General features: G+C 39.9%; 2 protein-coding genes and 1 long non-coding RNA gene across 3 annotated transcripts; 1 reads left to right on the plus strand and 2 right to left on the minus strand.

Moving 5' to 3' along the window:
* The first annotated feature begins 15,436 nt into the window (after positions 1-15,436).
* Positions 15,437-16,517, plus strand: LOC126426641 (uncharacterized). The gene is made up of 4 exons (XM_050088528.1): positions 15,437-15,569; positions 15,678-15,812; positions 15,914-16,061; positions 16,146-16,517. The coding sequence occupies exons 1-4, from the start codon at positions 15,550-15,552 to the stop codon at positions 16,515-16,517; spliced, it is 675 nt and encodes a 224-aa protein (XP_049944485.1). The 5' UTR covers positions 15,437-15,549.
* Positions 16,518-21,446: 4,929 nt separating this feature from the next.
* Positions 21,447-23,917, minus strand: LOC126426642 (uncharacterized). The gene is made up of 4 exons (XM_050088529.1): positions 23,687-23,917; positions 23,385-23,601; positions 23,056-23,181; positions 21,447-21,911 (listed from the first exon to the last, which is right to left on the minus strand). The coding sequence occupies exons 1-4, from the start codon at positions 23,767-23,769 to the stop codon at positions 21,447-21,449; spliced, it is 891 nt and encodes a 296-aa protein (XP_049944486.1). The 5' UTR covers positions 23,770-23,917.
* A 9,778-nt stretch (positions 23,918-33,695) lies between these two features.
* Positions 33,696-53,182, minus strand: LOC126427396 (uncharacterized). Its single transcript, XR_007576665.1, has 3 exons — positions 52,957-53,182; positions 37,008-37,157; positions 33,696-35,712 (listed from the first exon to the last, which is right to left on the minus strand). It is a non-coding gene; the product is annotated as an uncharacterized LOC126427396 (long non-coding RNA).
* Positions 53,183-72,089: the final 18,907 nt, after the last annotated feature.

Here is a 72,089-nt window from a genome sequence, read left to right on the forward strand (position 1 = left end):
CCAGTTACCTGTATCAACACTTCGTTTCTCTAGTAGGCCAACAGGTTTCCTCTCGGCAGGAGCTTTAGAATCACCAAAAATGGTTGGCACAGCATTTGGTTTACGTTTTACCACTCCACCAAGTCTGTCGGTTCAGACTGGTCTGGAGTAAAGTGATTCTGGTAAACACAAACAGTACTATCAGTCAGTTTGGTTACCAACTTCGTTATTTAAGCGATATAAAAATTTCAAGACTATACGTTATAACTATATTTTGTAACATAAAATATATGAATCTGTAATATCAATAGAACTCAGTACATGCTACTCCTAACTACATACAGTGCAAGAAGTCAGAGACCTATGAGTTAGGTACTATAGCTATACACAAACATTGTAACACTCAGATTCTATCTACAAACTAACTGAAAAAATTTCATTTTACACGATACGACTAACATCTTTTAGGGAAAGTATCTTCATTCAAGTTTAATTTTCATTAGGTTTAGGTTTCCTGTGTAACAACAAATATTGTACGATGCACGTTGTCTACGCCTGCCTACACTGTGTGATCAAAAGTATCCGGACACCACCAAAAATATCAGTTTTTCATATTAGGTGCATAGTCCTGCCACATACTGCCACTGTTTCCGATGTGATAGTGAAGTGGAAACGTGAAGGGACACGTACAGCAGAAAAGCATACAGGCCGACCTCTTATGTTGACTGGCAGAGACCGCCGACAGTTGAAGAGGGTCGTAATGTCTAATAGGCAGACATCTATCCAGACCGTCACACAGGAATTCCAAACTGCATCGGGATCCAATGCAAGTACCATGACACTTGGGAAACTTTGATTTCAAGTTACTTTTGAGTACATTATGGGAGTGAACAGTGGTCAATGTGTTACAAATATTTACTATCAAAACCAGTCTCGATCAAGATTTATTTATTACGGTGACCGGTTTCGACCACTACTGTGGTCATCTTAAAAGCATTGAGTAAGAACCTCCTTCTGGTGGTAAATCACTACCACCAATCGGTACTCACCGTAATAAACAAATTGTGATCAAGACTGTTTTTGACAGTAAATACTGGATTTCAAGGTTGAGCGCACGGTGCAACGAGTGTAAACATTGGACGATTGAACAGCGGAGAAACGTTGCGTGGACAGACAAATCACGGTACACAATGTGGCGATCCGAAGGCAGGGTGTGGGTATTCCGAATGCCCGGTGCACGTCATCTGCCAGCATATGTAGTGTCAACAGCAAAATTCTGAGGCAGCGGTGTTATATTGTGTGGTCGTGTTTTCCATGGAGTGGGCTTCCACCCCTTGTTGTTTTGCGTGGCAGTATCACACGTCTACATTGATGTTTTAAGCACCTTCTTGCTTTCCACTGTTGAAGAGCAATTCGGGGATGGTGATTGCATCTTTCAACACGATCGAGCACCTGTTTGTACTGCACGACCTGTGACGGAGTGGTTACACGACAATAACATCCCTGTAATGAACTGGCCTGCACAGAGTCCTGACCTGAATCGTAGGGAACATCTTTGGCACGTTTCGGAATGCGGACTTCGTGCTAGGCGTCACCGACCGACATCGATACCCCTCCTCCGTGAAGAATGGGCTGCCATTCCCCGAGAAAACTTCCAGCACCTCATTGAACGTATGCAAGCGAGAGTGGAAGCTGTCATCGAGGCTAAGAGTGGGCCAACACCACACTGAATTCCAGCATTACTGACGGAGGGCGCCACGAACTTTTAAGTCATTTTCAAGCATGTGTCCGGATACTTTTGATAACATAGTGTAGTATTTGTATCTGAGACTGTTGAATATACAAGATGCCGTATTAAAAGAGTTAATTATAAATATACTGTACTGTTACGACTGACGATACAATTCAACTATGCTATTCTTTTTATTTATTTCAATGTTTGTCGAAACGGTAGGCCTACACTATTAAATGCAAGTAACAGGTACTTTACAGAGGCACGTCATTATCACGCCAATTATTTTCACAAAATTTACTGAAAATGAGGCACTGTTAATTGATCTTTAAAGTACACATAGCCATAGCCAACAACATACATTAAAACATCCAAATACTGTACTTCCCATCTTCAACAATTGGGCCTACACACTGAATACGAAACGAAATACCGTGTTTACCTATTACACCTTTCGTGTTGCCAAAAATATGTCTTTATAGCAGTCAGTACATTACAGATTAACTAGAGACGTGTAGCTTTCACTATGGTTTCTCCAAAAAAAATGGGCTTGCACACAGCGTACCTTTTACAAACAAATGTGAACGGTTTGAGACGAACCACATGTAATGACACACCAAATCTGATCACTAAGCGAGTCGAAATACAGCAAGTTTGTTAGACAGCGAATGTTAAACCTTAAGATTATTTGCACTAATGAATGAAAACTGTACTTTCCATACACAAGCGAGAGTCTCATGTGGGCTGCCATTTGGCTCTGCTGATACTCATCGGTCATATTCTCCTTCTTGCTGCATCTCTACCTTCAGAAGGAATTCTGTACAGTTTACCTCCCTTTCTGCCTCAGAACAAAAAGCCAAAAGCACAGCACTGAGGCAGTATTCTACTTAAAACTTCGAAAATACACAACACGTCCCATGCTTCACACACAATGCTTGGGCCCACAACGGCTGCTAATGTTACAAGATGTGATTTCAGCCAACTGTGGATGGCGGCCAACGCAGCAGAATACGATGGCCATACTTCCCTTTATACGAGACTGTACTGCCCTGGTAAACACGCCACGACTCCAGCGACAGGCGTCTAAAGCTAGCGAAATGAGGGATGCTCAACTACCGGACCTACCGATAGATGGCTGTAGCGCGTGCCGGCAAGAGACCGTATCATTGAGTGTCCGCCATATCTGAATTTGGCAAAAAACAAAGTGTCAAAACACGGATGAAAATGTTTTTCGTTCTGCGCCCTCATAAGTATTTTATATTGGATGTTCTAGATGTCTACACATCAACATAATGAAGTGTTTCTAATCTAGCGAGAAAAAACGGTGACAGTTCTGCTATGAAATTCCTAAATTCGAGTGTGTTTTGAAAGTTTGACAAGCTGATCTATAAATTGTTTACTATTTTATGAGTGCTTTACTTATTTGCCCGTTTTAAAACACTATTTAAGATTCAATGGAGGTCAACAAATTACCTTACTTGCCGAAGCTTTTAACTACTGGTATAATTCGGAAAATCAAGTGTGGACAACAGTGAAGACGTCTCTTGAAAAAAAGTTGACATCGTTTGCTTAGGGGTATCTTTACTGACAACAGAAATTACAACTGAACTATTAAAGTATTACTTACGTATAAACGGAAAAAATCGTTATTTTTTCTTTATCTGAAGTGATGCATTACCGATCTACATATATGCTGACACTGTAATTGCAACATGCACTTACGAATTTGGGTCTCTGTTTGATCAGTAATTTAAATGCCATGATTTTATTAACGCCTGTACATGACACGGTGTATTTAAACTGAGTGATATGGTAGAAGCACCAGTTTTTAACAGTGCTTCACTCTTTGATACGAGACAAGAAATACATTTAAATGAGACAAACACAAAGCCCAACGTTAAGGCTTCTCGTAAATGCATGACTTGTATCATTTGGAAGTTAAGTCTAGTAATAATATTATATTGGACTGATCCATGATGATCTAGGCAGTGAAGGGACCTGTTGAAAATAACCTCGATCACAGCTGTTAATTTTAAGGTTGGGGTGTCTTAAAACTAATTTTCCAGTCTGACACCCAAACAATTTTAAAATTGAATTCAAAACATGTCAGTGAGCAAAATTAATTACACTTTGAATTACAACCATAGAATTCTATTTCTGTGAATCTTGGTTCCAGTCTTTGACATGGTGTCAATCACTGGAATGACTAGTTGTCAGTATACGGCCCAAGCAAAAAACAAACCTGAAAGTGAAAGCTACAGAAGCTGGCCAGACAGGCACCCCAATGGCTGCTACAATCTGTGTGAGACAAGGGTGACATTATATTGCAAATTTAGTGTAAAAAGTTCCATATTGTCTGAATTTGTCCTATACTGACAGGACATTCTAGTCCAGTCGATTTTCGTATCTGCAAGAGTACACTAGCCAATAGCAGTGGCACAAAGGTAGTGCCACATTACAAACTATCTGGTAACAACAGAAGTATTGGTGGACAAAGTACAGTAAATAATATGTAATAACCTGAGAAATTCAAAATTGGTTGGAAGAAATAGAACAGTATTTGGATAGAGAGTAACATTTTGAAAATAACAAATGATGCAAGTAGAGTTTTCAGTTTTTATGAAGCTCGCTTACATTTTTTTTCCCCTCTCTCTTTTCGATTATGAAGGGAAAAATGTGATAACATAAAAGTGCAAGAAAGTTGTGTACAATGTTGGAAATGATGAAAAAGAAAATCTCACTATGCTTCCTCCTCCATGTGAAGAGTATTCCTGTAATAATAGCTAATATCATACCAAGAACATGAGGGTGTCACAGTGGAGATTTGTTTTCTGGTACAGACATCTGATACAACTATTCCACAGCAAAACGTACTTTCAATAGGTGTGGTACCAGTGCACTCCCATAGGATAACAGAATATTATGTCCTCCAGGAATCACATTGGGTACACCACATACAGCATAAACTGTACAGCAACTACAATGCTTTGTGAGCAAGTAATAACAGTCAGTATCTTTAATTTTAACATAACTCTTGACTCCCATAATTATCTGCTTATACGTGTGCTTGTACTACAGGTTATTGGTAAAGCAAATACTAATTGAATAGGTCTTCACACTTTTAATACTTAGCAGAAATTCTGAAAAAAGTAAATTGTTTTATTACTGTATCCCCTCTATGGTGAATTAAGAGGTACTGACTGGTTTCTTTGAACATTTAATAGAAGCCTTCTTTTTTACCTGCTATTGATAAAGAGCCATTCCAAGTTCTGTACAGAACAATTTCTCGCATTTTTCATGAGGGTTGTTATTCTGTACACTAGTATTTCTTCTTCTAAATGGTAAATAATGCATTCAGACAGTGCTGGTATTAAAGGTAATTCATGAAATAAACTATATTTAAACCAGAAAACTAAAGGTTCCACATGGCACATGAAAAGTACCTTGCTACACACATGTATGTACAGATTCCAAAATGTCTGTGAATTTGAGTTACAAACTTTTTTAAATAGAAATATGAAGATCACAATACTTTGGGTCTGCAATAACTCAAACGTAAAATACTTTAGTTCCCTATGGGAAACTTTGTTCTTTACGTGACTCGTGCAACTGCTATCACTCTTAATGGAAACCAAATGGCTTGTGTTAAAGTTAACTAGCAAAAAGTGTAACCATTGTTACATAATTTCTGTGAAGTAAGATTCCTTAATGTTATTTCCTTCCTTTGTCATCATAACTTGATAATTTCAATTCCGTATGGGACATATGAACTAACAAAATGAAATGCTTTTATTACTATGACCAAACAAAATCTTTTTAACATGTAGTACACAGTTCAAATCAGCAAAAAATGTAACCGTATAATTAAGGTAAATGTTGATGAAAATTAGGCATGTAAAATGAATACTGAAATTTCCTAGATTTCCAGGTGTACCTGTAATCACTGTATTACGTACTTTGTACTGCTAGAAAGATAATTCTATATGATTATTTGCATTCTCCCCCCCCCCCCCCCCAACACAGGAAAATATAATAGAAAGACATCCTAGCAAAATAAAGACAGGTTTTGCCTGACTCGGGCCCCCTTATTCTAGAATGGTTATAAATTAATAAGAATGCTTATGATCAACTGGAACATTGTGTTCATTATAGGAAGTATTAAAACAAGAATTAACAGAGTAACAATTTTATTGCTCTTATGTTGCAGAGTATCCACAAACATTACTGTTTGAAACATAGGGCCACTGCATACTCCATTAGATCACACCCATCCTGTGATTAAACTGTTTTCTTGAAGTGAAAAATTCAAGTTAACATAATTATTGAGGGAAATATTTTCTCACACTGAAAGCCATCTGTCAAATAAGTCTCAGAACATTTTTTTTTCATTAATTTCACACAAATCACCCGTTTTTAATGCAAGTGCATATTTTGTAACACCAAACATCTTAAAATAAGCTTATATAATAAACAATTATAATTTTTTTACAATATCTACACAGGACGTAAAGACTTAATTTTACTTCAATGTGATTCATATTTTGAAGTTCATCATTACACAACAACAACTCTACGGACAAAATAGTTTTAAAAAATCTGTCAAAATGTCACACCCATCTGCATAGAATGTCTTGTTACATAATTTTTCCAATTTGAGCACTATACTGATTAAACAATACGAGTTTATTTAACGTCTGCCTTATACTTGATTTGTTGTTTAAAATTTTCTCAGCAGGCTTTTTTTCCACATGTTTTTAAGCGTATTCAGGAGTATAGGGATGCAATCTTACAAACAAGTTGAGTCTGATGTAAGTCCTCAATCCTAATTTCATAATGGTAATCATGACCAAGAGCAAGAAATGGGTAATCTACAAATTTATTTTTAACACAATGCAAAATCTTGGCCTGTATATATTTCTGTCGCATATCCCCAGCAATCACAAACATCTGAAACAGTTTCTGAGTATTCTACAACAGAGTACACGCAGTCACTTGTTTTAACCAGTTTTCCCCGGTTAACAAAATTTACAAATGCATTTTTACTGGCCATATTGGGAAAAGCATAGAGGGAATCACATTCTAATGCAGATTTAACTACTGGTGGCTTCAGTATGTGATGACAGTCTTTGCATGTGATCTGCCTTGAAAGGCGCAATGACACATACCCTGCAATATAATAGAGTATGTTTTACTTGTGAAATGAGAACTTAATCTTATCATCAAGAAGTGCACACCACTCCTCTACTTCATTTTCTGCAGCACTTTCATCACTTTCTACTACATGCTTTCTTGCATGAAAATCATAAACAGGTGGCAAACAACACACATTAAAATTTGAGCAATTCCCATTCATTGCAGTGACACTGTTACCCAAGAGCAACTTTCTCATGGCACATTTGAACTGGTATGCATTTGGATTGTTGTTCCAACCACATCTGGACCGAATGCAGGGGGAAAAAAGCTCTATGTGGTCTTGTGACAGTTTATACGTTAGCAAATACTTCAAAGGAGATTCAACACGAAGCATACTTGTCAGAGCTATGAAAATTATCCCAAAAGCAAAAGTATTTCTTGCATGGAGCAGCAATGGAACACCAATGATTTTTAAGCTTTTGATATAATTTTCAGTGTGTCTGAAAATACCAACGTGTTGACTGGGTGTTGTGTGATGTCCTTAGGTTAGTTAGGTTTAAGTAGTTCTAGGGGACTGATGACCATAGATGTTAAGTCCCATAGTGCTCAGAGCCATTTGAATCATTTTTTTAATTCTATTTTAAATACCAAGCCAATAAGATTTGTTGTCAAGTCTCAGGGGGCTCTTATACCCTTTACCTAATGGATTTCTGGAGTTCAGAATATCAAAAATCCTATCAATATTATACAAAAATTCTACTGTTGCTTCACTTCCTTTAATATTTGGATCACCAGCCCTCCTCAAAAAACACTATACTATCTGCCACACTAGAACTCAAAGTCTGTGGAGCTAATGAAACATTCATTTTTCTATTTACATAACTTATATGTTGTCCTGATAGTTTGTTGGCAAATGTCATACCTTCTTCTTGTTGTACCTTGTTCAATTGCTCAATGAAATGCCATCTAATAATGCCAGTTGGAGACTCAATAGCAGATACTTCTGCTAGAGCATTTCTGGCAAACTTAATCACATGACATGTCCAAGATACAATAAACATTGTAGCTTTTAAAATCACCCTTCGAAAAATTTAAAGTACAGCCAAGTGTACGTAAAGTGCTTATATTTACCTTGCAGCCATCACATGTAACACACCAAACCCTAATGCCAGAACTATGCAGCCTCTCTAAAGCGGATTTTATCAGTGTGGCCTGATTATTTGCCTGTACACCGTTGATAAAGAAATATGCAATCGGGCATATAAATTTGCCTTTAATAGAGACAAGCATGAAAACCAGAGCCTCAGATGCCTCTATTACTTCTTTTGACTGAGGCACTTCCCCACCAAACTCTAAAAAACCTGTGTATTGCTTAGTTCCTTGGTCCCAAACTACTTGCTTCCTAATTGCCACACTGTCTACAATTAGACATGAATCGCTGAACTGGTCCCTTACAATTGGGTTCGAATCAACGTACTTAAAAATATCTTTTAAGAAGCCAGTTTTACAGTCGACACTTGCCACCCATTTGGAAATCAATGATGTACGGGTCAGAGGCATTAATTTTTGCAGGTATTCATATGCTGCTGGTGAATAAAATTACACAGTCATCGCAAACATTTTCACATTTGTTGTGTATCTATTACCCTTTGACAAGAGAGAGTTGTCCACTAAATTGCACACTAATTCCACTTGTGTTCCTTTCTGATGATTGAGGAAGTTATGTAACTTCTCAGGAAGATGCCCCTTCTCCTTCAATGAACTTATGATGTTATCCATGGAAAACACTTTCTTCTCTCTTCCTCGAAGTTTTTCTCAGACACACTTCAGTTTACGTTTTAATTCGTGAACAATGTCTGAGAAAAAATTGCAAGTTTCGGTCGCCTTGTCTTCCATTTCTACTTTCGACTGTATACCACAATCAATTACTTGAGAACCAACTGCACTCTGAAATAAAGAAATAATTTCGTTATATATGATTGAAATAACTCAAGGCTTGATGAAAAAATATTATAAGAAAACTTTGGGGGTGTGAAAACATCCTTATACTAACGTTTTCGACACAATTCGCAGCTTCTGCATTGGATAAATGGGACTTGCTTTCCACGGAAGAATTCTCATTGACAACATTCTCCACGCAATCACTAGCTTCTGCAGAGGGCAAATCAAGCACGGATTCCAGGACAGAACACTAAAAACAAAAATATGGAAGTGTATTACAACATTGCTTAGACCTATGTAGCCCATTTGTGTCCGTACGAAATAAATTCACAAAAGTCAAAAGCACACACATAGCAAGGAAATTAATAAGCTACCTCAAATGGAGAAGCATCGTTGTCACTCAAAATCCTAACATGTCGTCGTGGCTGTTTATTTGGCGGCATCAAATGTGTCGGAAAGCCAAAAACTGATGGCACTGCTTCGGGTCTGAGACGTTTCTTCCACATTCCAGGGCTCACTACGTAATCATCTTGTCGGAAAAGGTTTCCGCAAAGAAAACTGCAAGACGTAGGTTTAAAATCTTTCCGCGTCACGGAAGTAATCCACTTCTTCAGCAGCTCTGGGTGCTTTAGAGGAAATCTGTTCAAAAACATCGAATTAGCAAACGCACTAAGTCTGTATTGTTGTCGTACTGTATCGGTAGTCCTATTACCTGTGAAATGGTAAGTCACTTTCCTTACTCCATCGCTTCGTACAATTGAAAGCAGAACAAGAAATCACCATTTCGATAATCCGTAATTCCTTATACACCGTACAGACCGAGAGAAACTTCTTGGCAAATTCAAATATGGCGGGCAATACAGACGATAGTGATCAGCTGGTAGAGCCATCTATCGGTAGGTCCGGTAGTTGAGCATCCCTCATTTCGCTAGCTTTAGACGCCTGTACTCCAGCGCTGCAAAGTGGAGTGCATCTCGACTTGCACTGCTACCAACTTTGGACTTGCTAGCAAAACGACTTCCTCGTGGAAGAACGGGGACGTGTGTTTAAAACCTTCAATCGTACAATCGGATAGATCTGCAAAGTTTCACAAGTGAGAAGATAGTACGACACTTGTATGTGGAACAGATTCTGTAAAGATTCAACGTTCACCTTTTGCATTATAAACAACCCACATATGGTACTTGATAGTATATCCTACAGCAGTCTCCAAATAAATTCTTGCCCTTGTGCTATTAGGTGCTAATTATTTTCAACTGTTTGCGCTGGCTGTACGCTACCATCAGAACTTTAATTTCAAAAAGAGCATTACTTACATCTAAATAGGCATTCAACTTCATTAACAATTACTTAACATAATTCCAGTTTATAAGTCACTATGTTTAACCTACTGAAACGGCTTTGCCCTCGCATTTTTTGCGAGTTAATTGCATGCATGAACTCTTGAGTTATTTATGCACCATTCAGGTTGTGGATTCTTTGCAGCTTTTGGAATTAGTGTTTTGCAAGGCTTATATGTAACACATAAATGTGATACTTCATGACCTTAATTCAAGATGGGAGTGTCATTCTGTAAAAATATAATTCATCCAGAAATCCCATCCAACCTTGCTATCTGAATCAGCACTTAGTGTGTCAAAGTGAAAACTTTGTATGTCTCTTCACTTCTGCTGCCCCAGTATCTGTATTTCTCAGGTAAGTTTTCATCTTTGTGTATGTCTCTTTGTGACCTACTAAGTAAATACAATCTTTAATTGATGGCAGTATGTTTGAGCACTGATTTTAATAATTACCAGCAGCAGGAATGTACAGATTACTCAATTCAATTAAACATCTCAGTATCTTAGTTTATTGCTGTTAAGGCTAAATATAATTTACAGGGATGCAATTTTTGCAACTGCTAGTACTACTGCTAAATCTACTGCTGCAGCTACAAGTTATAGAACCATAGATATCAGAACTTTACGTGTGCATTTATTGTGACGTGCAGATACTACGTAGCTAATTTTTTTTTTCTTCACTACCCACAACACCAAACAGGCTACTATATCTAAATTATGCTTAATGAGATGGAGCAGTGGATAGCACAATGGAATCGTATTCGGAAGGACAGTGGTTCAAACCCGTGTCCAGGCATCCCATTTTAGATGTTCCGTTATTTCTCTAAATCACTTCAGCGAAATGCCGGGATGGTTCCTTTCAAAGTGCAAGGCCTTACTTCCTTTACCATCCTTCGCTAATCTGAGCTTTTGATCCATCTCTAATGACCTCCTACGTCTAAATCATTATTTTGTACATTTGAGAGAGATGCAACCTCGTGACAAGAAAGTGATGCTGTAGCAGTTTCCACCAATAGTGCTGCAGGAGGGAAATGACATGGAGGCTTATGGGTGAATCAGACTGAACAGTGGAACAGCTATGGCCACCACAAGCGACATGGAATCAGGAGGATGTGCTACACCCACATCCTCCACACCAACAAAATCTAAGGAGACTGAAGATCGCTATTTTCGTGCAGCGCAACTACTTGCGCAGATACCTTGAAACAAAATGAGAATGGTAATGTGGGCAGTTTCATAAAATATCTGCCATCAGTTTGTGAAATCAATTAGAAGGCATTGAGCAAGACCACTGTAGCACATCAGTAAACTGTGTGTGTTATGTGTATGCACACTATTTAAACAAAATTTGATCGCTGTCTTGGAAATAAACTAAACCCTTATTACTTCCTGAGAGAACTGAATGTGAGTGTTTTCACATGACTCTCGGCTGTGTTCAAAATGACTGCTGTCAGCTATTGTAATTATGTAGCTCTGCACTACTACCCCCCCCCCTCCCCCCAACCTTTGACCTTGACGTTAATGGGAAGGCTTGCGTGATACAGATACAGATAACCATACTGTAGGTGCACCCAGAACAGAGGGGTATATGTTAAGAGGTCAGACGAACGTGTAGTTCCTGAAGATGAGCAGTAGCCTTTTCAGTAGTTGCAATGGGCAAGAGTCTGGGCAATTGACTCAACTGGCCTTGTAACATCACGCAAAATGGTCTTTCTGTGCTTGTACTGCAAACAGCTGAAAGCAAGGGGAAACTACAGCCATAAGTTTTCCTGGGGGCATACAGCTTTCCTGTATGGTTAAATAATGATGACATCCTCTCAGGTAAAACACTACAGAGGTATAATACTTCCTCAATTGGATTTCCGATCAGGGACTGCTCAGGAGAACATCATTATCAAGTGAAACAGAACAGGAGTTTTATGGATTGGAGCGTTGAATGTCAGACCCCTTAACTGGGCAGATAGGTTGGAAAATTTAAAAATGGAAATGGATAGGTTAACGTTAGATATAATGGGAATTAGTTAGTTGATTGGCAGGAGAAACTGAACTTCTGGTCAGGTGAATACAGGGTCATAAATACAAAATCGGATAGGGGTAATGCAGGGGTAGGTTTAATAATGAATAAAAATTAGGAATGCGGATAAGCTACTACAAACAGCAGGGTTAATGCTTTTGCACAGTAGTACAGGTTTATATGCGAACTAGCTCTGCACATGATGCATTGAAGAAATGTATGATGAGATAAAAGAAATTATTCACATAGTTAAGGGAGAAAAAAATTTAATACTCATTGGGGACTGGAATTCAGTAGTAGGAAGAGGAGGAGAAGGAAAAGTAGTAGGTGAATATGGAGGTTTAAGAATCATGAAAGAAGGTTGTGTGTGTGGAAGAGACCTGGAGACACCAAGAGATTTCAGATTGATTATACAGGGCATTACAAAAAGGTAGGACCAAACTTTCAGGAAACATTCCTCACACACAAATAAAGTAAAGATGTTATGTGGACATGTGTCCGGAAACGCTTAATTTCCACGTTAGAGCTCATTTTAGTTTCGTCAGTATGTACTTCACTTCCTCGACACACCGCCAGTTGGCCCAACTGAAGGAAGGTAATGTTGACTTGGGTGCTTGTGTTGACATGCGACTCGTTGCTCTACAGTACTAGCATTAAGCACATCAGTACGTACCATCGACAGGTTAGTGTTCATCACGAACGTGGTTTTGCAGTCAGTGCAATGTTTACAAATGCGGAGTTGGCAGATGCCCATTTGATGTACAGATTAGCGCGGGGCAATAGCTGTGGCGCGGTACGTTGTATCGGACAGATTTCCAGAACGAAGGTGTCCCGACAGGACGACGTTCGAAGCAATTGATCGGCGTCTTAGGGAGCACGGAACATTCCAGCGTATGACTCGCGACTGGGGAAGACGTAGAACGACGAGGACACCTGCAATGGACGAGGCAATTCTTCGTGCAGTTGACGATAACCCTAATGTCGGCGTCAGAGAAGTTGCTGCTGTACAAGGTAACGTTGACCACGTCACTGTATGGAGATCGCTACGGGAGAACCAGTTGTTTCCGTACCGTGTACAGCGTGTGCAGGCACTATCAGCAGCTGATTGGCCTCCACGGGTACACTTCTGCGAATGGTTCATCCAACAATGTGTCAATCCTCATTTCAGTGCAAATGTTCTCTTTATGGATGGGGCTGTGATCAAATTGTAAATTTTCACAATCGACATGTGTGGGTTGACAAGAATCCACACGCAATTGTGCAATTACGTCATCGACACAGATTTTCTGTGAACGTTTGGGCAGGCATTGTCGGTGATGTCTCGAATGGGCCCCATGTTCTTCCACCTACGCTCAATGGAGCAGTTATGATTTCATACGGGATACTCTACCTGTGCTGCTAGAACATGTGCCTTTACAAGTACGACACAACATATGGTTCGTGCACGATGGAGCTCCTGCACATTTCAGTACAAGTGTTCGTACGCTTCTCGACAACAGATTCGGTGACCGACGGATTGGTAGAGGCGGACCAATTCCGTGGCCTCCACGCTCTCCTGACCTCAACCCTCTCGACTTTCATTTATGGGGGCATTTGAAAGCTCTTGTCTACGCAACCCCGGTACCAAATGTAGAGACTCTTCGTGCTCGTATTATGGACGGCTGTGATACAATACGCCATTCTCCAGGGCTGCATCAGTGCATCAGGGATTCTGTGCGACGGAGGGTGGATGCACGTATCCTCGCTAACGGAGGACATTTTGAACATTTCCTGTAACAAAGCGTTTGAAGTCACACTGGTACGTTCTGTTGCTGTGTGTTTCCATTCCACGATTAATGTGATTTGAGGAGAAGTAATAAAATGAGCTCTAACATGGAAAGTAAGCGTTTCCGGACACATGTCCACATAACATATTTTCTTTCTTTGTGTGTGAGGAACGTTTCCTGAAAGTTTGGCCGTACCTTTTTGTAACACCCTGTATGATGGTAAGACAGATTTGGGAAACAGGTTTTAAGTTCTATGACATATTCCAGGGGCAGATGTGGACTCTGTACACAATTTACTGTTTATGGACTATATATTAAAAATGAAGAAATTACAAAATGGTAGGAATTTCAGGAGTTGGGACCTGGATAATCTGAAAAAATCAGAGGTTGTAGAGTGTTTCAGACAGAGCATTAGAGGACAATAAAAGGGGAATGGAATACAGTAGAAGGAGAATGGGTAGCTTTGAGGGATGAAATAGTGAAGGCAGGAGAGGATCAAGTAGGTAAAAAAAGACTAGGGCTAGTAGAAATCCTTGGGTAACAGAAGAAATATTGAATTTAATTGATGAAAGGAGAAAATATAAAAACGCAGTAAATGAAGCAGGCAAAAGGGAATACAAAAGTCTCAAAAATGAGATCGACAGGAAGTGCAAAATGGCTAAGCAGGGATGGCTAGAGGACAAATGTAAGGATGTAGAGGCTTATCTCACTAGGGGTAAGATAGATACTGCCTACAGGAAAATTAAAGAGACCTTTGGTGAAAGGAGAACCACTTGTATGAATATCAAGATCTCAGATGGAAACCCAGTTCTAAGCAAAGAAGGGAAAACAGAATGGTGGAAGGAGTATATAGAGGGTCTGTACAAGGGCGATGTACTGGGGGGCATTATTATGGAAATGGAAGAGGACGTAGATGAAGATGTAGGAGATATGACACTGTGTGAAGAATTGGTGAGAGCACTGAAACACCTAAGTAGAAACAAGGCACCGCAAGTAGACATCATTCCGTTAGAGCTACTGATACCCTTGGGAGAGCCAGCCCTGACAAAACTCTGCCATCTGGTGAGCAAGACGTATGAGACAGGCGAAGTATCCTCAGACTTCAAGAAGAATATAATAATTCCGTATCCATAGAAAGCAGGTGATGACAGGTGCGTGAACCACCAAACTATCGTTTTAATAAGTCACCATTGCAAATCAGACAAATGAAAAAACTGGTAGAAGATGGCCTCAGGAACATCAGTTTGGGTTCTGTTCAAATGTAGGAACACGCGAGCCAATTCTGACCCTACTACTTATCTTAGAAGCTAGGTTAAGGAACGGTAAAGCCCGTCTCACACGGAGCAAGGTTCGCCGCAAGTTTGCGAGATGGCGTGCATGCCTGCCGGCTTGCAGGCAAGGGAGCCGGCAATATTCCATGCCGAAGCTCTCCCACGGTGCAAGATTGGCTGCTAGTTGTGTTGTGATCAGCTGCGTGTTGTATCGAACGAAGATGCTTCAGGTACAGATGTTCTGAGCAAACTGGCATTATTAGCTCTTTTGGTGCTAAACGATGCAGAAATACATGCTACTGAGAGAAGAAGAAAGAAAGAATGGACGAAAAACTGGATTAAGAGGAGAAACGCTGGGAAAGGTGTGCTCTCCATGCTTCATAAAGAGTTGAGGTTAGTTCGCATAATACCTACTTTTCTTTGAAAAATATCACCATTTCATTACTGTTTGACTTTATAAATATACAAATAATGACTGTTATATACGACTTTATTTTATAGGATAGAAGATCGCACATCCTTTGCAAATTTTATTCGAATGGATGTATTGGTATTTGAAGAACTGCTTCGAATGGTTTCGCCTTTGATTCAGAAGAAAGACACTGTGATGCGTCAGGCAATTACGGCGCGGGAAAGGTAAGTGCATTATTATATGTTCGAAACAGAAAGTTAATTTTTATTTATAATCCATTGTAATTTTACGATCAATCTGAGACATGTTTAATATGCGTCTCTAGGCTTGCTGTCACACTGCGTTTCCTAGCGACCGGAAACACTTACAAAGATTTGGCCTATTCTACACGAATAGCGAACAACACGCTCTCCCGTATGATACCAGAGACTTTGACGGCCATAGCAAGCGTGTTAGGAGATAATGCGACACAGGTAAGCTCAAGATAAATGCTATAAGTATTTGCTACGATTTTCTACTTGGTACGGCACGACTGTGAAGTAAAATGTAATTTGCAGTGTCCACGTGATCCTGCCGAGTGGAAAGTAATAGAAGATGGGTTCCACAGCCTCTGGCAATTCCCACATTGCATTGGAGCACTTGATGGGAAACATGTCAAGTTTAGGCCTCTGCGCTCTGATGGTTCATCATTCAGAAACTACAAAGGTCACGACAGCATAGTTCTTTTAGCTCTAGTAGATGCTAATTATAAATTTTTGTTTGTGGACATTGGCAGAAATGGAAGAATGAATGATGGTGCAATATTCAGAGAGAGTGCCTTGTTCATGAAACTCATGGATGGTTCATTAAATTTGCCACCAAGTCTCCACTTCCAGGTAGTGACATCTGTGTTCCCTACATGTTTGTGGCAGATGATGCTTTTGCGTTAAAGGAAAATTTAATGAAACCATATCCTGAACGTGACATGACACCTGAAAAAAGAATTTTTAACTACAGAATTTGTAGAGCACGTAGAGTTGTGGAAAATGCCTTTGGCATAATGTCAAACAAATTCAGAATTTTGCTGCAGACTATTCCACTATCTGTTTCCAAAGTAGAGCTCATTACAAAAGTGTGTTGCTTGCTACATAACTTTGTACTTGCCAGAAACTCTCAAGGATATATCCCTCCAAATGTAGATGAATTACCATGTCTTCCTGGCATTGCTACTCAGGGTGCAAATCATAGTGCAGCCATCTGACATGGTATTTCAATACTGTTGGCAGAGTTCCATGGCAGGAAAGGTGTGTTCAGGAAGGTAACAGATAATGGTTTACTATGTTTCTGAAACATTACCTTATTCATTGTTTCATTTTCAGTCCTTTCGCATATTGACAATGATTTTGTGTGTGTGTGTGTGATTTTGTGTGTGTGTGTGTGTGTGTGTGTGTGTGTATATATATATATATATATATATATATATATATATATATATATATATATATATATATATATATATAGAGAGAGAGAGAGAGAGAGAGAAAAATATAAATTTATATGTATCTCAAGCAATGATTGGAACCTGTGCAAGACCTTGCAAAAATCTGATCTTATTTTGTATAACAGCTCCACAATTAATTACCTGGGACATGTAGAGAGCCACTATTATGAAATAATATTTTTTTTTTGATGGTTATGAAGAAGGTATGGAAAGACCTACTAAACATTTATGTATCCCAAATTAACAGTTTTGGAAGATAATTTTGTGCTGACTGTATTTGTGGTAGTAAGGTACTGCACAATATTTTTTTCTGATTGATAGCACTTGGATGTATATGCTTATTTTTATTTTACTTATTTATTTATTCATTCATTGAAGGATCATCTAACAATTATCTGGTATTTGTCACCATAATACAATGGAAAGACATAGTTTGTAAATATACATATATGTGTACATATAAGTATGCTTTTGGGATAGGACAGCTGGTTGGTTGTGGCCTGGACACAACCTTGATGAGGGGTAACATAAATCAGGATGGCCAAATAGGGCCTGCTCCAACCTCTAAAATATCAGGTTACTATTTTAACAGTTGGATTGGCTCATCTGTTTAGCCCCTATTGTACAATGTTCTTTGATTTAAGTACTGTCTGTTCCAGATAACTTATAATACAAATGTGGTTTTACTGTTCACTTTTGGACACGGAACAGCATTTAGTGATAACTCTGGATCACAAATTTGCTGCTTTACACCGTGCTCTAACTTTAGTCTGCTTGGAAAACTGGCTCCACACTGGTAGACATACTTCTATTCCCACCTCTGTCCTGAGTCTTCATCCCCTGTCATTCACTTCAGATATTGGCACAGGATTACAGTATTTTACGGTGTCGGGATGATGATGTTATCCCATATTACTATTAACCACTTCCATTAACACTTTATCAGTGATTCCCAACCTTTGTGAAACAATGTTTCTGCATGGAGTCAGATATTAGCTACTACCCATGCACATTAATTTTTGTTGCTACTACTTTTTTATAACCTCTTTTTTTTATAGAATGATGGTGGTAGTCTCAGAACAACATGTTAAAATTGGTTCATTGTACTCCTGTTCGTAAGCCACTTGATTTTTAGACTCCTTGCGTTTGAAATACCAGTAACTAGAAGACACCACTTTGCTACTGTTCTGCGTGAGAACTGAATAATAATAATAATAATTTGTGTGGCACAATGGCAAAGTGCCTTTCTTTTGATGTGATGCCACTTCGGCAACTTGCATATTCCAAATCTAATACTGTTATCAAGATGGGACATGTCATTTTTGGCAGCTCCTCACATCACTGAAAGGGGAGTGCTACACTGAAGGCTAACTGAAAATTTTTGTGGTCTGAACAGCCTTAAATTTTGCTTCCTGTTTTCAGGCACACTATCACTAGCCTCCTTTAGCAATGTAAGAACTATTACCTACTTTCTATTAATTTTGATGTATGTTTGAAACTGCAAAGAGAATAATGAAGCAATATATGGTTAAGAGAACTATGTACAACTCTGAGAATATATTTAGGCATTTATGAGGTCTCAATGTTGTCATAGATGGCTGCTACAAAGTATGTGCATTTTTTTATCAGTTGCATAAAACTTTCTTAATCAGTATGCATGTATTCAAGAATATTGTCTATATTTCTATTCAGACAATAGGTGTCTGTTTTTGTGTGTAAGAGATTTTCTGCTGTTCGTTTCTGGTTTTCTGTTCCAGATGCAGCTGCCGATACACCAACCACATGATAGGATTCACGTTCAAGAATGCTTGTGAAGTGTTCTGAAGAAAATACTGTTGCAGTTCATGTGTCCATATTTAAAAAGTGTACAGAACAAAGCAGCCATGTAAAAAGACATTTTTACTGTGTGTGTGTGTGTGTGTGTGTGTGTGTGTGTGTGTGTGTGTGTGTGTGTGTGTGTGTGTGTGTAAACAGAACTGGTTAAAATGTTACTGCTTATTTTACTCCTGTTTCCTATCATGTTAAATTCCTATTGTAATTACTTATCATGCAGACGACTTGTATCTCTGTGTATTATTTAAATATCCCAGGATATTGTAACTGTATTCAATTTCTTAAATACAATTATATCATTAGATATCACAAGATTCCAACTGCTATTATTTGTCACATAAGTACATGCTTCTTTTGGAATTCATACTATGATTGGCTACAAATCTCAACTACTGCATTTATGGGTGATACTCTTGAAGTAATTTACCTACTCAGAGATTTAGAAATCCTTACTATCGAGTGGATTCAAAACGGCATATTTTAATTTGTTCTCGTGAAACAGCCTGATCTAAATGTACAGTTGAGTGCAAAGCTTTCATGCAGGCTATGCTACTACATAGGCAAGTCTGCATAATGTTGTTACCTAATATCTCGAAGTACTTGGGTCATTTGCTTCAAATTTTTACACTGTCTAATGAACATCTGCATAGATAGGGGGTGGGGGTGTTACCAAAAGTCTATAGCAAGATCTTTACCAATATGTTTTGTATTTTTATCTGATACTCTCATTCATATTGACATAGGCTATTTTTTCTCTTTTTTATAAATGTCTTAAGGTTTTCTGCATAAAGTTACTGCAAGAAAGAAATTGCTATGCTGTGAAAATGTACAGCTTAACCTATTCACACACTGTTTCAACCAACATAGTCTGGCATGTCTACAGTTATTCAAGTTGTTTCCCCTATCATAATTCTTCCTACTTATATATAATCAAATTGTATACAAAATGTGCTGCTAAGTTTTCATCATAGCAATCATATTTACAGGAAAGAGGCCAGTTGCACTTGTGGGTTATGATTAGAAAACTTTGTAATCCTATTCCTGTGCAGATTAAAATTGTGAAATGTCATTGAAATTATTGTCCTCAAAAATTCAGTAGCAGAAGTCTTTAGAATACCCTGTATACCAGTTATCTCAATGGATGCACTTACTCATATTGAGACATTCCAATCAAGGCTCAAGGTCATACAGTGGTAAGATAAGGATGGGGAGAGAGGGGTGCTAAAGATGTGTATCCAATTCCCACACATATTTTACAATTGTCCAGCATTCCTGGGTTTGCTAGTATATAATTATGTTACAGGGATTTTACTTTACTCATTCCTTTCAGACAATGAGAAAGTTCTATTTCAATAAATGTCCTCTTTCCTGCATCAGTGTACTGTTTTACTTACTCTTTGAACTATTTTACAATTCTCCTTACTAGACATAGCTTATATGGTTTCTTTGGCAGTCTCTTATGTTGACTGCAATGTGGCCACTAGCAGAAATAGCCAAGGCTCTGCCTCGGCTAGTGGAACCCCATGGCAGCGAATGTAACAATATTAGCGGTTTAATTTCGAAATTGGTATTGATAATTGTTCTAGCTATTTCTTATACATCACTTTCTTATTGTGAAGATGCTAATACTTCATGAACAAAGGTTTGATTTCTTAGTATTGCATTTAATTTACCTTCCTGGAAAATTGCTTTCAAAACTGAAAAAATGGTTTAATATGAAATATGTTGGTAGTACAGCTTGCATTAGGATAATTAGGAACTTCATGAGTCAACACTACAGCTTTCTTTATCTACATTTCCCTTTTTGCATCTGTCATTAGACTTTTACCATTAATTTCCATTAAATGTTTGAGAGTGCATTTACTGTTGGTAAAGTTGCTGTTCAGCTCCATGAGGATATGCACATAAATCATAAAAATGATCTTGCTAAACAACTGATTTCTGATTCAATTAGCAGAAATATTACCTTTAAATTTGAAGCTTCATTTTCGTGTTAAGTGCAGTAAGTGGACAAAGGACCTTATAACACTTCTCGCATTTGTTTCTCATTACCCTTAAAATAGACTTCTCAAAGCAGTTCAACAAAGCATTGTAAACATATGTATAAATAAAATCTCAGAAGAACTATACAAATATCTACATCAATCCACCTCAATAGAATTTATGTCATTAGTAGAAGATTAATTATTTGTAACTACTCATACCATTGCTGAAAAAAAGGCTGAAATTTGTTTATCAGAGACAATTAAAATTTTCTCTCTTAAGCCTTTCATAAAATTTCAGGTTCGAGATAAATAGAAGTCTTACAGCAGGGAAAAAACGTTTATTTTATCAATATTTCATATGGCAGTGGAATGATGTGCTATAAGTAAATGACATCAATGAAGTAATCCAATGACGTATATTTCTTTACTGTATGTTGCACAACAAATAAAGATATTGTTGGCCAAGATGTTAGTGGAAATTAAAGGGAACTTGGAAGAAAGGAATAAAGTAAATAATTTTAAATACCATTTATTTTCTGTACATCATGAAAATCACGAACTTACACAATTTCACTTTCACTCGAGTTCTGCATTTGTATCTGTAGATCTTTCAGTTTTGCTTCTGTTGTTACATTAACAAGATCTCTTATTAACTGCATTTTGATTTCACTGCTCTTGATTTCCTTTGCAAGGTTACCAATGAATATCATGCAGCTATCCATAGTGAGCTCTGCCGAGGGTTGTTGGCGGTCTTGGGTGGCACATATTTTATTAGCTATTACCTCAATAGCACTCATGTACCCGTCACCAGGCCTCTTTCTTCTTCCATCCTTGCTTTGAGTGGCATGGGTAGGTGGTGGTGGTGGTGGTGGTGGTGGTGGTGGTGGTGATGTTGCTGCTGCTTCTTCACATTGTTCCCCAATGCATACATCGTTCAGCACATCCACATCAAGACTATAACAGCCTTCGATGTTTTGATGTGGTGATGGTTGTATATCCACACTTTGAGAAGAGAGACTGCATGTCTGTAAATTGCAAAACGTTCTGAAATTTATTCCAGTACTGTAAAAAAATGGTTCAAATGGCTCTGAGCACTATGGGACTCAACTGCTGTGGTTATCAGTCCCCTAGAACTTAGAACTACTTAAACCTAACTAACCTAAGGACATCACACACATCCATGCCCGAGGCAGGATTCGAACCTGCGACCGTAGCAGTCGCACGGTTCCGGACTGCGCGCCTAGAACCGCGAGACCACCGCAGCCGGCTCCAGTACTGTAACTGAATGAAATGCATAACATACCAATGAACAGTTGAGCATACTGAAGTTTTGTAAATAGTGTAAGACAGTTACTACATAAGGGGTAACTTCTATTTAAATTACATTTTGTTATTATAAAAGTGGGGGGGGGGGTGTTCTTTGCCCCAATTTCAGGGAAACTGAGGCAACTTTTTCCCTCTGACAAATTTGATCAAAATAGCTCCACAATATTTTCATTGCTGTCTTTCATACCTGAAGCAACTTGGGATGAACTTAACACATTGAAAGGAATACTGCTTAAGAGATTAGTGTTATTACAGTGGGTATGAATGCAAACAAAAGCCAAGAGCACACCAATATGCAAATTACAATGCACACAAAATCTGAAAGAATTCCAGTAATCCATAACAAATGGAACATTTGCTAAAAATGTCACAAAATGCTTGTGAATCAGTAAAAGGTACTAGTAAACAACCCGATAGAAGGAAGAAACCAGGCAGTGCTTGATTATTCTAGTGATGAAGACCTATCATAAGAACAAATTGCAGATGAGGAAATTCAGATGAAGACTGGGAATCATACAGAAGAAATAAAACCATATCAAAGCCACAGAGAAAACTGACACCTATCCACAAGCAAATTAGGCCTAATCCACACTAGGGCTACTTTGCTCCAGTTTTTAAAAGGTTAAAAAATTTAAAAAAATAATCCCTTCAGGGTTTACTATGGTTCTTAAATAGCTTCGAACAGAATAACCTCATTTTCAAAAGTAATTTTACAAAACTACTACCCACTACATGATTTTGTATGAATAACTACGACAGTGGAGCACAGTATTCTAATTGCATTTGTAATGTGTCTAAGACCCATGAAATTCAGTTTTTGTCTTAAGTAAATAGGTAACTTACCTCTTCACTTTCATTGCACTCAGTCATGGAATGTTGAGTCAGGCCTATGGCTGTGCTCTTTCGTGGCAAGCAATGATCCGCCAAAAACATTAACTTCTCGTAATACCATAAAGATGGTTTGTATATCTGAAAAATTGTAAGTTCGTATTAACATAGTAAAATGTACGTGGGAAAGCTACATTGTAATCCATTACCATTCAAGATTATGTGCTTTCAAAAATCGGGTAAATATTCAGTGTGATATTTCTAGGAAATAGTCTTAAATGTGTCCGATGTTTGCAAGTAGTAGGTTTCTACATTCAACACAAAATTCATAGTTTTGTACTTACGTCGTTCATCCCAGCGCCACTGCTTTTCGTTGATTTTACTTTGGCGTGCTCCACTTTAAATTGAGTTCGTAGATTGTGCACTTTGCTGTAGCACTCCTTGCTCGTCGTGTATGGTCGAACAAGACACACGGCACTTGCAACTCTTTCGAGTGCTTCTGCACGCAAGTGTTTATTGTAATAATTTGCGCTTTTCACGACGTACAGACACTGTTCTTCCCTATAAGCACATATCAAACTTTCAGTCGCTTCCTTGGACCACTGCGGTGCCATTATTTAATAATTATAATAACTTCCTACCGCACCTCACAACAGCAGAAAAGCAACTACGAACAAAGGCTTCCAGCTCAAGCTTTCCACGTCTGACGTCACAAACGAAACGTATCATGATTGGCCAACGCAGGTAACATGCAGGGAACCTTGCAAGAAAAATAGCACCGGACCCATCCAGTAATCTGTAAGAAGCTGGTATGTAGCCATAAACACAAAGAAAATTAATATTATATCTCCAACCATAAGAAACACATATCACTGATTGTTCCAAACATAAAAGTTAATCCATCAGCTATAATATGTAAATTCAAAGTATCTCACCAGTAAACCAGCACAAATTCTTCCAATAGCAGCCTGAAACATTCAATTCATGTCAACCAATTCACTAACCAACATCCAACTCAAGAGAGGGCCACCAAATGCTACAGCACACCATCTACAAACACAGAGACAAAAACATCAAACCCCACCATGACATCACACACCACATCACGGTTATGTCACGGGCCTAAGCAGACGGGTGTAGCATCAGACCCGACCGAGTGCGAATAACCTTACGTTATCACCAGATAGTAAATGGTGACAATGACTGCCAATTGGCAAGAAAACAGGAACAAATTATCTAGCATGAAGCTTAAATGCTGTTGGATCTTTTGTTCAGAGTGTGAGTCTTTTGGTACAATCCAAGAATATCAGTACTGGCTGCTTTGCACTTGGAAATCTTTCTCACTGTACTGGCCCACAAACAGGGCTCACAGCATAATTTTATTCAATCTGTCCTGCAGCATTTTCTCTTTATGTGCCACAGCTAGGATATAAAATTGTACATTCTAACACTGAAATTGTTATACTTACACCCTAAACCATTTACTCCCTAATCATAATTGTGGTTAATAATAAGGGGTGCGTTTAGTACACACTGATTTGATTTACGGATTTTCATAATGTCAGTCGAGACATTCGCATGAAGACATACCTGCTATTTCTTCAGCATCTTGTTTTGCAAATGCAAATTTCCCACAGTATCTCCAGTTCTGCTGCATGTCTCCTTCTGCTGTTGGCGAGCTTCATTGTTAAATACTTTGTAAATGAAGTTCAAGAACTGACTTAACAAGTCAGAATGTTTAAGTGAGAGTTAACTTTCAAGAAGCCTTGCACACTCTTTAAAGCAGTACTATACAGTTAATCTACAGTTCATGACCAATAAATTGTGGTCAGTGTCCACATCTGCCCCTGGAAATATCTTACAATTTAAGACCTGGTTCCTAAATCTCTGTATTACCATTATATAATCTATCTGATACCTTTTAGTATCTCCAGGATTCTTCCAGGTATACAACCTTCTTTCATGATTCTTGAACCAAGAGGTAAAAAGACGAGGCCCATGAACCATGGACCTTGTCATTGGTGGGGAGGCTTGCGTGCCTCAGCGATACAGATGGCCGTACCGTAGGTGCAACCACAATGGAGTGGTATCTGTTGAGAGGCCAGACAAACGTGTGGTTCCTGAAGAGGGGCAGCAGCCTTTTCAGTAGTTGCAAGGGCAACAGTCTGGATGATTGACTGATCTGGCCTTGTAACACTATCCAGAACGGCCTTGCTGTGCTGGTACTGCGAACGGCTGAAAGCGAGGGGAAACTACAGCTGTATTTCTTCCCGAGGACATGCAGCTTTACTGTATGATTAAATGATGATGGCGTCCTCTTGGGTAAAATATTCCAGAGGTAAAATAGTCCCCCATTCGGATCTCCAGGCGGGGACTACTCAAGAGGACGTCGTTATCAGAAGAAAGAAAACTGGCATTCTACCGATCAGAGCATGGAATGTCAGATCCCTTAATCGGGCAGGTAGGTTAGAAAATTTAAAAAGGGAAATGGATAGGTTAAAGTTAGATATAGTGGGAATTAGTGAAGTTCGGTGGCAGGAGGAACAAGACTTTTGGTCTGGTGATTACAGGGTTATAAATACAAAATCAAATATGGGTAATGCAGGAGTGGGTTTAATAATGAATAAAAAAAATAGGAGTGCGGGTTAGCTACTACAAACAGCATAGTGAACGCATTATTGTGGCCAAGATAGACACAAAGCCCATGCCTACTACAGTAGTACAGGTTTATATACCAACTAGCTCTGCAGATGATGAAGAAATAGATGAAATGTATGACGAGATAAAATAAATTATTCAGGTAGTGAAGGGAGACGAAAATTTAATAGTCATGGGTGACTGAAATTCGTCGGTAGGAAAAGGGAGAGAAGGAAACATAGTAGGTCAATATGGATTGGGGGGAAGAAATGAAAGAGGAAGCCGGCTTGTAGAATTTTGCACAGAGCATAATTTAATCATAGCTAACACTTGGTTCAAGAATCATAAAAGAAGGTTGTATACATGGAAGAATCCCGGAGATACTAAAAGGTATCAGATAGATTATATAATGGTAAGACAGAGATTTAGGGACCAGGTCTTAAATTGTAAGACATTTCCAGGGGCAGATGTGGACTCTGACCACAATTTATTGGTCATGAACTGTAGATTAAAACTGAAGAAACTGCAAAAAGGTGGGAATTTAAGGAGATGGGACCTAAATAAACTGACTAAACCAGAGGTTGTACAGAGTTTCAGGGAGAGCATAAGGGAACAAATGGCAGGAATGGGGGAAAGAAATACAGTAGAAGAAGAATGGGTAGCTCTGAGGGATGAAGTAGTGAAGGCAGCAGACGATCAAGCAGGTAAAAAGACGAGGGCTAATAGAAATCCTTGGGTAACAGATGAAATATTGAATTTAATTGATAAAAGGAGAAAATATAAAAATTCAGTAAATGAAGCAGGCAAAAAGGAATACAAACGTCTCAAAAATGAGATCGACAGGAAGTGCAAAATGGCTAAGCAGGGATGGCTAGAGGACAAATTTAAGGATGTAGAGGCTTGTCTCACTAGGGGTAAGATAGATACTGCCTACAGGAAAATTAAAGAGACCTTTGGAGAGAAGAGAACCACTTGTATGAATATCAAGAGCTCAGATGGCAACCCAGTTCTAAGCAAAGAAGGGAAGGCAGAAAGGTGGAAGGAGTATATAGAGGGTTTATACAAGGGCGATGTACTTGAGGACAATATTATGGAAATGGAAGAGGATGTAGATGAAGATGAAATGGGAGATAAGATACTGCGTGAAGAGTTTGACAGAGCACTGAAAGACCTGAGTCGAAACAAGGCCCCGGGAGTAGACAACATTCCATTAGAACTACTGATGGCCTTGGGAGAGCCAGTCATGACAAAACTCTACCATCTGGTGAGCAAGATGTATGAGACAGGCGAAATACCCTCAGACTTCAAGAAGAATATAATAATTCCAATCCCAAAGAAAGCATGTGTTGACAGATGTGAAAATTACCGAACTATCAGTTTAATAAGTCACAGCTGCAAAATACTAACGCGAATTCTTTACAGACAAATGGAAAAACTGGTAGAAGCGGACCTCGGGGAAGATCAGTTTGGATTCCGTAGAAATGTTTGAACACGTGACGCCATACTTACCCTACGAGTTATCTTAGAAGACAGATTAAGAAAAGGCAAACCTACGTTTCTAGCATTTGTAGACTTAGAGAAAGTTTTTGACAATGTTAACTATAATATTCTCTTTCAAATTCTGAAGGTGGCAGGGGTAAAATACAGGGAGTGAAAGGCTATTTACAATTTGTACAGAAACCAGATGGCAGTTATAAGAGTTGAGGGGTATGAAAGGGAAGCAGTGGTTGGGAAAGGAGTGAGACAGGGTTGTAGCCTCTCCCCGATGTTATTCAATCTGTATATTGAGCAAGCAGTAAAGGAAACAAAAGAAAAATTCGGAGTAGGTATTAAAATTCATGGAGAAGAAGTAAAAACTTTGAGGTTCGCCGATGACATTGTAATTCTGTCAGAGACAGCAAAGGACTTGGAAGACCAGTTGAACGGAATGGACAGTGTCTTGAAAGGAGGGTATAAGATGAACATCAACAAAAGCAAAACGAGGAAAATGGAATGTAGTCAAATTAAATCGGGTGATGCTGAGGGAATTAGATTAGGAAATGAGACACTTAAAGCAGTAAACGAGTTTTGCTATTTGGGGTGTAAAATAACTGATGATGGTCGAAGTAAAGAGGATATAAAATGTAGACTGGCAATGGCAAGGAAATTGTTTCTGAAGAAGAGAAATTTGTTAACATCGAGTATAGATGTAAGTGTCAGGAAGTCGTTTCTGAAAGTATTTGTATGGAGTGTAGCCATGTATGGAAGTGAAACATGGACGATAACTAGTTTGGACAAGAAGAGAATAGAAGCTTTCGAAATGCGGTGCTACAGAAGAATGCTGAAGATAAGGTGGGTAGATCACGTAACTAATGAGGAGGTATTGAATAGGATTGGGGAGAAGAGAAGTTTGTGGCACAACTTGACTAGAAGAAGGGATCGGTTGGTAGGACATGTTTTGAGGCATCAAGGGATCACAAATTTAGCATTGGAGGGCAGTGTGGAGGGTAAAAATCGTAGAGGGAGACCAAGAGATGAATACACTAAGCAGATTATTTTTTGGGATAATTCTTCTGATTCAAAAAGGGTATTTTTGGCTCAAAAACGGGCTGTTCGAGCTATGTATGGTGTAAGTTCTAAAACCTCTTGTCCACCCCTTTCAATAGTCTTGGAATTTTGACATTGCCCTCACAGTATGTATTTTCTTTAATGTCGTTTGTTGTTAGCAATATTAGCTTATTCCCAAGAGTTAGCAGCTTTCACTCAGTTAATACTAGGCAGAAATCAAATCTGCATGTGGAATGCACTTCCTTGACTCTTGTGCAGAAAGGAGTGCAGTATTCTGCTGCATCCATTTTTAATAAGCTACCACAAGAACTCAAAAATCTTAGCAGTAGCCCAAACACTTTTAAGTCTAAACTGAAGAGTTTCCTCATGGCCCACTCCTATTCTGTCGAGGAGCTCCTGGAAGAGCTAAAAAATTAAGCAAATTCCAGTGTTACATTCTTGATTTTCTTCATTTAAACTAACGACTTGTCGCCTGAATATGTTTCTTATATTTCATTTCATCTGTTTCTACAATCGTGTTATAATTTCATGTATTGATTCGTTCCATGACCCTGGAGACTTCTCCTAAATGTGGTCCCACGGAACAATAAATAAAATAAGGATGTAGGTTGCAGTAGGTACTGGGAGATGAAGAAGCTTGCACAGGATAGAGTAGCATGGAGAGCTGCATCAAACCAGTCTCAGGACTAAAGACCACAACAACAACAACATTTAAACGATTTGACTGTGTCAAGCAGGACGCTATTAATTCTGTTTCCGAGTATTACGTGTTTCTTCTTCCTATTCATCGCCTACTCTAATGCTCAGGGTACGCTAGTATTTTGCTTTGTGCTCACTTTAACATAGACTTTTTTTTTTTAATTCTTACTGTGTAGTACTGTTATGTAGCAATACCCGTCAGGTTGATGTCTATGCAACGCTACAAAAATCTAGTAAGAAGGAATACGAAATTCTAGCAATAATTGAAAATGTAATAAAGCAGTTGCCTATGTATACCAAAACTAAGGATAATAAGTTATTTATGACAGTTTGGGGGGAGGGGGCTAGACCTCGGCGTATGGAGTACTTTTAGTATCTTCGAATATAAATGGCGTCTTGTAAGTAGCCATAAAGGGTTCCACTCACTGTCCTGTAAATAAACCTGCACAATAATGCCTTTTAAATGATCTTCATGAAAGAAATGCACGCGACTACGTTATATTTCCCCGAATATGGATCTCCTTCTGTAGGTATCAACGTAAAGTCATGTGAGGAGCTAAAATGACAAAAAAAATCGGTGTGCTGCTAGTCCGTAGTTTAACAAAGAATAGCATTCTGTAAATTTCACCTCAGCTCTGCGCTAGAGCGTGGGACCGCCAGCGACTGCTCGAACGAACCTAACCGTACGCCGCCAATCCAACAAGTTTTCAGCCAATCACGAACTGTAGATGGCGGTAAAAGATGGGAGACCTTGTTTTCGCCCGAACGAACTAGCCCAGTTCTGAGGCAGCGTGTTGAGCTGACATCTGTTGGCAACACCGAGCAACACTACAGTACTCAAGCGATGCGTATTTTACTTCGCATTGGCAAGTTTAGCACGAAAACGTTGGAAGTAAGACACATCTTTGCAGGTATATCAATTTCTTATTTACAGTTTGCTAACAAAATAGGAATAAGTGCCAACATCTTTTCATTATTTGTGAAGGGTATACTTCACGCCCACAAAGTTTCTTGGTAAGGCGTTCTTTAGATATGATAACTTGGAACAATGTGTCGTGATTAGTGTTTGCTTATTTAGAACGTGGAATCAATTTTTGGGGGGCTCGGATAATATTATCCGAGTACATGCTCTAAATGCAGTAGTATGGGCGGCGCAAGGGCTCGTGTTCTAACAGCACAGCGCGCAGTGGCATTTGACATATCATCGGAATTGCTGTACCCATAATTTTCCATTCATTAGCCGTACTTGCGACTACAGCCTGGAACTTCCTCGGTCGATAAATGATCTATCATCTATGTGCTTGGCTACACACACACAATACATACACGAAACTGAAAAAGGTTAACATTTCTTAACTTCGCCTTTCGAAACAGCAGGAAATTTCGTTATGGGAAACCTATATCGAGTTTACAGTAAAGCAGCCCAGGTTACTTTTATTTTCCCGTTTAATTTTCTTCTCTGCCCAACCCGCAACTTTATCGATTTGTTCGCTGCATATTAGTTAAGTTTTTGTATCGAATTTCAAGCATACTTTCCAACTTACTGTTATAGGGTCTTACTTCGAGTGTCTCCAGGTTTATGTGGACTAGATGTAAACAGACAGCACAATGCCGTGAGCCAAAGCAGGGTGCTTCACGTAAAAATTCTTCCCACGTTTCGTATTACCCAGTGGAAGTCCAGGCAAGCAGAAGACGGCAGGAGATGTAATGGCGATGCTAACCCAGCCAGCTGCACGTAGTGTAGAGGAGTGACGCGAGAGAGCAGCAGCGTAGCCCGACACGCATAGTACGGACTGCCACCGACAGATGGCAGGTGCGAACTGCAGTGCATAAATCTCTGTAAAGGGAAATTATGGCCAACTTGAAATTGGGCGCCATTTTCGAACGACTGCGCCGATGGTGATACATTAACTGCTGCAGCGTGTTTAGCAGTGTTTACTGAAGGAGTACACTCAGCTCTCCAATACACTGCTAAGACTAATCAGTGGCTACAAACGGAACATGTCGGATATTTTGCAACAAAAAAGCTCAACAAATTAAAGCTAAATGAGTCGAAAAGCATTTGTTGCTGGGAGCACAACAGTTTTTTGCCTGCTATTCTTTATTAGTAGCGAAAGCAGATATCGCAGTTCTTGATGCGGTATCGAGTTTGAACACCTGTTTTCGTAATTAGCATTAAATCGGTCCTATCCAACTGTTAGTAAGACCAATGTTAGGTCGCAAGTGCAGGGAAGTACAAGTCGCTAATTTAAAGCTCTATATCAGCTTACCTCTTGTTCCTGCTACTTCGTAGTACGAAAATTCGCCCAATGTCTCTTGTTATATGAAATGAAGCATTGCATTCACATAAATATGCGCGGTACCCTAGTAAATAGAATTGACAAACGAGGCTTTATGATTAGGCATGCTTTATATCTTTGTCAGGCCTATCCCACAAAATTTTTTCTGCAAATTCTTCATAGCATTAGGAGAATGATGACGAAAGTACAGGAGAATACAATATGTTTCAAATGTGTTGAGGTAAAACTAGTCGTATGATCAAAAGTAGGCTGTAGGGAACTGTAACAACTGTACTCTTATTAGTATACTACAAATTTTTGGCCAGGTTCCATCAGAAATAATAGTCTGCCAGTAACGTCAATATTCACTGAATATAAGGTTGTAGGTTCCGTACGTGCATCGTGCATTTTTTTTTTTTTTTTTTACGTTATAATGTGTTGAACAAAAACAATTTCTTGTCGTGAGCATCCTAAATATACATTTAAACCATAATCTACAGTCAACCAGGTCAAATTTTTTTACCAGTCATTATAACTTTGTACACCACCACTCACTATTTTTCGTTTTATCTGCTAACAGAGGCAGTTTTGTCTCCAAGATTTCTATTTTGTAATTAGACTACCTTTAAACCATCCTATTACCTCTTCTGACTTTTCTTTGCTGTTCAGATGGATTGGAAACTAAGTAACATAAATGTAAAATAAGACAAAAGACCAGAAATGAATGAAATTAACTGAATGGTTAAATCAAGTTCCTGCAACCTTTCCCATTGGGACCAAGATAAACCCAAAACCAAGTAAATGTATAAAAACTCTAGCTGCAGTGTTCAGAAATTGAAATTAAAATAATGAGCCTGGAGATGCTGCTGATAGTAGCACGAAGTTAGCTGAATTAGGTGTAAACAGCAGTCTCACAGGGAACTTATAATCATCATTTCTGTCACTACCAATAAGGGAACATGGTTCTAGGCTTGCTGATAGATTTGTTCATTAAATTTACATTTATCTTTGAGTATGGCTTTCACATAAATATGTCATTACACTGTATGAAGGTAAATCATACGCTGGAAATGTCACTGTAGCAGATATGTAATGCAAGTATATCTCGTTTAAAATAAGTTGCAATTGCAGGATCAAGAAAGGGGAAAAGAAATAGGTTTTGGCTTCAAAGCTAAGGTGGAGTCTTGTACTGTAAAGACAGTGTATTAACAGAAAAGCTTAATCTCGCCCAATACCTGTTACCAGAAAGGGGCGTGGTCCATAATAGCAGTGAACATTTACGCTAAATATCTGAAAATGTTTGATGGAATGTATTTAATATATGGTATTACTGAAAGTGTTGTTCTACTTTGAAGAGAATGTGTGCACTATTATTTGTAACACGTGTTATCAAAAATATCCTTAACGAATGTGTTATTTTTACATTTACAACCCCTTAGCCTAAAAACTGTTAATAACAGGTCTATATAAATATCTTTAAATTTCAAAGTAAACCTGCATTACTGAAATAGAACAATTTATTTAGGCTTCTTATTAACCACCGATTTACTTTTGGAATGGCTTAAAATTACCCAGAGTATTTTATGTAGGTAAAATAATGTGTTGTCCAAGACTGACATAAACTTAGCCAGAATAGCAGAGCAACTTTATCAGTATAAATATTAAAATATTACAGCAAACAGTCAATTTGTCTATATTTTTACTATAAAAAATGCTCAGTAACTGTAACTACAACATGTGTTGCAACAAGTAACATATTTTGTGGGCAGTATTTTCAAAAAATGGTCTCATGGGGGGCAAAGTTCCCCAGTTGACTGCATTTCCATTCACATATTCCCAGTCTTCAACATAAAATGCTAAATTTTGATAATAAATAAAAATAGCAGTTACAATACAAAATATGCACGACATTTACTTGTAATGACGTTTACTTTTTACCGTGTTTGGAAACAAGTATTCTTCAAAAAGTATTGTTCAGCAGATTTTGCATATGTGCTATTTCATTCTGAGCTAGAAAAGAGTATAGAGTACAAGCTAATGTTCTTACTGAGTGAATGTATACTTTTTTCCTCTCTACAATATTATATAAAATATGGGTACATTGTATGAATAAAAACCTATTAAAATCCAGAGAAAAAAATAAACGACATAAATGAAGCACAAGGAAGAAACATAGTTGGTGGCAAAGCACAGAAGTCAAATAGGTACACAGGTCGAAAGGTGAAGTTTTTATTTTTATATGCATCAATCTGAAACCTGGAGAGTGACATAGTTTACTTGCAAATAATATACGATATAATAAAAATACTCCATACTCAGAAAGAAACATAGAACAAAAATTTATAAAAATCACTGTGATTGAAACAATAATGAGACCACTTTAAGAGAAAATGGCAACCAAATGAAGTTTGAATGTCAATTTTTCAAATCATTTGCTAAATAGTGATTTTGGAAATCACAGTTTCTGCAGTAACTTTCTCATGGCCTGCTTCTACTGCTTTGTGTCACTACACCCTGATATATTTTATTTCCCTCCCTTGGAACCAGATGAATTCTTGTTGCCAGGAAACTGTGAATTATTTTCTCCTGTGCACTGTGGCAGGCTGGGAAAACTACTTTCTCCTTCACTGATGCAGGCACGGCAGTGGCTACATCACAGAGCAACAATTCACCTGAGAGTAATTTCTTCTTGTTGCTTCTCAAACACATCTCTGCCTTTCGCAACACACTGAAAACCTCACTTGATGGCTCAATAAGTGAGGTATCCGTGAAGGACTTCATATGTAAAAGCACGTTCACACAGGTACAGAGATTTTCTTTGCACGCTATTAGGCGCTCCTCGAAAAATTAACAAAGTGCATGAGACTTCATACCCTGCCTGACAGTGTGACCACACACCATGTTACAAAGTGGCTCACCAACTTCCTCAGCACAATATCAGTGACAGTATTAAAGAACTGAGAAAGAGTAATAACCCTCAGTGACGATTTTACTTCTCATAGTGTTGGTACTGGATTTTTGAAGTGGAGCATTGCTAACAGATTTTTCAAGGTATCTTGTCTATATCTAGTTATTAGCAAAAATTTAAATTTCTTCTCATTCAGGAATGTGTTCTGCAATTCCAAAATACCTCCAGCTGTCAAAACTACACCACACTGAACTGGTTTCCAGGCACTGTTCAGACCAATTTTCAAGTTTTCAAATAATCACAGAGTGTCCTGAAGATGACAGAGAGCATCACTGTATGTTTGTTGATCAGAACGACTCAGAGGCATAACTGGAGCTCTGGATGTCATGAGGCAAGACCACTCACGAACGTGCTTTAGCAACTGTGCTGTGGTTAAAGTATTTTTCTGCAGTTTCTCTGTCTTTACAGCACACTCACTGGCTGCTGCAGTCTGGCTGTTAATTATGGCAGTAGATGAGCCAACTTTCATTTTCTCGTAATGGTTTGGCCTCAGACATCCCTCACACAGTTTTGGTGCCAGTTTAAGACTTAAACCACTGTCTACCTCAAGCCACTGTTATACACGATTTATATGTACCTCATTACAAGGCAGATCATGTCCCTTGACAACATTTCGTCAGAGGAAGACCGATTGCCCATTGACTAAGTGAATCCTCGTTTTTTCAAAATGTGTGGTGTATCTGTGAGGAAAATTAGTTTCCAATTATCATCACAAAGACACTGGCAGAAACTAATTTTGAAAACCTTTCGACAACAATTCCAAATTCTCGCCATACAGCTCAATTCTGCCCTCCCGTCACTGACGCGATGCAGCGAACATTGTACGAGTGCCTAAGATTCCCTAATAAAGCTTATAGTAATGTCTGGGGTGAGAACTGGAAAAAGATGGCCCTGTGTAATGGTAACCTATTGTTTGTTTCCATCTTGAGGTAATACCACCCAGCATAACAACTGATGCATTAGAAGCTATAGTTTTTGCAAGGGCGAGATCTGGTGGAGGTGTCGTATCATTATCAATGGTGCAGCCAATGCTCAACCACATTCCAATGGTGAGTGATACTAACCTCGTCCATCAGGAGAACAGGATGCATCTCCACTGGTAACATGAGGGCAAGCTTGACTTTCAGGAAACTCACGAGCTCCCTCGGCACACCAGGTCTAAATTTTATGGTCTGTAGCGAACATATTGGGGTTCTATCTGAAGGAAATGGTAACTTATTTTCCAGCAGGACTTTGTACCCCATACTACTACAAGGTGGTCGAATTTTTAGCCCTTTCCACTGACCATTTGCCCCCCTAACGTGTCCCCTTCACTCATACTACAAACTGATCTGCACCGAATAAACCGTGCAGACTCGCAAAGAGGCTGTCTTTTTCTAAAGACACTCTTCTCTCCCTTTTCTGAGAGAGGGTGAGTTTTCTCTTGAAAGCTTCAGTTCCAGCCTGAAGCTAGGTTCTTCAGGGTGGTGACTTCATCTTCTGTCGTGTCCAAGTTCGCTGCAGGACTGACGTCATTGGTCACATTCGAAGGCTCTCCAACCTCTGGAACACATATTTGCAATATTACAATCTTCAAACATAAAAAGCATTTAATACTGTAATATGTTTTTAGGTAACCAGTAATTGTTTCTCAGTAGGCTGTGGTATGTAATTTAAAGATTCGTAAGATGCCAAAATCTTAGTTTCAAAGGACTGAAGCAAGTCTATGACAATCTGAGTGGTAATATTCCCAGTATGCTCTTAATACTATGAAATGGTAAAGTAATGTCATATCCTACAGTGCAATTGTAGTTGATCAATTGTATTTAATTCTCAACAAACGCTACTATAGTGTTTCCAAAAACCTGTAGGCTCTTTGCTAGGCATCACAGGAACCTGATGGCAATAGAATGTAAAAGAGCTTCACTATACAACACTTCAATAATAACGCAGCACGTGAGAACTGAATACTTAAATTACAAGAGCTGTGCGGCAAGTGTTACTTCCTGATGTGGGTTTTAGTGGAGATTACCTTTAAGGGCAAGTAATTATTATTTACAATAAAAGATTAAATAATGAGGACCAGACCGAACCACAACATTGGACACCTTAGCACCTATTGTGCTACATACTACCAATAAAGGCAAAGCTCTGTATATAGAGTCTGAAAAACACAAATGGTATGGGAAACACCACAGGCTTTTAAGGAAACTTTAGCCAGCTGTGGTAACAAATCAAAGCATCAGTTTTCCCATTTGTGTATAACATTTAACTGTAAATTAGAAATATGGTATATACAGTATCCAATGGCAAGCAGTAGAAACGATATAGCACAAAGGTACGAGAAATTACATTACTTTATATTTCATCAGATACCAATACAAGTGGACTGTGTGTGTGAGAGATGTGGTCCTGTTCACTAAATTACCTTGTGGTGAAGTATTTTGTTCCTTCCATCAACAGACCCTGGACATGTCAGTTTCAAAAATATACAGCTGTTGCAAATGAAATGTTTTAGTCTTCTTCTGTACACAACTCAGGGTTAAAATGAGTGTACAAAATATAACTTCTAAAGAAGGAACTCTAAGCAACACATTTACAACAACTTTAAAAAGGTATATGCTTACTGTACTCAACTGACAAAAGTGTTTCCTACGACAATTACTACGATACAAGTAAGCCTACTTTCTGCAAGCATAATGCTGTGAAGGGAAATTCTGTGTGTCCCACTGATCAAAACAACGAATGTGTGCTATTAGCAGTCACACGAGATTTTCAGAGTGTAATAATTCAGGAGCAAGTGAAAGCATGACGTATGCATATAGCAACTGAAGCTGTGAGCTTTATTTTCCAGTTACCTGTATCCTCAGTACGTTTCTCCAGTAGGCCAACAGGTTTCCTCTCGGCAGGAGCTTTACGATCACCAAAAATTGTTGGCACAGCATTTGGTTTACGTTTTACCACTCCACCAAGTCTGTCGGTTCAAACTGGTCTGGAGTAAAGTGATTCTGGTAAACACAAACAGTGCTATCAGTCAGTTTAGTTACCAACTTCGTTATTTAAGCGATATAAAAATATCAAGACTATACGTTATAACTATATTTTGTAACATAAAATATATGAATCTGTAATATCAATAGAACTCAGCACATGCTACTCGTAACTACATAAAGTGCAAGAAATCAAGAGACGTATGAGTTAGGTACAGTAGCTATACACAAACATTGTAACACTCAGATTCTATCTACAAACTAACTGAAACAATTTCATTTTACATGATACGACTAACATCTTTTAGGGAATGTATCTTCATTCAAGTTTAATTTTCATTAGGTTTAGGTTTCCTGTGTAACAACAAATATTGTACGATGCATGTTGTCTACGCCTGCCTACACTGTGTGATCAAAAGTATCCAGACACCACTAAAAACCACTAAAAATATCAGTTTTTCATATTAGGTGCATAGTCCTGCCACCTACTGCCACTGTTTCCGATGTGATGGTGAAGTGGAAACGTGAAGGGACACGTACAGCACAAAAGCGTACAGGCCGACCTCGTCTGTTGACTGGCAGAGACCGCCGACAGTTGAAGAGGGTCTGTCCAAACCGTCACGCAGGAATTCCAAACTGCATCAGAATCAGAATTCAGTGCAAGTACTATGACACTTGGGAAACTTTGATTTCAAGTTACTTTTGAGTACATTATGGGAGTGAACAGTGGTTAATGTGTTACAAATATTTACTATCAAAAACAGTCTCGATCACGATTTATTTATTGCGGTGTCCGGTTTCGACCACTACTGTGGTCATCTTTAGAGCAATGAGTAAGAACCTCCTTTTGGTGGTAAATCACTACCAGCAATCAGTACTCACCGTAATAAATAAATTGTGATCAAGACTGTTTTTGACAGTAAATACTGGATTTCAAGGTTGAGCGCACGGTGCAACGAGTGTAAACACTGGACGATGGAACAGCGGAGAAACGTTGTGTGGAGAGACAAATCACGGTACACAATGTGGCGATCCGAAGGCAGAGTGTGGGTATTCCGAATGCCCGGTGCACGTCATCTGTCAGCATATGTAGTGTCAACAGCAAAATTCAGAGGCAGCGGTGTTATATGGTGTGGTGGTGTTTTCCATGGACTGGGCTTCCACCCCTTGTTGTTTTGCGTGGCAGTATCACACACCTACATTGATGTTTTAAGCACCTTCTTGCTTTCCACTGTTGAAGAGCAATTCGGGGATGGTGATTGCATTTTTCACCCCTTGTTGTTTTGCGTGGCAGTATCACACGCCTACATTGATGTTTTAAGCACCTTCTTGCTTTCCACTGTTGAAGAGCAATTCGGGGATGGTGATTGCATTTTTCAACACGATCGAGCACCTGTTTGTATTGCACGACCTGTGACGGAGTGGTTACACGACAATAACATCCCTGTAATGAACTGGCCTGCACAGAGTCCTGACCTGAATCCTAGGGAACATCTTTGGCACGTTTCAGAATGCGGACTTTGTGCCAGGCCTCACCGACCGACATCGATACCCCTCCTCAGTGCAGCACTCCGTGAAGAATGGGCTGCCATTCCCCGAGAAACCCTCCAGCACCTCATCGAACGTATGCAAGCGAGAGTGGAAGGTGTCATCAAGGCTAAGAGTGGGCCAACACCACACTGAATTCCAGCATTACTGACGGAGGGCGCCAGGAACTTTTAAGTCATTTTCATGCATGTGTCCGGATACTTTTGATCACATAGTGTAGTATTTGTATCTGAGACTGTTGAATATACAAGATGCCGTATTAAAAGAGTTAATTATAAATATACTGTACTGTTACGACTGACGATACAATTCAGCTATGCTATTCTTTTTATTTATTTCAATGTTTGTCGAAACGGTAGGCCTACACTATTAAATGCAAGTAACAGGTACTTTACAGAGGCACGTCAGTATCACGCCAATTATTTTCACAAAATTTACTGAAAATGAGGCACTGTTAATTGATCTTTGAAGTACACATAGCCATAGCCAACAACATACATTAAAACATCCAAATACTGTACTTTCCATCTTCAACAATTGGGCCTACACACTGAATACGAAACGAAAATCCGTGTTTACCTATTACACCTTTCGTGTTGCAAAAAATATGTCTTTATAGCAGTCAGTACATTACAGATTAACTAGAAACGTGTAGCTTTCACTATGGTTTGTCCACAAAGACAGACTTGCACACAACGTACCTTTCACAAACAAATGTGACCGGTTTGAGACGAACCACATGTAGTGACACACCAAATCTGATCACTAAGCGAGTCGAAATACAGCAAGTCTGTTACACAGCGAATGTTAAACCTAAAGATTATTTGCACTAATGAATGAAAACTGTTCTTTCCATACAGAAGCGAGAGTCTCATGTGGGCCGCCAGTTGGCTCTGCTGGTTTTCATCGGCCATATTCTCCTTCTTGTTGCATCTCTACCTTCAGAAGGAATTCTGTACAGTTTACCTCCCTTTCTGCCTCAGAACAAAAAGCAAAAAGCACAGCACTGAGGTAGTATTCTACTTAGAACTTTGAAAATACACAACACTGCCCATGCCTCACACACAATGCTTGGGCCCACAACGGCTGCTAATGTTACAAGATGTGATTTCAGCCAACTGTGGATGGCGGCGAACGCAGCAGAATACGATGGCCGTACTTCCCTTTATACGAGGCTGTACTGCCCTGGTAAACACGCCACGACTCCAGCGCTGCAAAGTGGAGTGCATCTCGACTTGCACTGCTGCCAACTTTGGACTTGCTAGCAAAATGGCTTCCTCGTGGAAGAACGGGGACGTGTGTTTAAAACCTTCAATCGTGCAATCGGATAGATCAGCAAGGTTTCACAAGTGAGAAGATAGTACGACACTTGTATGTGGAACAGATTCTGTAAGGATTCAACGTTCACCTTTTGCATTATAAACAACCCACATACAGTACTTGATAGTATATCCTACAGCAGTCTCCAAATAAATTCTTGCCCTTGTGCTATTAGGTGCTAATTATTTTCAACTGTTTGCGCTGGCTGTACGCTACCATCAGAACTTTAATTTCAAAAAGAGCATTACTTACATCTTTATAGGTATTCAACTTCATTAACAATTATTTAACATAATTCCAGTTTATAAGTTACAATGTTTAACCTACTGAAACGGCTTTGCCCTCGCATTTTTTGCGAGTTAATTGCATGCATGAACTCTTGAGTTATTTATGCACCATCCAGGTTGTGGATTCTTTGCAGCTTTTGGAATTAGTGCTTTGCAAGGCTTGTATGTAACACATAAATGAGATACTTCATGACCTTAATTCAAGATGGGAGTGTCATTCTGTAAAAATATAATTCATCCAGAAATCCCATCCAACCTTGCTATCTGAATCAGCACTTAGTGTGTCAAAGTGAAAACTTTGTATGTCTCTTCACTTCTGCTGCCCCAGTATCTGTATCTCTCAGGTAAGTTTTCATCTTTGTGTATGTCTCTTTGTGACCTACTAAGTAAATACAATCTTTAATTGATGGCAGTATGTTTGAACACTGATTTTAATAATTACCAGCAGCAGGAATGTACAGGTTACTCAATTCAATTAAACATCTCAGTATCTTAGTTTGTTGCTGTTAAGGCTAAATATAATTTACAGAAATGCAATTTTTGCAACTGCTAGTACTACTGCTGCAGCTACAAGTTATAGAACCATAGATATCAGAACTTTACGTGTGCATTTATTGTGACGTGCAGATACTACATAACTAATTTTTTTTTCGTCACTACCCACAAGACCAAACTGACTACTACATCTAAATTATGCTGAACGAGGTGGAGCAGTGGATAGCACAATGGAATCGTATTCAGAAAGACAGTGGTTCAAACCCGCGTCCAGACATCCCATTTCAGATGTTCCGTTATTTCTCTAAATCACTTCAGCGAAATGCCGGGATGGTTCCTATCAAAGTGCAAGGCCTTACTTCCTTTAACATCCTTTGCTAATCTGAGCTTTTGATCCAATCATTATTTTGTACATTTGAGAGAGATGCAACCTCGTGACAAGAAAGTGATGCTGTAGCAGTTTCCACCAATAGTGCTGCAGGAGGGAAATGACATGGAGGCTTCTGGGTGAATCAGACTGAATAATGGAACAGCTATGGCCACCACAAGCGACGTGGAATCAGGAGGAATTGCTACACCAATCCACACCAACAAAATCTAAGGAGACTGAAGATCGCTATTTTCGTGCAGCGCAACTACTTGCGCAGATACCCTGAAACAAAATGAGAATGGTAATGTGGGCAGTTTCATAAAATATCTGGCATCAGTTTGTGAAATCAATTAGAAGGCATAGAGCAAGACCACTGTAGCACATCAATAAACTGTGTGTGTTACGCGTATGCACACTATTTAAACAAAATTTGATTGCTGTCTTGGAAATAAACTAAACCCTTATTACTTCCTGAGAGAACTGAATGTGAGTGTTTTCACATGACCCTCGGCTGTGTTCAAAATGACTGCTGTCAGCTATTGTAATTATGTAGCTCTGCACTTCTACCCCCCCCCCCTCCCCCATACTGTAGGTGCAGCCACAACAGAGGGGTATCTGTTGAGAGGTCAGACAAACGTGTGGGTCCTGAAGAGGAGCAGTAGCCTTTTCAGTAGTTGCAATGGGCAACAGTCTGGGCAATTGACTCAACTGGCCTTGTAACATCACGCAAAATTGTCTTTCTGTGGTTGTACTGCAAACAGCTGAAAGCAAGGGGAAACTACAGCCATAAGTTTTCCTGGGGGCATACAGCTTTGCTGTACGGTTAAATAATGATGACATCCTCTCGGGTAAAACACTACAGAGGTATAATACTTCCTGAATTGGATTTCCGATCAGGGACTCCTCAGGAGAACATCATTATCAGGAGAAACAGAACAGGGGTTTTATGGATTGGAGCGTTGACTGTCAGACCCCTTAACTGGGCAGATAGGTTGGAAAATTTAAAAATGGAAATGGATAGGTTAACGTTAGATATAATGGGAACTAGTTAGTTGATTGGCAGGAGAAACTGAACTTCTGGTCAGGTGAATACAGGGTCATAAATACAGAATCAAATAGGGGTAATGCAGGGGTAGCTTTAATAATGAATGAAAATTAGGAATGCGGATAAGCTACTACAAACAGCAGGGTGAAAGCTTTTGCACAGTAGTACAGGTTAATATGCAAACTAGCTCTGCACATGATGCATTGAAGAAATATATAATGAGATAAAAGAAATTATTCACATAGTTAAGGGAGAAAAAAATGTAATACTCATTGGGGACTGGAATTCAGTAGTAGGAAAAGGAGGAGAAGGAAAAGTAGTAGGTGAATATGGAGGTTTAAGAATCATGAAAGAAGGTTGTATCTGTGGAAGAGACCTGGAGACACCAAGAGATTTCAGATTGATTATACAGGGCATTACAAAAACGTACGACCAAACTTTCAGGAAACATTCCTCACACACAAATAAAGAAAAGATTTTATATGGACATGTGCCCGGAAACGCTTAATTTCCATGTTAGAGCTCATTTTAGTTTCGTCAGTATGCACTGTAATTCCTCGATTCACCGCCAGTTGGCCCAAACGAAGGAAGGTAATGTTGACTTCGGTGCTTGTGTTGACATGCGACTCATTGCTCTACAGTACTAGCATCGAGCACATCAGTACGTAGCATCAACAGGTTAGTGTTCATCACGAACGTGGTTTTGCAGTCAGTGCAACGTTTACAAATGCGGAGTTGGCAGATGCCCATTTGATGTACGGATTAGCACGGGGCAATAGCCGTGGCGCGGTACGATGTATCGGACAGATTTCCAGAACGAAGGTGTCCCGACAGGAAGACGTTCGAAGCAATCGATCGGCGTCTTAGGGAGCACGGAACATTCCAGCCTACGATTCGCGACTGGGGAAGACCTAAAACGACGAGGACACCTGCAACGGACGAGGCAATTCTTCGTGCAGTTGATGATAACCCTAATGTCAGCGTCAGAGAAGTTGCTGCTGTACAAGGTAACGTTGACCACGTCACTGTACGGACAGTGCTACGGGAGAACCAGTTGTTTCCGTACCGTGTACAGCGTGTGCAGGCACTATCGGCAGCTGATTGCCCTCCACGGGTACACTTCTGCGAATGGTTCATCCGACAATGTGTCAATCCTCATTTCAGTGCAAATGTTCTCTTTACGGGTGAGGCATCATTCCGACGTCATCAAATTGTAAATTTTCACAGTCAACAGGTACGGGCTGACGAGAATCCGCACGCAATTGTGCAATTATGTCATCGACACAGATTTTCTGTGAACGTTTGGGCAGGCATTGTCGGTGATGTCTCGATTGGGCCCCACGTTCTTCCACCTACGCTCAATGGAGCAGTTATGATTTCATACGGGATACTCTCCCTGTGCTGCTAGAACATGTGCCTTTACAAGTACGACACAACATGTGGTTCGTGCACGATGGAGCTCCTGCACATTTCAGTCCAAGTGTTCGTACGCTTCTCGACGACAGATTCGGTGACCGATGGATTGGTAGAGGCGGACCAATTCCGTGGCCTGCTCGCTCTACTGACCTCAACCCTCTCGACTTTCATTTATGGGGGCATTTGAAAGCTCTTGTATACGCAACCCCGGTACCAAATGTAGACTCTTTGTGCTCGTATTGTGGACGGCTGTGATACAATACGCCATTCTCCAGGGCTGCATCAGCGCATCAGGGATTCCGTGCGACGGAGGGTGGATGCACGTATCCTCGCTAACGGAGGACATTTTGAACATTTCCTGTGACAAAGTGTTTGAAGTCACGCTGGTACGTTCTGTTGCTGTGTGTTTCCATTCCACAATTAATGTGATTTGAAGAGAAGTAATAAAATGAGCTCTAACATGGAAAGTAAGCGTTTCTGGACACATGTCCACATAACATATTTTCTTTATTTGTGTGTGAGGAACGTTTTTGTAACACCCTGTATGGTGGTAAGACAGATTTGGGAAACAGGTTTTAAGTTCTATGACATATTCCAGGGGCAGATGTGGACTCTGTACACAATTTACTGGTTATGTACTATATATTAAAAATGAAGAAATTACAAAATGGTAGGAATTTCAGGAGTTGGGAGCTGGATAATCTGAAAAAAATCAGAGGTTGTAGAGTGTTTCCGAGAGAGCATTAGAGGACAATAAAAGGGGAATGGAATACAGTAGAAGGAGAATGGGTAGCTTAGAGGGATGAAATAGTGAAGGCAGGAGAGGATCAAGTAGGTAAAAAAAGACGAGGGCTAGTAGAAATCCTTGGGTAACAGAAGAAATATTTAATTTAATTCATGAAAGGAGAAAATATAAAAACGCAGTAAATGAAGCAGACAAAAGGGAATACAAAAGTCTCAAAAATGAGATCGACAGGAAGTGCAAAATGGCTAAGCAGGGATGGCTAGAGGACAAATGTAAGGATGTAGAGGCTTATCTCACTAGGGGTAAGATAGATACTGCCTACAGGAAAATTAAAGAGACCTTTGGTGAAAGGAGAACCACTTGTATGAATATCAAGATCTCAGATGGAAACCCAGTTCTAAGCAAAGAAAGGAAAACAGAAAGGTGGAAGGAGTATATAGAGGGTCTATACAAGGGCGATGTACTCAGGGACATTATTATGGAAATGGAAGAGGACGTAGATGAAGATGAGGTAGGAGATATGACACTGTGTGAAGAATTGGTGAGAGCACTGAAACACCTAAGTAGAAACAAGGCACCGCAAGTAGACATCATTCCGTTAGAGCTACTGATACCCTTGGGAGAGCCAGCCCTGACAAAACTCTACCATCTGGCGAGCAAGACGTATGAGACAGGCGAAGTATCCTCGGACTTCAAGAAGAATATAACAACTCCATATCCATAGAAAGGAGGTGCTGACAGGTGTGTGAACCACCAAACTATCGTTTTAATAAGTCACCATTGCAAAACAGACAAATGAAAAAACTGGTAGAAGATGGCCTCAGGAAGATCAGTTTGGGTTCTGTTCAAATGTAGGAACACGCGAGCCAATTCTGACCCCACTACTTACCTTAGAAGCTATGTTAAGGAACGGTAAACCTACATTTACAACATTTGTAGGCACAGAGAGCTTTTGACAATGTTGACTGGAACAAGCTCTTTCAAATTCTCGTGATAAATACAGGGCGCGAAAGGCTATTTACAATTTGTACAGAAACCAGATGGCAGTTATAGGAGTCGAGGGGCATGAAAGGGCAGCAGTGATTGAGAAGGGAGTGAGACAGGGCTGTAGCATTGTGGCACAACTTGGCTAGAAGAAGTAAGTCGGTAGGAACATTCTGAGGGATCGACGATCACCTACTTAGTACTGGAGGGAAGCGTGGAGGGTAAAAATTGTAGATTGAGACCAAGAGATGAATGCAGGAGGATGTCGGTTGCAGCAGTTACTCTGAGATGAAAAGGTTTGCACAGGATGGAGTAGCACGGAGAGTTGCATCGAACCAGTCTTTGGACTGAAGATCACAACAACACCACCTCTGTACTACCAAATCACAACATATGTTGCCCGCCTGAAGACTGTGTGACATGGCGCACATTTATGGGCACAACTATCAGGTTATACTCTCTTGTATTAGTGCACGGTGAAGTGCTGTATGCCACACGTGTCCAGAAACGCTGCATTATTTGTAGATCTGAGTAACTCTACGGGAACCAGATTTTAGGAATGCACAAGTGAAATAAAACACAGTTGTGTGCTTTGTGTGTACATGCACCACTGCTCTGGCTTTCAGTGCAGATTTTGATAGGCAGTTCAGTTAATTTGTTAGTTGCCGCTTGACTCTTAGAGGGATGTGTAGCTGGTTCACATTTCACAGCCACGTTCTTATTACAGCTCCACAGAAGAAGGTCTGAATTGATTGGTGATTACTGTAGAGCTCAAAACGAATTTCCTACATTAGTAAAGTGTATTATACACGAGCAACATCATTACACAGTGTTACTGCATAAAATTCAGTTGTCATCTCTGTAGCCACCAACAACGAACTGTTGTTACTGTTAATTGGAATCCCATCAGGACCTGGCGATTTATTTATTTTCAACCCATTCATTCAGCTGCTTCACAACCCCAGGGATGTCTATCACTACGTCCTCCATACGGGAATCTGCACGAGACTCAAACGGCGGTATGTTTGTACGATCCTCCTGCGTGAAAGATTTCTCAAATGCTAAATTTAAAATTTCAGCTTTCGTTTTGCTGTCTTCCGTTGCCAGGCCAGACTGATCAGTGAGTGACTGGACGGAAGCCTTCGACCCGCTTACCGATTTTACGTAAGACCAGAATTTCCTTGGGTTTTCAGCAAGATCTTTTGCTAAGGTACGACGGTGGTAGTGGTTGTATGCTTTGCGCATTGCTCTTTTTACAGCAACAAGAATCTCCACTAACTTTCGCCTGTCATCATTCTCCCGATCTTTCTTGTACCGCGAGTGCAACTGTCTTTGCTTCCTGAGCATTCTCCCAATTGCACTGTTAAACCAAGGTGGGTCTTTTCCGCCCGTAACCCACTTTTTCCGCACATATTTGTCCAATGTGTTTAAAATTTGCCCATAATTCTTCCACGTCCATCGTACCGGAAGTAAATGAAGTCGATTCATTTACTAAGTGGGATGCTAACAACTGCTTATCCGCACTTTCTAGTAAGAACACTCTCCTACCCTTCATGACCGACTTTTTAACTTTCGTAACCATAGTCGTAATGACAACATCACGATCACTAATCCCTGTCTCAACAATGACATCATCGACGTCTGTTCTGTTCGTGGCTGCCAGATCTAAAATATATCCATTACGCACTGGCTGTCGATTTAGCTGCTCAAGACAGTTTTCGGATAATGTGTTCCAAAGTAATTCACACCACAGCTTGTCTGTACCACCTGTAATGAATCTATAGACATCCCAGTCTATACTAGATAGGTTGAAGTCACCTCCAACTAATATAGCACGATCCACGTACTTCTGCGATACAGAGTGTAGACTCTCTCTGAATGATTCTAGAACTGTCACGGTGGAACCTCGTGGCCGGTAATAACACCCAACAATTAACTTTATTTCCCCTTGCTCTGTTAAACGTGTGCAAATAACTTCACAATCACACTCTACTTTGACCTCAGTAGACACAATATTTTTGTCAACTGCAATGAAGACACCACCTCCTACGGTGTCTAATCTGTCTTTCCGATACACATTCCGACCCTCACTAAATATTTCAGAACTTCCTATCTCAGGGTTCAGCCAGCTCTCAGTCCCGAGAAAAATTTGCGCACCACACGCTTCCTGGAGGGCAGTAAATTTGGGAACTTTATTCCGAACACTCTGAAAATTTACTGCTAATATCTTGATAGCTGGAGTGTATTTAAAGTGAGCGCGTCCCGATTTCCCTGCCCGCACGTCGACTGGTGAGTGTTCATCAGGACACCTCGCACTGCTGCCTAGCCTAAAAAACCCCCCTGTGCACGCCACAAGTACTCTGCTACCCGAGTAGCCGCTTCCTTTGTGTAGAGCACCCCTGACCTACCTAGGGGCGTCCTACAATTCCCCAACCAATAGGGCAAGTGGGAACACGTAGGAGGGTTTTCGCAGTTGGGAGTTAAATGATCATTGTAGATGATGAATCTGTAGTAATGACAGTCTCTGACTAGATATCAGGAAGGCTCTACTTTGTGTTCTGGTAACAGATGAGCACCGCATTCTGAAGGTGGCGATCTACGGTTGAGGGGTCTTCAGAAAAGATGCGAATGAGGAATATAGGGCCAGAATTGTGGCGAATTCAGTGGGCTCTTTGGATCTGCGTGTCAGGATTTCGACTCTGCTTCCACACAACTGCCCCCACTGGGATCCCGGGGTCCACCACCGTCAATCGCAAAAATGAAAGTGAGCAGGAGGTGGGGCGTCGAAGCCATCTGCGTCACAGTGGACTGTTTTTGAGGAAGGATGCATGTGGACCAATGGTGATGGCAGGTAGACGGGGAGGGGGGGGGGGGGGGACAGAGACTGTGCCAGAGACTGTGCCAGAGACTGTGCCAGAGACTGTGCCAGAGACTGTGCCAGAGACTGTGCCAGAGACTGTGCCAGAGACTGTGCCAGAGACTGTGCCAGAGACTGTGCCAGAGACTGTGCCAGAGACTGTGCCAGAGACTGTGCCAGAGACTGTGCCAGAGACTGTGCCAGAGACTGTGCCAGAGACTGTGCCAGAGACTGTGCCAGAGACTGTGCCAGAGACTGTGCCAGAGACGGAGAGAGACTGCCAGAGACGGAGAGAGACTGCCAGAGACGGACAGATATATAGAGAGATATTGGAAATGTGCATTGCAAATCTAATGGTGCAGGCTGCTGTTAAGACCAGAGATGACAAACGCTTTGGTATATGTTGTCAATTAGGATGGACTCTGTCTGTTTTCTTTGACATTTGTACATCAGCAGTTGTTCAAGGATGTACAATTTTCTGCCCAATCACGTTACATGAGACAAAATACATGTTTATGCCTTTACGTATCACGACATTGGCAATCTGATATGAAATACTACCCACAAATGGTACGGTATAGGTGGTCTTATTTTATGTTTGTTTTGTGTGCTGTGATTCTTTTGCAACTATTTGTGTTTTTCAGGGATTCAGCTACACTGGTGTTTATTTCAATCTCTTGTTTACATTTATCTTCAGAGTGTTGTAGTTGGGTTGCTGTTCCTCTTGACAACATACCAGAATGCGGCCATTTTGGGGCTGTGGGATGACAAGAGGAGTTGTGGATGGCGGAATGTTGTTGTAGGCTTCCAATAAATTCCAATTTTATGTCTACTACTTGTTATTGTAATGGTCAGGTCTAGTAAGTTTACAATGGTGCCTACTTTGTCCTCAACTGTGAACTTAATACCTTTATGTGGGGTGCTGAACAATTAGATAACTCACTGCTAGTTAATTGTGATGTATATGGCACAGAAAGGAGACCGTGACCACTGGAGGTACTACACTTTAGTTATTTTATTTACATATTTGGATTTATGTTCGAGTCTTAGTGGCCTCCACACAGCCATTTTCTAAATAGTGGTTTGTTTCTTTACACACGGTGCCTCAGGTTACCCTAAAATCCTGACACAATGCACACCTCTATTAAGACAAGTAAATCAACCTGATGCCTGAAATATTTGTCTGGACTGTAGCCTTAAATGGAACTGAATCGTGAGCAATAAACAGCATAGACAAGAGGAGAATAGAAGCTGTTTAAATGTCGTGCTGCAGAAGAATGCTAAAGATTAGGTGGGTAGACTGAACCACCAATTAAGAGGAAATGTTTTTGAACAACGTCCCACACGTACACTCTATCATTTTATTTTACCAATTTCACGTTTGTGACTAGTTTTGCCAACTGCGACCAGTGGCGATGCATCATTCCAGATGGATAATGTGGCGGATCCCAAAATTAATCACAAAGACTGGAACATCAAGTAATAAAATAAAAACAATGTATTATGGCCGTGGAACTTCTACGCTATCATAAACAGTTTATCACTTGCTGACTCACGAAGTTCTCCAATGACAGTAATGGAGAAGATCATGATACATAATGATAATGGAGAAGATCATGATAGATAAACAGGTACATAATCTGGGAGGATAGAAATTTATGGCACCCCCTGCCTATAAGTGCAGTCACGTTAACATGAAACATTGAGAGGTAAAAAGTAACGGTGAATTGGGATGTGTTGGCAGTAAAAATTTTAGAGAGAGACAAAGCCTCAAATACTGTAGGTGAGTTCAAATGGACGAACGTTGCAGTAGTTATTCGGAGATTAAGAAGCTCGCACATGACGGACTAGATTGGAGATGTGATGAAGTCAGTCTAAGGAGTGACGACCACAATATTTAAGTAGCAGTAATGCAGGTACGAAAAGCAGTCAGGCTGATCGAAGGCAAGAAAACCCACATGCTGGCTGACCCTCATAGAATTCCAAACAGGTGTTTGTTCTTCCCTCGTTTGTCTCTTATTTTCCATTTCTAATCATCAGTAAAGAGTCCAACTGCAGCCTTTGGTCCACCAAACTTGTGTACATCTATTCTGCCTGAAAATTTCAACAACTGTTACAGTCCTTCACGTAACAAAACTTATACAGATGCACAAAGCCACAGAGAAAGGAACACAAAGTCTAGAATGAGTTTTGGACTCGTTTCACTTAAATAGTGCTGTCAAGTTAGAGCAGAGTACGGAAGCTGGTCTGGAGAAAATACAAGCAGTAACAGTGTGGAAGTAATGCAGCACCACGACCGGCCGTGAGTTAACACAGCTGTCAGCCGTGTAATCGGGGTGCCGAGTGAACTGCTGTCTGTTGGAACAATGTCTCACACGTGTGCTGTTACTGTCGCTCCAACTTGCAGATGTGGATATGCTGATTATCGCCTGCATCTGAATAGGGTGGCTAGGGAGAGGTACTAGATGAGCATCTGGCAGGATGCGTAAGGCAACACATCTTTTGGCTAGAATCAGATTACAGACAGACAGCTTTGATAGGAATTACAACTGCGTAGAACCATCAAATATGGAATAGTTACCAGAAAATATAAATTAGTTTGTTCCGTCAAAACATTAGGATGCTGAATGAATAGGAAGATGAGCTTCTTTTATGTCAGGAAGGTGTATGAATTTCGGGTGTGTCTTTTTTGCCTCTCTCAGTACCATGTACTCTCAGTGATGCAGAAATTAAATATAAGGTTCAAATGGCTCTGAGCACTATGGGACTCAACTGCTGTGGTTATCAGTCCCCTAGAACTTAGAACTACTTAAACCTAACTAACCTAAGGACATCACACACATCCATGCCCGAGGCAGGATTCGAACCTGCGACCGTAGCAGTCGCACGGTTCCGGACTGCGCGCCTAGAACCGCGAGACCACCGCGGCCGGCTTAAAATATAAGGGATTACAGGCTAGCATCATGTGTGTGTACAGTTTACTTGGAAAAGGGAAAGATGTTAACACAAAAGCAAAAATATACACTTCTAATTATAACACTCCTCAGGGGTCTAGGAGACTATCAGTGATTTAGGAGAAATCTAGACGAATTGTTGAGCTTTCTGCCAAACAAGTTGAATCAGTCATTAGTTTGTGAGGATTTTAATGTACTTTTCTTAGAAGATTCTGACAGGTAAAAAGTGCTAGAACCATTATTTGGGTGTTTGAATCTGATTCTGGTAGTGAATTTAGCAACTTGTGAGCAGGGAGACAAGAGGACCCCGAATCAAAATATTTATTGACACAGCTCAGGCTGAACAAGTGATGTGCAAGAAATTGTTAATGGAAATGGGAAATTTATTTGAAGCCTATGACAGTATAAGTTCTTATTCAGCAAAACCACTGGATTTTAATGAGTGTCTAAAATATTTGCAGATATATACATATTCTGACAAATTAATAATGCAGACATCTTTAGCGTATTTCTGCAGACTAGTATATTATGGAATAATTGCTTGCTTAAGTTAATAGCAAAGAGGGGAACTATTCATGCATCAATTATCTACTGGATGTACACCACGTTTCTCATTTTTTGAAGTATTGCAAGCGTTTCTATAGCTATCAAAGTTTCACAATTACTATTTTTCATGGCTATCTGTATGGGACTGGATGAAATTATTTATACTTCTTGCCCCCTTTAAAAAAATACAGTACAATAAAAACTTATTTTTATTTAAAGTGTTACTTAATACAATGTGGCAGATACTGAAGATATAAAACAAATTTTTCCATGCTACCTGTCTCCTACGGGCATGTTTCAAAAACATCTTCCTCTCAGCAATAGCCTTGCGTACGATTAGTGTTTTACTATGGCAAAAAGAGTTTTCTGCAGCGCTGGTTTAACTGTCACAAATTCATTAGTTCCTATGGTTTAAAATGGCTCTGGAGTAAAGCGATTTGATTAATCACTGAAACAATTATCATCTAATCTCATTACGTCAGCCGTGTATTAAAGGTGCAAAAATTTTGTAACTGTCCATTACAATTATATTTAGCAATGAAAACGTTCATCTGCAAAAAAATAAAACTTTACGAATATTACTGATAGTAACACACAATCTGCATACGTTCGGCTGACACACAATAATACCTTCTCATCTGTGGCGTTCCACTTACAGTATTGCTCGAACGCAATTTAATTTTTAATTTAAAAACTTAGCTGCTCCTCTTAAGTAACATTCATTTCTTGGTATGTTATTTCTGTTATGTTTAATTTTTAGCAATATTTCACACACATGTTGAAGTTCTATTTGCACTTGAGATCGTTTACTGGAGTAACATCTTACACAAACAGTTGTAAAATAACGAGAAATTAATTATGCTGCTCTCATTCCGTTTGCTTTCGTTTTACATTTTTCCTGTTCGTTTCAATTCGTCACTCCCGTGATAATGCACTGAACACAGTTAAAAAAAAAAAAATAACAAAAAATAAAATAAAAAGAAATAGGTAAACGTCCTTCAGGATTTGCACACCACAAACTGAAACGTAACCGTCTTGGGCCTCAGTTATGACATTTTTTTTTCTGTTTTTCCAAGTGTACACCTGTGAAAGCACCGATACTGTACATCTGAATTTAACCTCAACAATCTACTACTAGTTATGTCAAGAACTTTAACAAGTTAAAATACTGCAGGTCTCTACTACGTGATATACTCGGTGTGGAATCTTAAATTTTCTAATCCACGTTAATGCGCGAAAATTGCACTTACTTTACACAAAGCAGTTGCTTTTGTAATCTGCCAGTATGCTCTGCAGATGTTCATCAGCCGTATTATTCTTCTTCTTCCTGCGTCCCTCTCTTCTTCTCTTCGAAGGTACAACCAAAAGCACAGCATTGTTAGTTTATTCAAGACGAGAAAGCCCAATATCTCCTACTTTAAACGAACATGTCACGAACTGCAGTCAGCTGTAACCTGTGCAGTGTGCGGATGTGAAACTTTTGCAGGCAGCGACTCGACCTGCCATCTGTCTGCGGCAGTTGGTACTGTGGCCGGCAACTCCTGCCCTCTCGCGCCTCTCCGGTACACTACGTACAGTCGGCCAAGTGTCTTTTCCGCCATTACACCTCGTGCCGTCTTCTCCAGACCTGGTCCCGCAACGTACCAAATTCTGAAGATTAACTTATCATAAGACCAATTAAAGGATGTTGATTCTTAGAACTGTTTCCCAAATCAATTACACATCAAAATGTGATTCAGATCAAATAGAACAACTCTAGAGTTACACACAAGCAGCAAACAGATAAAATTCATTGAACCTAACAATGACTTTTTTCATTTGTGGGAACTGAAGATAATGATTATCGACTGCATGGACAGGGAATGAAATAATTAGGAGAGTGAAAATCTGGCCTACTCGGCAGAGTTTCCAACACTAAGCGAGTATACTGAGCCTCCGATTTGTGCGAAAAAGGAAGTTAGGGAGCACTACGATTAGCAGTTATGACTTTTCAAGATCTTTCGCGCATTCATAGACAGTGAGAAACACCCTCGCATTGTTCCACGATATGTGATGCGCACAATTGCAATACATTTTCATCTACAACATATGACGTGGTTTGACCAACCACACCTTACAAAAATTGCATTGTAGAGACCTTCATGCAAAATTCTACCAGGCGGCTTCCTCTTTCATTCCTTCCCCCCAATCCATATTCACCTACTACGTTTCCTTCTCTCCCTTTTCCTACACTCGAATTCCAGTCACCCATGACTATTAAATTTTCGTCTCCCTTCACTATCTGAATAATTTCTTTTATTTCATCATACATTTCTTCAATTTCTTCGTCATCTGCAGAGCTAGTTGGCATATAAACTTGTACTACTGTAGTAGGTGTGGGCTTCGTATCTATCTTGGCCACAATAATGCGTTCACTATGCTGTTTGTAGTAACTTACCTGCATTCCTATTTTCCTATTCATTATTAAACCTACTCCTGCATTACCCCTATTTGACTTTGTGTTTATAACCCTGTAGTCACCTGACCAAAAGTCTTGTTCCTCCTGCCACCGAACTTCGCTAATTCCCACTATATCTAACTTTAACCTATCCATTTCCCTTTTCAAATTTTCTAACCTACCTGCCCGATTAAGGGATCTGACATTCCACGCTCCGATCCGTAGAACGCCAGTTTTCTTTCTCCTGATAACGATGTCCTCTTGCGTAGTCCCCGCCCGGAGATCCGAATGGGGGACTATTTTACCTCCGGAATATTTTACCCAAGAGGATGCCATCATCATTTAATCATACAGTAAAGCTGCATGCCCTCGGGAAAAATTACAGCCGTAGTTTCCCCTTGCCTTCAGCCGTTCGCAGTACCAGCACAGCAAGGCCATTTTGGTTAGTGTTACAAGGCCAGATCAGTCAATCATCCAGACTGTTGCCCTTGCAACTACTGAAAAGGCTGCTGCCCCTCTTCAGGAACCACACGTTTGTCTGGCCTCTCAGCAGATACCCCTCCATTGTGGTTGCACCTACGGTACGGCTATCTGTATCGCTGAGGCACGCAAGCCTCCCCACCAACGGCAAGGTCCATGGTTCATGGGGGGGATATATATATTAGAGGTTTTAATACCTTATCAGATTACTTTTAAAAGACATAGTCTGGCACACCATCCAGTCCACATGAATATTTGATTTTGAGTGACCTTATTATTTGTTTCACCTCTGTTTCCATGACTGTTTGAAGGAACATAGACTTAACACTAGCATTTAAATAATTTGGTAGGCACGCAGGTCCATCGTCATACTGATTTTCGATTAACTGCTTTGCTATATTAGTAAAGTACATGTTTAACTTTTCAGCTACCTGTTTTGGATCTGAGTGTCTGTTATTTTCAATTGGAGGAGAGATATTTTGTAAAGTTGACTGTTCTGTACCAGTTTCTGCTCTAATAACCTTCCATACAGCTTTCATTTTATTGTTTGCATTTGAGAAGTACTCATCATTTTTTTCGTTTTTTGGCTTCTTTTATTACCTTGCTGGATATTTGGTTGTATTTTTTCACATAATTTCTGAATTCTGGAGTAGTATTTCTGTGCTTAATAAGACAGTGAAGTATTTTTTTCTTTCTACTGGAAGTTATAATGCCTTTCGTTAGCCAACATTTATTTTTTACTATCTTAATCCTCCTTTTTTTCACTGGAAACGCTATATGAAAGTAGTGAGGGTATATATTATGGAAACTGTCGAACATGATGCTATTTATTTCAGTTTTACTAAAGACATCGTCCCATGTTTCCCCTGACAGCATAAAATTAAACACTCTAATGTTGTCATCACTGAAGCCTCTTTGTTCCACTATTTTAGCTTTTAGTCCACACTTAGTGTCTGATTTCAGTTCAATAGACAGGAGATGAGCTTCATCGTCACTGTAACCCATATTTATAACATTAGTGCTATAATTTAGGTCACATAGTCTTATAAAAACTTGGTCAACTGCAGTTTTACTATCGGCAGTAATTCTAGTTGGGGAATTGACTGTGTGTTTAAAACCAAAACTATTGACTATATTTAACATTTCATTTCTATAATTTGAATCTTGTAAAACGTCTACATTTACATCTCCACAAATAACCACTTTCATTCTCTCACTCTTTATAAAATTTAGCAGCCTTTCAAAATTTTTAATGAAAATTTCCCAGTCCCCAGACCTATATAGTGTTACAACCAAAATATTAACATCTGTCAAATCCACAACACACAGCTCAAAGGCTTTGTCTCTTGCCAAGCTCTGATAACTTTCTACTGCAGTAAATTTTAAATAATCTTTTACAGAAATAGCTGCTCCACCACATTTACTATTGCTTCTACAATAATAACTGGCAAGCTTGTAACCCGGAATCATAGTTGACATAATCTGGTCTTTGTCTAACGAGTGTTCAGTTACACATAGGATATGAATTTTTAGTTCAAGATTTACTAATTCAAACAGAAATAACTTATTTTCTGGAGATTGAACATTGTGGTGTAAGAGTTTTAACACGTTAGTATACCTATTAGCAGATGTATTTACCCACGATTGACTGTTTATCTTGCAATTTTCCTTGTTCACTGTTTTTTTTTTGTGCGATATTTGAGTCCTTGTCATTTGATGTGAGTGCAGGTAACTCGGACACCGGTGCTGTGGCCTTCTGCTTACGTGTTTCTTGCTTCCTCTTGTTAATAAAAAATCCTTCTGGTGATTTGGCTGCTTTGTGTTCCTAGTAGGTGGTGTTTTTGCAGTTTGATTTTGGGAGGGCACTCTCATTGTTCTGCGACAACACCACAGAAAGTCCTTTTCCTGCATTGCTGCTCTTCTTGACCTTAGAGACATTTTTTGGCTGCCTGTTGCTGCTGTAGCGGGACTTTGAATTTCGCCGCGCTACATTCGTTCCCTCAGATAAAAATATCCCGTCGCAGCGGTATGAGCGCTCGACGGCAGAGAGAAAATACTAAAATTGTTAACTCTTTTTTGTTTTTTATTCCGTTTCAATTGTCTCTTGATAGCGGTAGCTTAAGGCAGGGGTGATCGGATGCTGACGTAAAAACTTAATGGCTAATCTTGATCTGATTGTAATGTGTAGACATTGTGGAAGTTATTAAGAAATTCGGTGGATGGAAGTAGCAAAGTGAATTAAATTGCATACAGTATCAAGATGATTTTAATTGGTATAAATTAGTGATCCCTGGCCTATTGCAAGATTTCGGAGCAGATTTTTCACGCTTAAATGAAGGAGATTTTTGAAGACGTGGACGCCGCCCGAAAGAAGATAAGTTAACCTGGTAAAGGATGATCTCTCATCTACGCCACTTCCTCCTGTCAGTTACATTCTGTTATACTCTGTTTCTTTTCAATAACTTTTGTAGTGAAAATTTGTTTAACTTTTGCTCAAAAACGCCACAAGGACCACCCCAACAATAGCTTTTCCGAATAACGAAGTCCGATAGCTTTTCCGTAATACAAAGTCCGATTTGCTTTTCATTCTTTCCCTTTTTCACGGTCTCTCTTCTCACATTTATCTTTTTTTATTAACCACTACACTGCTGCTTTTTCAGGTGGTGATCTTGTTTTTGCTGAAGTTTTTGTTTTTAATATTTTATCTGTGACTGTAAAACTGCCATTTGCTTTTGCATCTGTGTTCACTTCACTATTAATTGTGACAGCATCTCCCACAGGTCCTGTTGGGGAAGATAGGCCCACACTGATTTACACTGACTGCAGTGGTTTAGCTATCTCTGTCGATATTAAGTCTGAGTTTGACAGTGTCCTGTTTTGTACTGATTCGGTTTTTGCAGGAAGTGAGATTGTGGCTTTCTTCGCAGCAGTTTCACCTTTTATCTTCCTCAGTATCTCCGAACACATTTCCCTCTTTCCTCTGGTGTTTCTATGGAGACCATGTCTTGGGAAACACTCCCTCACATCACTGTTTATGTCTATAAAGATAGCATTTGGGAAGTTTTTACAGATCTTCCCAAACTTTCTGTTTGTGGCTGTTAACTCCGTCTTTACATATGACTTTGGTATTAAATCATGTCTCAGTGGGAGGCTGACCACATAAAAGTTTACAAGAGGTAGTTTTTGTATTTCTTCCTTCAGAGCTCTCGTTGCATGCTCGCTTTCATTATGATACAAGTCATTTGAGCCACCAATTATAACACAGTTACTGCCAGGCGTCACTGTTTTTTCGCAAGATCTTACAACTGCACAGAGAGGTGTTCCAGGCTTAATGATACCGGTTATTTCTGTGTCTGGTTGTATGCTTCTTAGTATATTTACGACACCCCTGCCATGACTATCTGCCAAAACAAACATTTTAGGTTCCTTGTGTGATCTACTTTTGATTTCGATGTTTAATTCTTCGCTGCACATAACTACATGTATTTACACCATGTTCTTAACGTAAAGTGTTTGGGAGTCCACTAGTGTCATTTTCTGGGTGTATGTTTACATCAGGAAATTTCTTTCATTTTTTTCTCGTCGTAATAACAGACGCACTCTTTGTTGTGTTTTCATTTGCATAAATATCTTCTGGTCTTTTGTCTGTATCTAAAACATTGAAACTGTTTTTTAGTGGCACTCGTAATACGTTTTCACTTTGTTTACATCTAGTTCACATAAACCTGGAGGATAGTCGCAGTAAGGATCTAAAATAGCAAGTTTGAAAGTATGCTTTAAAATTCGATACAAAAAATTAAACAAGATGCAACAATGCGAAAGACGCAATTTGCGGCTGTGATAAAGATGTGTTGCAAGAAGGATATATATGTGTAGCAAGCCGTGGACGATAGATCGACCGAGAAAGTTCCTGGCTGCATTTGAAATGGAAAATTATGAGTACATCACTCCGCGCTGTGTACCTAACCCACCACGATTCATATCAGACAACGAAACCTTTATTATTACTGTATTCCTTAGGCACGGATTATTTCATCCGAGCCCTTCAAAAGTTGGAAGAAAACGTAGACGCGTTGACGAACAGCAGTCAAAATTGCGACGTTGTCATACCTAAAGAGCACATTACCACGAAACTTTATGGGTGTGAAGTACATCCTTTATAGATAATTAAAAGACATGGGGGCTTATTGCTATTTTGTTAGCAAACTAGAAATAACTAAATGATATACCTGCGATGATGTTTGTTACTTCCAATATTTTCCTGCTAAACTTGTTAATGCGAAGTAAAATAAACAGCGCTCGAATACTGCAGTGTTGCTCGGTGTTGCCAACAGATGTCAGCTCAAGACGCTGCCTCAAGATACGGCTTTGCTTTTAGCCCCGTCTCTAATCGCCATATACAGTTCGTGACTGGCAGAAAACGAGTCGCATTGGCGGTGTACGGTTTGGTTCGTTTAAGCATTCGTGGCGACCACACGTGCATGCGCAGAGCTGAGGCGAAATTTACAGAAAGCTACTGTTTGGCAAATTACGGACTGGCAGCACACCGTTTTTTTTTTTTTTTTTTTTATGGTTGTAGCTTCTCACATGGCTTTCTCTTGATACCTACAGAAGGGGATCCATACTCGGGGTCAGGTCCCCCGTCCAATAGCTGTCAGGGGAAGAATTAAAAATATAGTGCAGTCAGGTGCATTTCTTTCAAGAAAATGATTTAAAAGTCGGTATTATGCAGGTTTATTAACAGAACAGTAACTGGAACTTTTTATGGCTTCTTAGAAGTCACCGTCTATCTTCCAGGATATTAAAAATATTCCATACGCCAAGGTGTAGAGCCCTGCTCTCCCACCAAACTGTCATATGGCCTCTGTTATCCCTAGAAAAGAATACAAAGCGCCAGTTCTACAGTTTCCCAGCTTCTCAAATAACCTTGTTCATTTTTTATGCAGTTTAAAATGGCCATGTAATAGCTTATTGTTCTTAGTTCTGGTACACATGAGTAACTGTTTTTTTTTTTTTTTCTAGAATTTCGTATTCCTTCTTGCTAGCTTTTTGCAGTGTTGCATGTATATGAACCTGACCGGAATTGCTACATAAGAGAACTGCACAGTAAGAATTTAAAGAAAAAGGCTACGTTAAAGTCAGCAAAAAGCAAAATACTAGTGTAGCCTGAGCAGTAGAGCAGGCAATGAGTAGGAAGAAGAAACAGGCAATGATCGGATACAGGATTAATAGTGTCCTGCTTGACACAGTCAAGTTGTTTAAATATCTGGGCGTAAAACGATATGGAATGGAACGAGCGTGTTAGATGTGGTAGGCAAGGCGACTGGCCGACTTTGGTCGATTGGGAGAATTTTAGGAGAGTGTGGTTCATCTACAAAGGAGACCGCATATAGGACACTGGTGCGACCAGTTCTCGAGTACTGCTCGAGCGTCCGTCATCAGATTAAAATTTTAAACTGTACCCAAGAGCGAAGAGCAACGCCGCGGCCTGGCTACAGGGACACACTGCCTACGCTGTTTTTGATTTAACAACAGAGTGAAAAGTATTTAAACCGACAAACTCTGGGAGGTTGTAGGGGACATCGAAACAAATATTTTTCCCTAATGTCATTTTTTCCTATCAGGATTATTTAAATCGGTGGAGGCCGTATTATACTCTTCAGTTGTTAAAGGCGGTATTACGATCTTCAGTTGTTACAGGGCGTATTACGCTCTTCAGTTGTAGGCAACTGCTGTCCACCAGTGTAGTAGTGCATTGTCTCTGTTTACTAATGGAGCGATACACCTGGAGTGAGTACATTGTTACGGTTGGTGCGTACTACGTAGCGCACCACAACGGACGAGCTGCACAGCGGGTTTATCAACGGCAATATCCTAATCGCCGTATCCCGCATCATACGACCTTTGCTGCTGTGTACCGACGTCTGCGTGAGACCGGGCCATTTAGCAGATTACCTGGACAGGGACGCCGTCGCACGGTAAGAACGCTGCAAGTTGAGGAAGCTGTCTTGCAGCGTGTGGAGCGGGATCATTCAATCCACACTCGTGCAATTGCACGTAACACGGGGACGAATCAGACCAATGTAAGAACAGTCCTTCGAGAGCAGTTGTTACGTCCATTTCACTTACAGCGTGTCCACAACCTGCAACCAGTTTATTATCCACCCAGAGCACAGTTTTCGCAGTGGTATCTGGAACAGTGTGAAATGCGTCATACATTTCCATCCTCTGTGTTGTTTACCGATGAAGCAACGTTCGAGAGTGATGTAGTCTTCAAGATGCACAATTCGCATGTTTGGAGTGAGGATAACCCACATGCCACAGTTACTAGCGCTCATCAAGTGCGGTTCTTCGTTAATGTGTGGGTCGGTGTTGTTGGGGATTGTTTAATTGGGCCGCATCTGCTACCTAGTTGTTGTCTCTTGGTCATAAAAAATGGAAAAGTGTTTGTTGCTTTAATTAATTTGACGCCAGAGAAATCTTCCTCTACTGCCTTAAATACTCCTCGTATGAAAAAATGACTTTAGGGAAAAATATTTGTTTTGATGTCTCTTACAACCTCCCAGAGTTTGTCGGTTTAAATACTTTTCATCCTGTATGGACTACCTGTGGGAAGGTCATCAACGGCTGAACCATTCACCGAAGTACAGCAAACGTTTTCCAAACAGTTTATCTGTTGCGTTATTGTATGTTTATCTGTTGCGTTACTGTATGTTCATCAGAGGATGTTCCAGTTACAGTGATATCCTTGTTAGAAATACCCATTTATTTCCCTTTTTCATTAGATTTTTCCATTTTCTTTTGCTTTTTTACATGATACACTTTTTTAAATTGTTTAAAATTCACAACTAATTAGACTCGGCCACTGTTTCTATGTTTCGATACAGTGTATCGATACGTGGAACTGTTTCAGTGTTTCGGAACGGCTGTGGTGTTTCATTCCGCCCCTGTCTCGGATAACCGGACCAGATTCGATCTCGAGCCAGACACAGAAACTGTATCGTTGTTTCAAAATAAGGCTGTTTCAGTCCACTTGTGCTTGGAAAGGACTAATTGTATCGAAACAGTGATGTTTCATTCCGCTCTGTGTCGGGCGAGATTCGGGCTCGGCACAGGTACTGACACACAACATACCACTTCGTGAAACACTTTCAAGAGTGTCGAAATCTTTTTGACAAGCAATAGCATGAAGCTTAAGATATCCGAAAATAAAGCTTCGTTTCTGGCTGACTGTCCTATTCCGAAATGGCGTAACATCTGCTTTATAAACACTAACCAAACAACAAAACTACGCATACTATTCACATTCAAAATAATAAATAAGTGAAAATCATTCAGTTAAATGACACTTTTTTTATAACATACGCTTCTCTGTTCATGTACAGTAATCATATTAAGAAACGCAAGTAAGCCTACAACATTTCGAATAAAAAAAGGCGTAGAGTGACAGTTATTAGACATACACATAAATTTGATGTAGGTATAATTGCAAGCAATCTGTTTGACATATCACTGATAGTGTAATGGTGAACGGGAAGGGCTGCCAAGCATGGTGAATTTATAGTAACGGTTCGAAACACCTAGAAAGACAAAATCGAAAAGTATGAAAGTCACACGACACGAAAGCAGCGTATTGGCTGCAGGAAATACGAAACTGCCAAGACGCCCAAGTGATAGTTTCATACTTTCTGCGATATGATTAGCGCTCTCGCACCTCATTTGTGTTTATATACTGTATAAGTATGTCCATACTTACACAGTAGACATTCAAGATGATAAAATGTGTAGATTTATTAGATAACAAAACACAAACTGTTTCACTGTTTCGAAACAGCGTATCGAAACATTACATTGTACTGTTTCATTTGTTTCGAAACAGTTACGTGTTTCAGTTTGCCCATCTCTACAACTAATACACATTTCTTTTAGGATTGTTGCCAAAAGAACTCTGTGAATAACTTGTCACACACTTCATTTGTTTTTGTTTTCATTCCGTTTTCTTTAAAGGATTTCGATTCTGTATAATATTCACCTGCTACTCACTATTACATTTCTCTCATGTATTTTTGTAATGATGTAAAGTTAATAAATAAATAAATGTAAACAAAATGAAGTGTTCTTCAGGCGCATAATTTTTGGAAGCTGGGATTGCGTTCGCGCCAACCTGACGAAATTATTTTAAAAAAATAAATAAAAATAAAAAGGAAGACTTGTAAGCGACTCAAAGGCGGGCTGCTAGATTTGTTACCGGTGGGTTCGAACGATGCGCAAACGTTATGCAGATGCTTCAGGAAACCAAATAGGAACCACTCGAACGAAGCGGATGTTCTTTTTGAGAGCACTGTTGAGAAAATTTAAGTACCGGCTGACGAAAGGTTCTAGTTCTGCCCACATACATTTCACATAAGGAGCACGAGGATAAGATTAGAGGGGCTCGCACAGAGGCATATAGACAGCCGTTTTTCCTTTGTTCCATTTGCGAGTGGAACAGCAAAGGACATGGCTAGTAGTGGTACAGGGTACCCTCTGCTACACACTGCTCAATAGCTTTCGGAGTATCTACATAAATGTAGATGTAGAGTTTAGATTTGAATTGAATATTATACCCAGAAACGCTTCCTTATTTAGTATTCCTGAACCGTATTGCATGTGATGAAACAGCTACCCTAAATACAGTGACTCCACACGTCGCCTCTGAACAACACGCTGGTGCAGCAAATGGATGTGGCAGAAATGTTGTTGTTGTTGTTGTGGTCTTCAGTTCTGAGACTGGTTTGATGCAGCTCTCCATGCTACTCTATCCTAGGCAAGCTTCTTCATCTCCCAGTACCTACTGCAATATACATCCTTCTGAATCTGCTTAGTGTATTCATCTCTTGGTCTCCCTCTACGATTTTTACCCTCCACGCTGCCCTCCAATGCTAAATTTGTGACTGCTTGATGCCTCAGAACATGTCCTACCAACTGGTCCCTTCTTCTTGTCAAGTTGTGCCACAAACTTCTCTTCTCCCCAAGTCTATTCAATACCTCCTCATTAGTTATGTGATCTACCCATCTAATCTTCAGCATTCTTCTCTAGCACCACATTTCGAAAGCTTCTATTCTCGTCTTGTCCAAATTATTTATCGTCCACATTTCACTTCCATACATGGCTACACTCCATACAAATACTTTCAGAAACGACTTCCTGACACTTAAATCTATACTCGATGTTAACAAAGTTCTCTTCTTCAGAAACGCTTTCCTTGCCATTGCCGGTCTACATTTTATATCCTCTTTACTTCGACCATCATCAGTTATTTTGCTCCCCAAATAGCAAAACTCCTTTACTACTTTAAATGTCTCATTTCCTAATCTAATTCCCTCAGCATCGCCCGACTTACATTCCATTATCCTTGTTTTGCTTTTGTTGATGTTCATCTTATATTCTCATTTCAAGACACTGTCCATTCCGTTCAACTGCTCTTCCCAGTCCTTTGCTGTCTCTGACAGAATTACAATGTCATTGGTGAACCTCAAAGTTTTTATTTCTTCTCCATGGATTTTAATACCTACTCCGAACTTTTCTTTTGTTTCCTTTTGTGCTTGCTCAATATACAGATTGAATAGCATCGAGGATAGGCTGCCACACTGTCTCACTTCCTTCCCAACCACTGCTTCCCTTTCATGTCCCTCGACTCTTATAACTGCCATCTGGTTTCTGTACAAATTGTAAATAGCCTTTCAAATAGCCCTGCCACCTTCAGAATTTGAAAGTGAGTATTCCAGTCAACATTGTCAAAAGCTTTCTCTAAGTCTACAAATGCTAGAAACGTAGGTTTGACTTTCCTCAATCCAGCTTCTAAGATAAGTCGTAGGGTCAGTATTGCCTCACGTGTTCCAACATTTCTACGGAATCCAAACTTATCTTCCCCGAGGTCGGCTTCTACCAGTTTTTCCATTCGTCTGTAAAGAATTCGCGTCAGTATTTTGCAGCTGTGACTTATTAAAGTGATAGTTCGGTAATTTTCACATCTGTCAACACCTGCTTTCTTTGGGATTGGAATTATTATATTCTTCTTGAAGTCTCTGGGTATTTCGCCTGTCTCTTACATCTTGCTCACCAGATGGTAGAGTTTTGTCAGGACTGGCTCTCCCGAGTCTGTCAGTAGTTCTAATGGAATGTTGTCTACTCCAGGGGCCTTGTTTCGACTCAGTTCTTTCAGTGCTCTGTTAAACTCTTCACGCAGTAGCGTATCTCTCATTTCATCTTCATCTATATCCTCTTCCATTTCCATAATACTGTCCTCAAGAACATCAACCCTGTATAGACCCTCTATATACTCCTTCCACCTTTCTGCTTTCCCTTCTTTGCTTAGAACTGAGTTTCCATCTGAGCTCTTGATATTCATGCAAGTGGCTCTCTTTCCTCCAAAGGTCTCTAATTTTCCTGTAGGCAGCATCTATCTTACCCCTAGTGAGATAAGCCTCTTCATCCTTACATTTGTCCTCTAGCCATGCCTGCTTATCCATTTTGCACTTCCTGTCGATCTCATTTTTGAGACGTTTGAATTCCTTTTTGCCTGCTTCATTTAGTGCGTTTTTATATTTTCTCCTTTCATCAATTAAATTCAATATTTCTTCTGTTACCCAAATATTTTTTACAAGCCCTCGTCTTTTTACCTACTTGATCCTCTGTTGCCTTCACTATTTCATCCCTCAAAGCTGCCAATTCTTCTTCTACTGTATTTCTTTCCCCCATTCCTGTCAATTGTTTCCTTATGCTCTCCCTGAAACTCTGTACAACCTCTGGTTCTTTCAGTTTATCCAGGTCCCATGTCCTTAAATTTCCACCTTTTTGAAGTTTCTTCAGTTTTAATCTGCAATTCATAACCAATCGATTGTGGTCAGAGTCCAGAGTAGCTTACCCACACTTTTTTTTTTTTTTTATTCATTATTAAACCTACTCCTGCATAACCCCTATTTGATTTTGTATTTATAACCCTGTATTCACCTGACCAAAAGTCTTGTTCCTCCTGCCACTGAACTTCACTAATTCCCACTATATCTAACTTTAACCTATCCATTTCCCTTTTTAAATTTTCTACCTACCTGCCCGATTAAGGGATCTGACATTCCACATTCCGATCCGTAGAACGCCAGTTTTCTTTCTCCTGATAACGACGTCCCCTCAACTAGTCCCCGCCCGGAGATCCGAACGGGGGACTCTTTTACCTCCGGAATATTTTACCCAAGAGGACGCCATCATCATTTGATCATACAGTAAAGCTGCATGCCCTCGGGAAAAATTACGGCTGTAGTTATCCCTTGCTTTCGCAGTACCAGCACAGCAAGGCCGTTTTGGTTAGTGTTACAAGGCCAGATCAGTCAATCATCCAGACTGTTGCCCCTGTAACTACTGAAAAGGAACCACACGTTTGTCTGGCCTCTCAACAGATACCCCTCTATTGTGGTTGCACTTACGGTACGGTTATCTGTATTGTTGAGGCAAATCAGAAGACGGACATAGGATACTTTTTATCCCGTTCGACTGCTATAAAACGTGGTATAACAATAACGGACCTGGCATGGAATAACAAAACGCAAGTGACAGCTAAACGTCTATGGTTAAGTATCAGTATATATCATTAATTATAAAATTTAAAGAAATAATTTGTATTTTCTTTGAATCATCATTAACAATGCCGCGACCGAGATGATCGAATATTTCTTGACAAAGCCGTAATGCAGGAAGGGTACAAAACATTGCGAATGAAAGGACTGAAGAACAACAACAAATTGCCCACGAAGAGTGTCGCGTTAGTACGGCTCGACTTGGTGCTTCTCAATCACGAGAGCAAAGTGAGGCAGCCCGTGAAACGGCTCGATTGGCAATGCGCAAAATCATCGAGCGAACAACTGAGATCAACATGCAGATAATTTTCGACGCACAAGAAGAGATTTACCACGTGAGGATTTGAATCGAGCAGCATTTAGGTACGACTGCAGCACTGATTACTGCTTGTATCCTTGCATTTGCATTGGGCCGATGGACGTTGTGGTTTAAATCTGGAATATCCATGTTTTTTACACAGTCAGTTATATGTGGCATGTTCACGGGTCGGAAGACCACCTGCGTCGTATGTTTTTGCGCCAGATAATAAAACAAAAAATGTCGCGTGTCACAAGGTACTTAATTGAAGAGTGGAAGCTATGCACCAAAAACCAAAGAATAAAGAATCATTAAAATACTTAATTTTTTATATGTATTTCCTAATAAAATATTGAACTTAACATCCAAAATCTGATTATTTATTGTCTTTAAGGCGGAACAGAGTTTGCTGAGTCAGCTAGTTGTGGTATATTTGGACACATGTATAGCTGACCTAATAGATCACAATAGAATGAATATTTATCTATAAATCGTGTATTGAGGTATAACTTGAGCACGATTTGCTCAGGTGTCTCGACAGAAAAATGATAACTTTGTCTCGTCTCCTCAGTAGAACTTGACAGTACCTCCCCACAGGTGTATTTTCACTATTATTTAAGATTAATCATCATCTGTCATAGCAACGAGTTTTCGGGGGGAGGGTTGCACGAAGGACAAGACTGACAAGGAGTGCAATGACACACTGCCGTAATTGGTAGTGTTACTGTGACTTTTAGATGGCTGGCTTTCTCGTACGCTACGCGACAGGCTGGTGAAATTCAGAGAGCACTTTGTACCAGAGGAGTGGTTGCCAAATCTCTATATATATGTGCGGTTTATCCTTCCTGTGCCAGGTCTAATGTGGTACACCACCGTCAGACGTTTCTTAGAGTTCTAAAAGTGTCAAGTAATTCTGTGTAACCTCACAATCTCCTTCCCCACCCTGGAGCATACTTTCAAACCTTAATACACATTTATCACTGATCGTGTGGGTTTATAGCATTCAACTGGTGTAGCTGACGATTTTGCCATTGTCTACTGTGATGATAAATTTATGTGGAAAATAACTAATCTCTATGACATTTCTAGCATAGAGAAATCTTTTGACAATGTTGACTGGAATACTCTCTTTCAAATTCTGAAGGTGGCAGCGGTAAAATACAGGGAGTGAAAGGCTATTTACAATTTGTACAGAAACCAGGTTGCAGTTATAAGAGTCGAGGGGCATGAAAGGGAAGCAGTGGTTGGGAAGGGAGTGAGACAGGGTTGTAGCCTGTCCCCGATGTTACTTAATCTGTATATTGAGCAAACAGTAAAGGAAACAAAAGAAAAGTTGCGAGTAAGGATTAAAATCCACGGAGAAGAAATAAAAACTTTCAGGTTCGCCGAAGACATTGTAAGTCTATCAGAGACAGGAAAGGACTTGAAAGAGCAGCTGAACGGAATGGACAGTGTCTTGAAAGGAGGGTATAAGATGAACATCAACAAAAGAAAAACAAGGATAATGGAATGTAGTCGAATTAAGTCGGGTGATGCTGAGGGAAATACATTAGGAAATGAGACACCTAAAGTAGTAAAGGAGTTTTGCTATTTGGGGACCTAAATAACTGATGATGGTCGAAGTAGAGAGGATATAAAACGTAGACTGGCAATGGCAAGGAAAGCGTTTCCGAAGAAGAGAAATTTGTTAACATGGGGTATAGATTTAAATGTCAGGAAATCTGTTTCTGAAAGTATTTGTATGGAGTGTAGCCATGTATGGAAGTGAAACATGGGCGATAAATAGTTTAGACAAGAAGAGAATAGAAGCTTTCGAAGTGTGGTGCTACAGAAGAATGCTGAAGATTAGATGGGTAGATCACATAACTAAAGAGGAGGTATTCAATAGAAATGGGGAGAAGAGGCGTTTGTGGCACAACTTGACTAGAAGAAAGGATCGGTTGGTAGGACATGTTCTAAGACACGGAGGGATCACCAATTTAGTACTGGAGGGCAGTGTGGAGGGTAAAAATCGTAGGGGGAGACGAAGAGATGAATACACTAAGCAGAGTCAGAAGGATGTAGGTTGCAGTAGGTACTGGGAGATGAAGAAACTTGTACAGGATAGAGTAGCATGGAGAGCTGCATCAAACCAGTGTCAGGACTGAAGACCGCAAAAACAACAACAACAACAACAACATGTTTGCCAGTGCCGCAAAGGAGCGTGCCACGAGGAAGCAGATACACGAAGCTGCCGAGTACGGAAATGTGGCTGAACTGGTTGAGATCCTGGCGCAGGGAATGGACGTCAACAGCCAGTGTGAAAACGGCAACACCGCACTTCACTGGATGGCAAAGGGTGGCGACGTCTGGACCCTAACTTCCTCCTGGAGTGGGGTGGCGACGTCAGTGCGCGGAACAACTGGCAACGTAGCGGCAGGGCACGACAGACGGGAGTCCTGCCGTTTTACGGTGTGGACAAGGACGCGTGGGACGGCAGCGGGCAGACGGCCCTGCAGATTGCCGCCACGTGTGGTGAAGCGGCTGTCGTGAACCTGCTGTTGCGGCTAGGGGCGGAACGGTGTGCTGCCGTCTACGCTAGGACACCTCTCAAACTTGCCTTGGCATATAATAGGAGGGCAGTCGTAGACATACTGAGCAGGATTAGTGCCGTGTAACACGGGCCTGTCCTACCATTTGGAGACTGAAGCAAGTAAAATCTGTTGTAATGTAACGGACTACTGAAACTACCGATACCACCGACTGGCGAGGTGTGCGGTGCCGTCAATCGACTCGAAGGAGCAGGTGAACTTTAACCACGTAAACATAAAGTGAAATATTATTATTTTGTTAAAAAACTGTTAAAACACTTTTCATTTTTCATACTATGTTTTTCATATATGTATACGTGTGATGTGTAAAAAATCGATATACAACCGAGGTTGGCAGTACTGCACAGTTTGTAAGTTCTGTGAACAGGAGCTGGTGGTTGGCGGGTGTAGAGACAATGGGCAGTTGGTGCGGAGACGTCTTGTAATACGCGTGCTTTGAGATGGTCAATGACAGACGGAACGAAATGATATATTGGAAAAGCTGTAACATTGAAAATTATTGAATATTGTCGTGATCAGCATTTAGAAAATAAAAGTTGGAAGTTTAACTGTGTGTCAGTTCTTACGCAGCAAAATACACAAAGCTGGGCCTCAAATTGATTTAACAAACAGTGGATGGCGAGATTCATCACTGGACGACAAGCGTGCAACAGCGACCAATAGAGGTAACAAAGTTATATTACTCTAAATTCAAATTGTGACGATACCTATCTTTGTCCATGACTTCAACCCTGTATGTACTCTGTTAGAGTCAACAGCGTGACGGGGACTTGTGGTCAACTAGGCACGCCAGGGAGACCACACAGGTTTAAAATGATAATTTGTAGCTTAATATACTACTACTGATAATAATTAATATTTGTCCCACGGTGAAAGAGGTGCATTACACTGTGAAACGTGCGTCATTGGATTATTCAAATATTTACCTGCTCTTCCTCCCCCCTTCTTTCTTCTCTTCATACTCGTCTTCCTTCCGCAGGCAGTAGATCAAATGTTTGACTGGTGTAGGAGTGCAGAGCGTTATTGAAACTGTTCCAGAGTAGCAGTCATTAACATTCGATCTTCACTGTGTTCCAAATACACATCATTTTCAATAAACTTCCAGTGTGGTATACTCTGAAGCCAGCTTCCAGACTCTTTATCCACATACTCTTCCCAGAAGTGTCCAGCACTTGTGTTAACACAGCCCGACATTTGTGTGTGCATTTTCATGTCGGCACACACATCCCCATTCTTAGGTGGCGAATTACTGTTGCCCGTCAGCTTATACCAGTGCGAGAGACAGCTGGGGAGTACGTGGTCAGGTTACCACCGGTGAAGCAGCGTGCACCAGAGTGCGTACTCCACTTACCAGTTAGCAATGTTAACTGATTCCCTGTAAGGAGAAATCTTGTTTGGTAAATCTGTGAGAAGGTATTAACCAGTCTGGGTCTTGCACATGAAGCAGTGACAGATATTCCTGGCGAAAGGAAAAGCTTCCTTTCCAACTGTTCAAAAAATTTTAGCAATGGTAAATAAAGTTTTATGCTGTGCGGCATGGAACAAAACAGCTGAAAAAATTATTGGTCTTGGATTTGTCACAAAAAGGAAAGTGACTTGCCTCGCATATAGTTTGTTGTGAAGGGAGACTAACCACATATCACACACTAAGTTTCAATTTACAATTTCATTTGATCGAGTTCCAAATTGATCAGAAACAACTTGCACGATTGTCTGATTTACAGGTGGCCTAAAGGAAAACATATTTTACAATCTGTGTAAGGTTCAAATGGTTCTGAGCACTATGGGACTTAACATCTGTGGTCGTCAGTCCCCTAGAACTTAGAACTACTTAAACCTAACTAACCTAAGGACATCGCACACACATCCGTGCCCGAGGCAGGATTCGAACCTGTCACGTGGTTCCAGACTGAAGCACCTAGAACCGCACGGCAGTACTGGCCGGCTCTGTGTAAGGTTCAGAACTAGTTGTTGAGAATGAATGTGAAGTCACTTGGCAACGTTGCGTGTAACTGTTTGTATTTGTGAACACCGTGACTATTAATCCGACGGTTAGTGACGAGGATACAGGTACCCGTACTTTTGCCAACACTTTCTTACAAGATATGGAGTTGCTGCAAACTTCAGCATATAGGACACTAATCTACTGGAATTACGCCAGGTTACTGACAATGCCCCAGGCTGCCTGGTTTGTTGATCTAATTTTGTAACAGTAAATGTAAATACGGCTGACAAAGCGTACTGTCGTGGGATATTGTGACTGTCGCTGGAAGGTTAATCGACAGATTGGACATAACACATTCTTCAATCGATCATTATATTCGATATCGAAAGATGAGTAATGGCCAACCGCAAACAGTTCAGTTACTGGAAGTTACAGACGTCATGAAAATTATTCTCAAACACCGGACAGAAATAATTGTGAAATGTGAATCAGTTTGCCAACTTGCTTAACATACTAAATACATTTTGACAACTAGCATAATGAAGATAACATTCCAAATTCCAGAGCTGTTATAACGATACGATTGTAAGACTGCAAATCGTAGTGCAGAAATCAATGTTCGATTGCTCGTAAGGTTCTGACACGAGCAGGACCTGGCGCTCTAGCAAATCTTCGAAGTGAGTGAATATGAATGTTTAAATTTTTCTGTGAACTGCAGACACTGCAGCATCACATTACGCACTCGAAGACATCCCTAATATCACTGAATCTGACAGGTCTATCGAAGTAAGGACCATATGAACTGAATGCAATTTTAACACTCGTGCAAAACATCTCTTAAATGTGTGTAAGTAGAAAGATGAGTCATCTCACAATCCTCTTAATACCGGGTGATCAATAATGTAGATAGAGAGGTTAAAGTTGACACACATGCTTGGAATGACATGGGGTTTCGTTAAAACAAAAGAAAAAAAAAAAAAAAAAAACAAAGGTCACAAAATGTCCGAGAAATGGCGCTG

This window comes from Schistocerca serialis, chromosome 11 (genome assembly GCF_023864345.2).
Source record: "Schistocerca serialis cubense isolate TAMUIC-IGC-003099 chromosome 11, iqSchSeri2.2, whole genome shotgun sequence".
In the NCBI taxonomy this organism is placed as follows: Eukaryota; Metazoa; Arthropoda; class Insecta; order Orthoptera; family Acrididae; genus Schistocerca; species Schistocerca serialis.

Excerpts from the sequence above, each read along its gene's own strand:
- LOC126426642 (XM_050088529.1), bottom strand. The coding sequence starts at position 23,769 with ATGATACGTTTCGTTTGTGACGTCAGACGTGGAAAGCTTGAGCTGGAA. Across the intron at positions 23,602-23,686 it reads TGCTTTTCTGCTGTTGTGAG|GGAAGAACAGTGTCTGTACG; the intron begins GTGCGGTAGGAA and ends ATGTGCTTATAG. Across the intron at positions 23,182-23,384 it reads GTGGCGCTGGGATGAACGAC|ATATACAAACCATCTTTATG; the intron begins GTAAGTACAAAA and ends ACAATTTTTCAG.
- LOC126426641 (XM_050088528.1), top strand. The coding sequence starts at position 15,550 with ATGCTTCATAAAGAGTTGAG. Across the intron at positions 15,570-15,677 it reads ATGCTTCATAAAGAGTTGAG|GATAGAAGATCGCACATCCT; the intron begins GTTAGTTCGCAT and ends TTTATTTTATAG. Across the intron at positions 15,813-15,913 it reads GCAATTACGGCGCGGGAAAG|GCTTGCTGTCACACTGCGTT; the intron begins GTAAGTGCATTA and ends ATGCGTCTCTAG.